Raw genomic sequence first — 72,089 nt, forward strand, 5'->3', positions numbered from 1 at the left:
AAATAGATAAGAAACAATATAAGAAAATAAATTTGACTCCCGAATACCAATTTAAGAGATTCTGTCCATCTAGAATTTAAAAAATATATATATATTTTAAAGATATTAAGTTACTCTAAATATATGGTGATAAAAATAAATTAGCTCTCCTTGTTCATCTGTACTTTCTATATTTGGATGATTGCTTCTAGATATTTATATTACAATAATTATAATGCTAGAATTACATCATTCTGCATGCAAATATAAAAAATAAAAAATAAAAAATTGAGAGTGTTAAATTTTAAATTGCAGGGCATGTGCATTTAAAATTTAATTAAATATTTGTGCTAAATTAATTAACCGGATCCGTACCTTCTTTCCTAAATTTATTATTTTTATTATTATTAGTTTTGGAGTGTTTCCTAATCTAATTGGAAGAGTGTATGAGGATCCCCATATCATATAAAATTCCTTGTCCTTTCCAGAAAACGAAACCATATTATTAAGAGTATGCTTAGAATAAATCTGATAAAAGAAAACAAAAGCATGTGATGGAAGAGAGATTGCAATTAGTTGATCAACCTTGGAAGAAGAGAAAAAGGATGGAATTAGAAGAGAAAAGTCATAATCATCATTATGATCTGATCTCAGAGTTGCCACAATCGATGATTTTCAAAATCATGTCCCTTCTTTCTATGGAGGACGCAATCCGTTTCAGTTTCGCGTCCAAGAAGTTGTTCTCCGCTGCTTGCAAATCCATCCCAGTGCTCGATTTCGATTTCTTTTCATTCAAGAAAAACTCTAAAAGATTCAGTTCAGCCTCCTCTTTCCATAATTTTGTTGCCAAGTCTCTTCAAATGTTCTGTAATAGTACCGATGATGATACAGCTTGTTTTCAGAGGATGAGTTTTGTTGGTCCAATTAGTAATATTCTGGTTTATAAGATGGTAGATTTTTCGTTAAACAACAAAATCAAAGAGCTCAATCTAAATGGGGATTTTGACAAAACAAGCCGGGTAGCTTGCAGTTTGCCAAACACCCTCTTTTCTGCTAAACACTTGACAAGTTTGACGATTAAAGGGTTTTATTTGGAGGGGTTGGAGGATCAAAATTTGGTTTTGGGTTGTCAGTTGATTGAGGATATCAGTCTCAGTTGCTGCAGTGGTTTCAAAACCATTAGCTTGAGTGGTGAAAGACTCAAGCATGTGGTATTGGATTCTTGTCCCCAACTAATGAAGATTAACATTGATCCACGGGTTAGTCTTGAATCCTTGTCATGCTCATCAGCTTTGTTTGAGAAGCAATTAAAAAAACAAGAACAAAGTAATTATTGTGAAATTTTTTTCGCTTTCAACTCTTTCAAACTTCTTAAATTCTTAGAGTTTAAGAACACAGACATTGTTACTGATGAGTGGTTTCGAGACCATGTTTCCAGGTTAAGCTTGCTGGAGACTCTCAAACTGGATAACTGTTCAAAACTGAAGAATGTTCGTATTAGTAGCCATAATCTGAAAACTTTGGAATTTAGAGAATGTGAACAACTAGAGATTATTTACATTAAAGAAGCACAACTAGAGATTATTTACATTAAAGAAGCACCAAACCTTGAATCTTTTCTATTTGACATTATGGGGAAGGAAAATCATTGTAAAGTCATTAATATCAGCAGTAGTAGTAAATATGTCAAAAGCCTGATAGTGGGAGGTGCTAGTGTGTCGGACGAATGGATTGATGATATTTTTTCTAGATTTCTTTACCTTGAGCATTTGGAACTGAAAAGTTGCAATTTATTGAAAAATATTGAGTTTTGTGCCGGGAAACTTACAAGCTTGAAGTTGCTAACATGCACGAATTTGTCTAAAATTGAGATTACAGCTCCCAATTTAGTTTCATTCACTTACAATGGGAATTTACTGCCTTCACACCCAGTTCTCATCTCTAGTTCTAGGCTTCATGCTACAGTGTCGTTGAGTAATACAATTTTCTATACCATGGATTTCAGTCAAGATTTCAGGAATTTTATTGGATCCTTTGATCATTGCCAAAGATTAATTCTAGTTAACATCTCTGCTGGGGTAAATACTCATCTCATCTATCCATTATACCTTATGTATTTATTTATTAGTTTTTTTACAATAATGATATAAGCAACAAATTGTTTACTAATTGATCTGACAAAATAATGTGTCATTATCTTATTTTGGTTGTATTGAATTTCATTTATTTTTTAAAATGTTCACTTTTCATATTTAACATTTTAACATATCAAATAGTGAACTATCAAGTAAAAAATAGTATTTTGACTGACTACAAATTTTGCTAATTTCATTTCGTTTACCTTTTGGAAAGGAATTGATTTATCCTGTATTCATAAGAGAGCATATGATTCCTCCATTATTTGATCTCAAGCATCTGAAGGTAGAACTGGAATGGGACAGATTTCATAGTATTGTGGAGCTGATCGAAGGGTTGCTTTGGCTTGTTCCCAACCAGAAACTCTTTCTATTACATTATATAATGATGATGTCAAAGTTGTGAAATCCTTAAATTTGAAGGTATGTTTTTTCAATTGATGTATTGTTTTAGACTTCATGAGTTATCATTAGTTAATCACGGATAGATTTAAAGTTCTAGGGCTGGATCGAGCTATGAAATTCCCTGTTTCAAATGTTTAATTATTTTTGTCCAATATGAACTAACAATTTCATACAATTATATGCAGTTCCATGACAAGCCTGGAGTTCAAGAAGATAATATGTCTTGCTGTGCATCATATCCTATAAAATGTTGGCGACATTTCTTGGTAGGAGTTGAAATGGATAACTTTGAAGATTCTTGCGAGAGGAGCAATGTGCAGAATTTCCTGATAAAAAATACCATGGGTTTAATCAATGTTATTTGTAATACTCATTGATGAATGTCTTCAGAATATTACCCACCAGGGTAACAAAGTTGAATAGTATCCCACATTTTGATTATATATTTATAAAATTATGTACGTAATATATTTTTCTTACACGAAATAAATAATAAAATTTTTTTTTTTTATAATCACTCTGATTAATGAATTTAAAATATGTGTTTGAAATCATCAGAAAATATTTTAAAATATGTATATTTCATTATAAATTTATTGTATGGATTGAAATAACATTTTTTCTTTTTTATTAGGAGGTAAGCAAGGAATTTCATTAAGAAGAAAAAGCAGTACCATCATCTTGCAACCAGTGAGCCATGGAGGCCATTCCTCAAGCTAAACAATCGGATGGTAACAATTTAAGCCATGCTTAGCTAAAGCATGAGTCACCTTATTAGTACATCTAGACCAGAGCAAAAGGAAAAAGAACGAATTAAATGACTTCTTGTATTTCATATAAACACATTCTTTTATCAATAATCCTCTTTTTTTACTTTATTGCTATAAGTTTCATAGGAAAAAAAAAAAACTGTATTTGGCGTTTTAGTTTTTAATGTCGTGTTATCTACTCTTGAATTCAACAACTATGGACTAACTTAGATATCAAATGGACCAGCCTGTGTAGGCTTAGATACAAGCCCAAAACAAATTTGGATGCATGAGAGAGGTATTAATGGGCGTAAAATCAATGTTTCGTTGTCCAATAAGCCCATATACATCATGCAATGGGTGGTCAATAGTCTAAATTTTTATTATTTTTTATAAATTTAATTTTTTCTTAGATTTTTTGTAATATATATGAATATGTTATTTAATATATAAGTAATCTGTTAACTTTGTATTATAAATTGTTGTAATAATATATATATATATATATACAAATAATATAATAAAAAATTTATAGATAAAATCAAAAATGGATAGCATATTATATCAATCAATATGAATTTTGTGATTTAGATGGTTATATTTTACAATCCGTTTTCACAGATTCTTTATTTTATCAAAATCATATATATATAATTAATCTTTTTTATTTTTTCTTTGGAAATAACTAACCTAAATTTATTAGCATCTAATTGCTGTTATAAGGGTTGAAAAAGTCCTTCCAAAGATAAGTCATTCAAGAATAGGCCATTGACCATAATAATAAAAAATAGGATTAATTTTAATTAGACCCCCTAAAGTTTAGTATAATTACAAATTGCACCATTAATTTTAATATAATTTCATTTACCGCTTTTGCCGTTCTCATGTTCCGTTAAATTCAATGCAAAAAGAATAATATAAATTTATCTTTTAAAAGTTAATCGCATGACTTAATATATTGAAAAACATGCAAATCTCTATTTTTTATTCCAAAAAGTATGTCGGCCTCTCATCTCTTTCTCGCTTTCACTCTCACTCCCTCTCACACACATCTATATTTTTAAATTCATTTTACATTTAATATATATATATATATATATATTTAATTTTTCTTTTTTCATTTAAATTCATTTAAGTTTTACATTCATGGGAATAAATGGCCATTTGTACTAGGCTATTTTGTATAAGTATCATATTGTGTTTAGTGTTACATTATAATGTACTATTTTATTCTTTATAGTTTGACATATTTTAATATTATCTTCATATTATTGTTTATAGTAATATTAATAGATAGTGATATATTAAAATACAAATAAAAATAAAAAATGATTGGTAATCATACTATACTTATATTTTGTTTCATTGTGTTAACATTTAATTATTAATATTTATTATTTCCATTAATGTTGTTATTATTAGTAACAATTATGATTATAGTTTCCTATTAAAACAAAAAAATTATTATACTATTATTATTTGATTAATTGTTTTTTTATATTATTCAATAATGATGTGCTATCAATAAAATTTCTAATGTTATTGATTATTATTTGCTATTTGTATGTTTTACAAATTATTATCATCATCATCATCATTGTCATCATTGAATAGTAAAGTAGTTTCAAAAAATTATTATATAAAAATATATATTTGATTTCTGTTATTAATTTTCTATTCGTTATTATAATTTTTAAAATTTTAATATAATAATAACTTATTTTGTTTAAAATTGATTTGGAATTGATTTATGTTTAGAAGTTGAAGCAAATAATTTTATCATTTAAGGTGTTATATAGGAGAGAGAAAATGATTTGGTGGACGAATTTGATCCATAAAGATGATAAATGTAATATTTAAAACCTGAAAGACTATATCTGAATTATAATAAACTTCAAAAGAGATATGTGAAATTTTTTAAATTTTTGCTTAAAAGTAAGTCAATCAAAAATAAAAAAAGGTCATTGGAGCGAAAAGACATGGGGGCTATATAGCCTTGGCAAAGAAATATAGTGTTAAATAAGGGAAAATCAGAACGAAGTAGAAGGAAGCAAGGTTCCAAAAATCAGTATCGATGGAAATATCAAAAGTTTAAAATATGAAAATTTCCATGAAAATATTGAAAATTAAAATATTGATAAAAAATTATAAAAAATGATGAAATTTTGTTTTAAAAAATAAAAATTTTTATTAAAATTTTAGAATTAGCTTATTTAATCCATCAATTATCAAATTAATTATGAATGAATGTTATATTCTTTTTAGTGAATTGATTTATAATAAGCATTAATGACCATAGATAAATTATTATTAATAAAAATATATCAAAAAATACATATATGATAAAATTATTTATTACCTAAAATATATAAAACGATTATTACAATTATATTATAGTTCATAAATGTCATCTTAATACCACATAAAACTTCTGGATGGTTGAAAATCATCGGTTTCTTCCTCATTTTGATTTTGAGATGTGAAATGTAAGAAATAGTTATGAAAGTATATATCTCCCTAATAATTTTGCATATAATTATTAATATGCCAGCTATATGGATATTGTATTATTGGTTGACTATCTGCATAACTATTACTCTCTGATGGTTGAGTTTGAAGTGGTACCCGTGAGTTGCTATTTAATGACATTTCATAAATATCCATTAAATAAATGCCATGAAAATGACTTCCAATCCTCATTAATCCAAAATTTATAGAAATCGAATCATCTTCTTGTTGTGACATCTTTATGTATATGTTTCATCATCTATTTGTCCACATTTGTAAAACAGATATTCCCGGTAATAAGATTTTCCATGTTCAAAAATGTAATTCAAAATCTTTGTATTTTTATTTTATCGATGTTCAATAAGTAGACCTTATTAATGTTATTTAATTCAATTAATTCTATTTTGCTTATATCACTAAATATTTAAAGGACAATTAAAGGGTAAAAAAAAATTATCAATGAAGTTAATTTGATAAATTTTTTATTAAATATCAATAATATTTGTGAATTTTTTTTAAAAAATTAAAAATTTTCATGAATATTTTTGAAAATTCAGTGAAAATTTTAGAAATTTTCGTAAAAATTATAAATTTTTAATCAAATTGTTAAAAATTTGATATGAATATTTTTATAAAAATTTTCATAAATATTATAAAAATTTTACCAATTTTTATTTAAAATTTAAATTTTATTTTAACTTTTTAAAAAAATAAAAATTCTAAAAAAATTTCAAATATTTTAAACCATAAAAAGGACATTATAAATTGATAATTGTCACCCATGCGAAACTACTTTTTGAATCATGGAGAAGAAGGAGAGAGAGCGTGGTGCCGAAAGAAACGGAGTAAAGAAGCGGAGAAGAAGATCGTTTGAAATAATTTCATTTTAGCTTTGTGAATATAAAATTGTTATTATTTATTTCATTGCATTTATTTTAGTTTATTGCTTTACGTTTTAGACCGTTGTTTAAACGCCAGCGATATGTTTCTGTTAGAAAAAGGTTGAGCTTCTTCTTTTTATCTCAGCAGAACACATTTTGTTTGAAAAACAAAGACTTCCTTATAGGGCTCTCTGCTCTTGGTTAATGTAATTTCCCTGTTCATAGCTCAAAGCTACCCTCTGAGCGTGACTCGGGTTTTGTTTGTAAAAATCTTTCTACTTTTCTCTACATCGAGTTGAAAATGGTTTGGAATTTGGATCAATTTCCAACTTGGGTTCCATCCCCTTCGTCTTCCGAAGCTCTCAGCGACGGACATAGCCTTAAGCCTCCTTCTTTTATCTTCTTCTAGCCTTTAAAGCGAGAAAGAGAGAGGGTTTTGTTCAACCCTCTCCTTTCTCTCTCACTGTGCGAAATTCCCTATTCGTTCTGCAATCCATCTCGACACCTATCCCTGTAAAAACTGTATGATATTCTCCGCTTTCTTCCTCAGTTTTTTTTTTTTCTTAATTTTCTTTCTTTGATTTGTGCATCAAATTTGGGGTGGGGTTCCCTTTTGTTTGCTTTGCATGATTTCTTCTTGATGGATGTAAATTATTATTGTTATTTTTTTTAATAAAATAATTTAATTGTTCTTATTTACCAATTTAGTTAGTGTGTAAAATTTGATTACTTTTAGTCGACAATCTTCAATTGAGCTGTTTGGGTGTTTGTAAATTGTGTCGCTTCCTCAGTCACACTAGTCAATTGAGCTATATAAGTGTTGAAGAAGCGACATCTTAGTGTGTTTTTAAATATTAAATGGCTCAACATTAGTTCTTCAACACTTAAATACCTAAGAATTGAGGATGTCCATGAAGTTATTTTCAATTTTGAAATTTCAGTGGAGAAACTTGAATATCTTTCTATATTTCCTTGACTCGACAATAACTTAAATCACATGCTCCAAAACTTGAACAGTTTTATTGGATTGGAGATGTTTCTCATTACCCTTGTGAAGGAAATTTGAGTCCCTGCAGCATGCAGGTGTGTGTGTATATATATATATATATATAGTTCCTGTGGATGATGAGCAACCAATTTTAGATAATGAGTTTGAGGACTTAGTTAATAAATTATGGTTAACATTTTACAAACAATATACCTAGTTTCATAGTTCCATGTGTATGATTTTTTTTAATTAAGGTACTTTAAATTTTAGTTTTTTATTAATCTTTTAGGTGATATCTTCGTAAAAGTCGGCAGAGCCAGAATTTTGTAACTTGGTGTTATCTGACTGTGATAAGCATTGATTTGGATGGCACAATCCCATTGACTGTGATAAGCATTGATTTTGTAACTTCCTTTCTCAATTTGACACTGCATTTGAATACTTTGAAAATAGATCTAGGTTGTCCTGACCATTCAAGCGATGCAATTGTTACCATATCTACATATGCGGGAATTGCTAATACACATGAATTTGCACGTGTCATAAAGTTCATTTGTTATTCAGAAACAATAATTTAAAATTGGTCTCGTGTGGTATTCTAATGCTACAAAAAGAAGCTCAATTTTGCTAGAAATTTACCTTCATACTGATTGTTACTCCTGTATTCCTACTTGCTAAGTTGCACATTTATCACATCCTGTGGTTTTCTTTCGAACTTTTCTAGTCTTATTCATCATCATCACAGGAGAAGATATCTAATAATACAACTTATTGGGAGTTTCAAAATCTGAAATGTGTTGACTCATTAAGGGAGATAGAAATGGAGATTGATGGAAAGCAGAATAAGATAGAACTGATTAAATGCTTGCTCAAAAATGCAAAAGCACTAGGGAAGTTCACCACTCTTTTTATTTTTTGTTCATCTAATGTACTACCTAGTGAAATATTAGAATCAAAGACTCGTAAAGAGCTTCAACAATTCAAAAAAGTTTGTTCCTCTACCACTTTGTTTATCCTTCCAAGATAATTAGTAGATAGGTTGATACTTTTGGGAATGGTTGCCAAGTTTTAACTAGCAATTTCTGACAGTCTAAACTGTAAATTCTAGTGTTTGATCATGGTAAATTTTTCTGAATTCCATTCTAGCTTGAACTCTTATGGATTTAAAGTTTTGGCATAATTGATCTATCATTTTTGGTTTTATGAATTGGCTGTCATACTCTTGAAGTCTCTAAAGCAGCTTTTGTTATTATCACACACTCCGCAGATAATCAGATATGTCACCACCATTACTTGTGATCTGTACTAAATTTTCCAGGTTCCTATTCTATCGGAGCTTGTATGGTTTGGTGGGCTTAATCATAAATATCCTTTTTTATGATCTTTATCTATTGATAAAAACTCTCTTATTTTATTTATCTATTTGTTTACTTTTTAGTGGTTTTTGTATGGTGGGATTTTTTTTATTTGGCTTCATTGTCAGCCTTATGAGTTATGAAACAAAACAAGTGAGCAAAATGTAAATTGATAGATTTCTTTAATGCTCTACAAAAGAGCTCTCTACTTCAATCTCTCTGCAATTGTGTAAAGCGAGTGGGAGAAAGGTGAAGATGAAAAAAACTTTGCTTGTCAAAACATCACCAGGCAAAATGACTGCTTCAGGCAACTAGCTGTAATGTTGAAAAGATAGTATTTGAATTTATTGGTGATTAATTTCTTTAGTTTGCCTAGTGATGTCTTGAATTGTGCATCTTATCTCTTAAAAGATTTGAATTTGGATTTGGTACTTGATGCTCAATATGTGGACCAGGGTTTGAGATTTTGACATTTCACATGGTAGTTTATTAAAAGACTCGTCTTAACTCTTTAAGAAATCTAGTTTAATGGTATATTCGGCTTAGTCTTGATTTCATTATCCAACTTTATTATTTATGGACTTAGGACAGTATTTTTCACTCGAAAAATAGAGAGAAGACAAAATTGTTGCAAAATGACTCATAGTTTTCCTTATAAAATAAAGCATGTTGGTTATACAGTCAATCTGATTCCATTTCCATTTTCAAGTATTGGATGGTTCCCATCATTCATTTTAGTATTGTTTGCATTATTTATTGCACAACAACAAGGAAAATGACAGAAGCTATTAACTTGCCAAAATGGGTGCTCTGGGGTAGCTAATGGATTTCATCAGCTTCTTGTTCCTTGTTATAGTCATGATAGGGGCGCCATTGATTGACTTGCAGATTTGTTTACCTCCCAGTATCTACCCCAATTTCCTAATTGATGTGAAGAACTGGTACATCCTTGACTATAGAGATCATTTCTTTATTGAAGAACCTCATTTCTTTGGCAGGATGATTTGTCTTGAACTCATCTTTCAGTGTACTCTGGCACTTCTCAATCTGTATGGCATTTGAGATCCAAGCCTTGGTTCAAAACCACCTGCTCGATGTATGTTGTCTCTCTCACGTCTATTATGGTCAAGTTTCCTTCTTCATTTCTAGTTGCTAATTTAGAATATTTAGCTTTATCAATATATGCTGTATTTGTCGAGAATCAAGACCCTGAAAGCATTAATGGGAAAAACTCAATAAGATCTACATTCCTCATTGGGCATAAATAGGGTACGATTTTTTGTATTTGCATTTGTTTTCGTTTTTGTTTTTGTTATTGTTTTCTACTTTGTTCCTTTCTGAACATATATTTGTTTTGTTGTCTGTTTCCATAGATGGATCTTTTTCACTTTTAAGTTAACATTAGTTAATTTATTTGTAGGGTGGATGCAGAACTGAAAGAATGGACCCTTGAATTTAGACATTGGTCTTAATTTTTAAAAGAAATTCGACTATCCATGTCACATTTGTTGCCAAGGAGTAGTGCAACACTTTTGATCTAATGAGTATCACATTAATTTACACATACCACTATATGTTCTTTAATTGATAATTATTATATTTGGTTTTAAGAAGTTTTCCTTGATAGTTTACCGTTAGAAATGCAGTACAAACTAATAATTGTATCGGATATCAATACTTGGGTAATAAAAAATAAATAATAATTAATTATTCTTCTTCATTACAACAATTCTGATGAAAAAACTCTCTTTTATTTATTTATTTTTTTTTTATCGGGTTCCTATACTATTAGAACTAGTACTTTTCGGCAAGACATCGGATAATATGTTAATGGCATAATCTTCTTTCATGGGGTTAGGTGTTTTGGCCACACTACTTGGGTTGTCCCACACTCTTGACTGCATCAACCGATGGGGAAACGCCTCCAATTTCTGGAAAAGAGCGGGCTTAGATTGAAGTTTTGTAATCCTTATTATTCATTCATGGATACCTTTATGATTATCTGTTGATGGTACAATTTCTCGTGGTCAATTAGAGGATTTCTGAGTTTCTTTCATTATGAGATTTATGGAAATGTTTGAGATGGTTTTCCATCCAATCTTGGATTTCAAACCCCGGTTCACTTATTGAATTTATTTTCTTCATATTCCTACGGCAACCTCTTTGTTTACGCTGATGGAGCTGTTGTTTTATGTGTCTCTGGTTCTTTTTCTTTACAAAGTTGAACATGGAATATTGATGCTACTGCAGAAGATGCGTTTACATCAAACATTAGTTTCCCCGTATTTGTAACAAAGTTGAACATGGAATATTGTTGCTACCCAAGAAGATGCATTTACATCAAACATTAATTTCTCCGTATTTTAATGTCGTATTTACTCTCGTCCATTTCTTTTACTATTATTATTTGTGCCTCTGACCATGCCAATTGGACTGCTTTGGTATGTTCCAAAGAAATTGAAGCAATAATGCAGATAGTCCCTGAGAAATGCCCTGGGAATGCATGAAGATACGCGACGCAGAACTATAGCTTCTCTGTACCAATATAATACATATGATTATATTTATATCTTTTCTTTTTGATTTTTTTTTTTAAAATCTTTTTGATGATTAAGTATACTAACCAATTGCAGAATGCTTGCTCAAGTTTGGTTCAAAAACAAATGGGCTCTTTTTGAACTTGGTAATGCACCTAAAGAAATAGAAGATAGATTTGTATTCGATATAACTAGCAAGGGTTAAATACAAGGATATTTTGCACTTTATCTTCAGAACTTCAAAAAGTGTCATATTACCTTCAAAACTATTGAATATATATATATATATATATTTTTTTTTTATTGTATTATTTTATTTTATTTTTTGTTTTGGGTCACTTAAATCAAATTATGGATTTTTGACACTGAATTTTATCAATCACACAACTATTGTACGTAATTCATTTTTAATTGGTGTGTATGTTTAATATTGCCAAATTTGGTAGACAAAATTGAAAGAATTGAACTAACCAAAAAAAAAAACAAAAAAAAAAAGTTTTAGGGGAGAAATGTATTCAATCCTAACACTTTTGGTCAGACAATAGGAATTCGTAAATTTACTGTGAACAGTAACTATTACCGTAACTATAGATCCTTATATACGAATTGGGACACAACTGAAACAATGGCAGTTTGGTTCTGTTTTTTAAAACTGCTAAATTGGTAATTTCACATAGAAGGACAAAAAAAAAAAAAAAAAAAAAGAAAAAAAAGAGAAAATTGCCACTAAATTGGTAAAATTGTTAGAAGCCCAATATATATATTTTAATGCTCTGATAGAACAGGAGGAGCTATTAAGCCCATGGGTTCATAAGCCCATTTTTACAAATAGAAATCAGATTTCACACATTTCCCTCCCTTTCAACCTCGTCGTCGCCTTCCATGGCGGTCGGTTCGAGACCTCGGCGATCAGTAATCCACTGCAATCAAACCATCCGGAAATTGTTGTTTTTCTTCGTTCTTTCGAAGCCGCTGAAATCGTCGGAGATCAGTAACCGTCTGCAAATTGTCAGTCTTGTTCGTTCATTGCCGTACAATTCTTGCATCGCCGACGAGTAATCTTTCTTTCTTTTTTTCCGGCCCGTTGCTAAAATCAACTTCGAATTTCCCATAAATCTAAATCGCTGATGCTTTTGTGAGGCTTATGGAACCACAGGAGGAGGAGGAGGATCCTTATTCGCAATGATGTTGGTTTTTCATTGGGCACTTGGATGATTTTTGCTGCAAATTGCAAGAGTAGGAAGATTAAATTTGAAGCATATTTGCCTGATTCCGACACTTTTACCCTCCCCTTGAAAGTTATGCAATGTTCATTTTTAAGAGAGCTGAAAATAAATCTGATTGGTGGACAACTTAAGGTTCCATGGCTGGATATCTGTAGTAGGATTGAGTCTTTGTCCCTTAATTGCCTCTGCATCTCAACGAACGATTTAAAGGAATGGGTTATAAGCTGTAAACATTTGAAAAAGCTCAACCTCTTCAAGTTGGATCTTAGTTCTTCCTCACTGAAAGTCCTCCATATTCGTAATTTCATCGTCAATAGCTTGAAAATCTCTGTTTCAAGCAGAGCAACTTATGTTTCTTGACATAAATCTGGAAAAACCACACTCGCTGGTTATTGATGCTGCAAAACTACTGTTTTTGATCTGGAATGGTATGGCCACTGGTTATGAATGTGTGGGAGGTTATCTTGAGGCTAAGCCATGTGTTGAGATTTCAATATTTGGAACTTTGAATACTTGTGGAGAAGTGTTTCTGTCTCTACGTGCAGTTTCAGAACTCTCTCTTTCTAATTTTACTATGGAGGTAAATCTAATAACCTGGCTTACTGAATTGTTTATTTTACATTTTTCCATCTAAGTGTAAACTAAATAACATTCCTTCCCTTGTAGCTGATGTCTTCAAAATATTCCTGGGAAATATTTCACAATCTCAATTCATTGACTGTATGGATAGGTGATGTGGACGGTCTAGCTCCACTTCTACATTTGGCTCCATACCTGAATAGGCTAGAGGTAAGTTTTGCCATTACGGTGAAGCATAATGCGACTTGTTTGTTCATGATACATGGTGATGAAAAGAACAATGTATACAAAAGAAAAAACAGATATGCATTGAAGGCATGCATGTCTTCACACATAGCATACTTTTTTTTTTTTTAATAATTTTATTTCTACAGCCTGTGTTATCCATTTTTGGGAATTCCTTACATCTAATTTTGAATAATTTTGGGAAACTAACAAATAAAACCTGAGGGCAGAATAATAATCTGTGTACCTTTATCTAGTGTGTGTTTCACTGCATCTCTATGTCTATTTTTTTGTATCGCAACCTCTCAGAGCCCTTTATATACGTTTTCATATTGGAGTGCATTGGACGAACTTGTGTTATTTGAGATATATAACGTTCTTGTCAACACTTTGATTTCTACATTTGGTATCCATTTTCTTCAACCATTCGATGCGAGTCAATCATTCTGATTTCTACATTTGGTGTCCATTTTCTTCAACCATTCGATGACTCGAGTCAATCATTCTGATTTCTACATTTGGTATCCATTTTCTTCAACCATTCGATGCGAGTCAATCATTCTTTTCCTTCTTTCTTATTCTTTTGGTTTAAGCATTTCTAGTTATTTTTCATTTGGGCTGGAGCTCTGTTCCATTGCTCCTGAAGTAGATTATGTTCTTCTACAAAAGGTCAAAGTCTTTTATTCTTTTATTTATTTCTTGTCATCATTATGATACCATATCCCGTCTGTAAGGAAGCCCATCTGATAATTTGTACCATTAGCTTTGTTGATCTGAGTACCTGTTTGCATTTAGACTGTGCATTTTAACTTGACCTGCACCTATTCGATTGTATGCCTTCGTAATGTTCTTGTTACGACTTGCATAATAATTGTTTCCTATTACTTTTTTCAACTATTTAGTTGCTTTTACTCTTATTAGTTATATGTCGGTAATCCCCAATTCTTTATATGCTTTTATACTCTTTTACTCTTTCAAATTATCAAAGACTTACGAACTCAATGTGTTGGAGGTTTTGCTACAGTAAATTTGAGCTCCTAGTATGTAGCAGCGGTTCATATTTTCTGATGTCAGATCTTATTGCATCAAGGATATAACCTTGTTGGTCATCATCATTGTCCTTTTCTTCATTTTTTTTTTTTTTTTCCATCTTCATCGTAAACTTGTCCTTGTGTCTAGTTTTCTTGTTTTATGTTTGTTACAGTTGACTTTGGTGTCGGGTGGTAGTTTTCTTTTCTTATTCTAATTTCGTCATTATTTTGTTGCTTTTGATGATGATGCCAAGAAGGAAACAAAATTTTCTTCTTTATTTCTTTCTTTCTCATATGATGTATACCAATTGAAAGAAAGTTGCACCAAAAGCTAGGCAAAACGTTGAAGTAGGTAAGGTTGCTCTTGCTTCTTTTGGGCACAAAGATTTTGAAGAAGTCTTAAGAAAAGGCACCAAAACAAACTCCATATTTTAATGGTCGGGAAACCTGGATCTTTGTCACAGGTTCCGAATTTGACCCTTGTACTTGATCTTCTGAATATACTTTTCTTCCTTAACCAATTCACTAAATCTCTAACATACCTAAGAAACCAAAATTTTACAAGGAAGATGTTGAGAAAAATAGTGCAGCTTCATTTTGTTGAACAATTACCTGAGCATTTTACAGGGGCTCGCAGCAGAGTCTCCTGTACTAAGGCATACATGCAATTGATACTCTTATGGCTCTACTATTATGAATCATGTCTCATTCTTTCTTTTATTTATGTACATTTGTTTACCCCACCAAAATGAAAATGAAAAAGTTTAGAATTGCTTTTCAGGAAGTACATATTCTGAGAAAGTTTCTCCACCTTATATTTCTGTTTTATATTTCTATGTTTATCAGTAGGCTAATATGAGTATCTTTATGCTGTTCTTCTGAGGAATGCTAATATTTCGTGTTAATTAAGAAAAACATTCCTTATACCTGAGACTTGCATTTTTGTGATACTGGTGCTTTTCTTCACATCATCATTATTGCTTATTTTTACTCTTGCTCAACATAATCACAGGTGAAGATCCGAGCAGCTTCACCAACTAAACACACTGCAGAGTATTGGGAATCTCAAGTGTTTGCCTTCGTCAACTCACTGGAGAGTGTAAGGTTGGATATAAATGGGGAGCAGAATGGAATAGAGTTGATCAAATATCTGCTTCGCAATGCAAGAGAGTTGAAGACCATCATCATCCACTGTTCATTTGATCCAAAGGTGATCAGTAGCAGCCTCGAGCACTTCAGATGGGCTTCTCCCTCTGCAAGGGTGTATTTCAATTGAAGTGGTTCTACTAATATGGATCTAGTTACCAAATATCCAATTGTCCAACAACATTTTTAGTTTTAGATCGTTTATTAAGATGTCACCTATAGTATTTTCCATGTTATCGTATCTCTTACTATAATTTGCGAGATAGGTGTGAATAGATCGAATTATACATGTGTACAAACAACTGGTCTCTTCAAAAATGTAGAATTTTGAAAAATGCCTGAAATGGAGCTTATCAAGTACTTGCTCCAAAATGTAAACCAATTAGAAAACATGATAGATGTAAATCATTCAAACATCCTAGAAGAAAAATAAAGGAAACCCAAAGAGAGCATACAAAATAGATGTAATATCCATTTCAAAAGCTCTTAAAAGGGCCAAAAAAAAAAAAAAAAAAAAGTAAGTAAAACCATGATCCATGGTAGATGTGAGCTTCAAAAACGCAAACAACAATTGGAAGAAGGAAACATAAATTAAATAAAAGAGAGGAGAATAAAAGCATTGATCATCCCCAACTTGTGAACAGCTCGATCTAAAAGTAGCCTAACTAATAAAGTTAATTATGGTGAAAATGCTAATGGAGATCGATCCTTTAATTTTATATTAATAAGGTCTTAAGCTCTTTGCCTTTCTTAGTTTAATTTGTTCGAGGAAGTCAATACCCGAACCCCTAGCCCTTCTACACTTTGGTGAAATTCTTAGAAAGGATCACCTAAGGTGCGCTCTTGACTTCTCCACATTTTTGCATTTTCCTCAAAACCTTTTTGTTTCAATCTCATTTTTCCTTCTCATTTTCTTTCCTTCTTCTGCCAATTTCTTACCCTGCAAGAAAAATCCCAAATAAAAAGAGATTAATTAAATCCTAACACTAAAAATAGAGAAAATAAATAAATAAATAAATAAATAAAAATAAAAATAAAAATAAAAATAAAAATGAAAGCAAAAGAAACTTATTATCCAATTAACCAAGTTAATTACCATGGGTTCATGCATTGTCACATGACAAAGAAGCTTTGATCCTCTCGACGGTGCAAGCAATGAGTTGGTTAACAGTAGCAACCGAGCCCAGAGAAAGTTTAGCTGTCGGAACCGAATCAACCAAAATCTGGAATGCAACGGTTAGGAGAGACCCACCAGATCCAGTTTCTCCAATACCTCCTCCTCCTCCATGAGAAGAAGTTCCATCAGGGAGAATAGCGAATCCGGAGGGAAGAAGAGCCACATAATCTGGATCGCCACCATTGAGTACCACATTCATGGCTACAATATCAACTGGAGCATAAATTACAAAAGAAGCTGTTGAATCTGTGCAACTCTCTTGTAATATCAGCATGTTGCTCTGGCTTGAATTGGCACTCTACATTATTAATTTTTTGATTTGGAAACTTGGGTTAGTAATTGTACATTGCAAATATTGCTTATATATAGAGAGATTAATTAAAGCCAAATACGATAATATATATATATATATATATATATATTTTAAGCTACTAAATTAAACCAAATAAAGTTACATTTACACGAAGTAGAGAGACGCAGTTTCCTGTATCACGACCATTAGCAATATGCGCCATTTCTTGAACTGCTCCTCCATTGGATAGAATATCCCACTGCATTATTCCACAAGTGATTATTTATTCAAGAAAAATTATAATTAATATGATCTAATATCATCATTTATATGCAGAGGTTTACCTAATCATATTCACAAATTTATATATACATATCTGACGGTCCAGTAGTATATATACATTATTTTTAGCGCTATATACTTCTCTAAGAAGGCTGTGTAACAAGTGAGCCAAGTTGCATTTTGTTACATATAAACATGTTCTTATTCTAATTTGTGGTCTAATCATATGGACTCAAACTTATTTTATTTTTTTAATTAATATTAGTATTTTATCGTGGAATTGATATGCTTTAACCTATTCAAAGTTTTTATTTATTTGTTTGTTTATTTTTGCTAGAATACGGTAGCGTTATTTAATGAATGTTTTTATGTGCTTTTTACAGAACCACCAAATATGTACCTTTTAGATTCAGTGTTTTTTAAGACCAACACTTAAACAAAAGTAGGCAAGCCACTACAAGTTCTACTGAAAGCAAATTAGAAACTTCCTCAATTCTAAAACGTATGTTTTTAAAAAAATACATACAGAAATTTCCAGGTAATTTAATTATTAATTAATTACTGTTTTAAAAATGATAAAAGTATACTATTAGATATTGTGGATTAATAATTAGACTAATCATTAGATCTAGAGTGTCTTGATTTTTCTATTTTTATTTAGAGAGTCAAATCACAAAGGTCACCCTCAAATTTTATTTTCACGTCTTTTCAGGAATTGGTCCAAAAATAATTTCCTTACCTAATCTTTGTGATTTTTTGACTTCTTGTTCTTCCATGGTTTAATTTCAAATGCCAAACAATGCCTTTTAAAATTCAGGAATAAAAGAAACGTGATCATCCAATTAGGGAATATGTACCTCACTTCGAGAGTTTTCATCTCGGAGAAAATCAAACACTCTTTTGGGTGGAACCGGCAGCCAGAATGAAGTGGCAGCGCTTAACACTATACCGGGAGGCCTGCCGGGATCATCTACGCTCTTTCGGGTCATCACCCTCACATCCTCAGCCCCAGTTCCTGACAATGTTGTCCATGTATGAGTCGTCGAAGCACTTACTCCAGCACAGAAACTAATCACCATTCTCTCTGCCAATTTCAACATACTCTTTCTTCCTTCTTGATTTGTTATCACTGCATGAATGTCCAACAAATATGAAATTTAACCCCCCAAAAAATAAAAAATAAAAATTAATACCTTAATTTTAAGCTCATAAAGAAAGAAATGTTAGTGATTTTAATTACTTACCACCAACATCTCCAGTAGGAATGTTTGTAGCCATGGCACTTGCTAGTCGTTCACATTGTCTGTCTAATGTGGCAACCCATCGTTTTGCACCAAATGCATTGCCACAGTTAACCACCTGCTTATATAGATCGTGAACGCCTCTATCGTCCACCTCTACATGCTCAACCCATGTAACCTGTACCAAGAAATAAAGAACACATTTTGTTAAAATTAATATTACATTTTTTAATCATAAAGTACTGTTTATGTCACTTATATTCTATGTCCATATGTCGGCATATAAAAATAAAATAAAATAAATTTTTTTATTAATGTTGACAAAAACAATTTTTGTTTTAAGTTAGGAATTAGTATATATGTACCTTGGAATATCCATTTGGCATTTCTTGGATAAGACAGCCAGATGGCCTTCTCCGACACCTGACAGCAGGACTAGGTCGCAAATTGTCCAAAGAAACATCAACAACTGCCCAAGTCCCGTCCGCATGCTGTTTACAGTACCTCACGTAGTAGCTCTCACGAGTTGGAACCAGAGGTGAAGGCACTTGGAATTCTGCCGTCATCTGAACCGCACCAAAAAAAATAAAATAAAATAAAATAAAATAAAATGAAAAAAAAAAATAAAAGATTTCGATTTCATTTGTGATCAAGAAATGTAATTCAACGCAAAGTCGGTGATGAAGTATAAATATATTTATATATAGTCAGTTTCTTATCAAGTTAGATCCAATAAGAAACTTATTATATATATACATACACCAAATGTAGATTTGTTGGTATATATATTACCACTTGTAAGGCTCCATTGTAATTCCCAGCTACTCCAGTTGATAGAACTTCAAGAGTCATGGCTCTCGAAACAATCCCAGAAAACACGGTCGACCATTGACCCTAAACACCATGAAAAAAAGTAAAACCAATTATGGCGACTTCCACTATCAAAACCATATAATATATATATATATATATGTATATAGAAGCAATGTGTAAGGAAGAATGCAATGTACAAGTAAAAACCCACCACATCCATGAGAATCTCGACAAGGTTAATGTGGTTCATGATGACAACGGCAGTCTCACGCGAAGCTTCGCATTTAAAACCGGTAGGTTTGGGTCCAATTCCGCGAGGGAATGTCCTGATATACTCGTCTTCATTTAACACTGAAGTAGTTCCATCGAGGCTGGTCATCCATAAAGGATCACCCATCTGTGCCATCCTTATTAGTTCCTCCATGGCTGCAACCGCAAGCTCGATAATCATTGGTTTATCAGCATCACTTGGTGCGTTGATTGAACGGAGAAGATCTCCAGCTCCATACATCTCCCCTCCCATTCCAGCTTGGTGGCCACCAAAGTTTCCGACGCCGAGTTCCAATGGACGTGAAGGGACAGGTGGAGATAGAAGAGGATAGTTCACCACCGGCTTTCCTACGTATTTCGCAGCTATTGCTGAAATGCGATCAATCTGAAAAAGCCATATTAAAGAAAATTTAACTTCCAAGTTTGATAGAATACAAAATAATAAAAATAATAATAATAATACTTAAAAATTTCTATATATACCTCTTCTCTTAACCGAGAATTTTCGAGTCTCAAATGATGTTCATCAAACGACATCTCTCCTATAGCCGTTGGACCTCCACAATTGGGGCATGAAGCATTGCTTAGGGCTTCTCTGTATCTCATGTTGTCAGCACGAAGCTTATCGTTCTCCGTCCGCAGTTGTGTGTTTTCGTGTCGTTCATGCTGTGTCTACAAGGCCAAAACAAGATTAAACACACTTAATTCAAATATTCTACGGAAAAACAAAAAAAAGTAAAAATAAAAGCAGGCCAATTTAAGAGAATTTTGGTCCAAAATATTGATATCTATATATATATATATATACATACCTTCATTTGGGTGCGCTTGTTTTGGAACCAAAATTTAACTTGCAGAGGCTCCAACCCCAATTCCCTGCTAAGTTCTTTCCTTTGCTTGTCATCAGGATGAGGACACTCCTTGAAGAAACTAATGGATCAGAGAAACCGAAAATGATCAAAAAATAAAAAATACGAAAAAAGAAAAGAATGAAAGAAAGTAGAATATAAAGCTCAAAAACATTTTAGTAATAAGGCTATGTTATTATAAGGAGGTGTTTTTTGGAATTAACTTACGCTTCCATTTCTTGGATCTGATGCTGAGTGTGACGGTGATACCTCTTCTTTTTTGGCCTAGGGTCTTGATCGTCGCCGGAAGCGCCTTCGTGGTTTTCGCTGCCAGATTTAGTAGCGCTGTCGAAATCGTCATCCCGGGCTCCGATTCGGGCTATATCGCTTTCCGATGTGTTCTGTGTCATGTCCAGTGGGTGGAGATGGCCTTCCATCATGTTTGGCTGGAACATATCTACAGATCTTTTAAGATTCTCGAAGAGTGGCTTATGGTTTTTCAATCTAAAACAAACAGAATGGAAAATTTCCCACTCAAATGGAAGAAGATTAAACACACTTCGTTTTTTTTTTTTTTTTTTTTTTTTTTTGGTTCCAAACATGATATTTTGCACATGGAAAAAATGAGCAACGAGATATTTAGATTTTATAGAGAGAGTGAGAACAAATCCATGTTGAAAATACTATTTGTTTTGACTTTCCCAAAAATTTTTTTATTTTATGATTATTATTATTATTATTGGTTCACAGAGGAAGACCCTACACTTTCTTTTCTTTTATCGAATATCGAGAAGGATTTTGCTCGAAAAGGTAGAAAATTAGCATCACAAAGTCCAAACCACATCACTAGAAAGCCAAAATTTCAGGTCCAACGATGGTGGGAGAGTGAAAAAAAAATAATAATACATATATGTAGGGAAGGTGGAAGATAAAAAGAGTAAAAATTCGAACTGGAAATGTTAATTTAAAAACCATGAGAATCTTATTCGAAATGGAAAACAAAATTGACCTTCAAAAATTTTTTTGATTAATTTAAAATACATATATATATATATATATATAATTTCAACTTGTAATATATATTAGTAGATCAAAATTAACTTAATCCCCCTCTGAAAACACAAGCACTGACCTGACCAAGAGTAAGTCCTGAAGATGACCCAAAACCACCAACATTTCCATTCCTTCCGACCATCGACGGCATGTTTCTCGCCGGAATCATAATCCCGGCCGGCATATTTATAAAACCCAGATACCTTAAAAACTATTTATGTTCCGCTCTCAAACTCTCACTTAAGTTGGTCTAGAGTCTCAAGCAGTGGGCTAAGCGAGAGCAAATAGGATTTTTTTTTTTTTTTTTTTCCTTTTCAAATAAAAACGGGAACTGAGCTGACAATTTGGTTTTTTCTTTTTGTCTTTGAAAAGAATATATAACTTAATCCTATCAGTTTCTTACGTGAAACAGAGAGAATATTATACAAAAGAAAGTTAGGGTTGACAATTTGGATACGGCTTTTTGGCAAGTCCCAAAATCAGACTAAAAACCCAAAAAGAAATTTAAAAAAAAAAAAAAAAAAAGAATATATAACGCCCACGAATATCTCGGAGTATCCAACTGTCTTTACACTTTCTATATCTCTCTCATACACACAAACCCCAAACGTTTCCTTTTATCTCTGCAACCCTATCTGAAAAAAAAAAAAAAGAAAAAATTAAAACGAAAAAAAAACGTAAGAAAAAATATATATTAATTAACTTAAAGACAGCAAAATCTTATCTGAAAAAACTTTGGTAAGAAAAAATCGTTCAAACCATTCACTTAAAACGAATATATACAAGGCTTACCACTAAATCCCATGATTTTTCATCCCCAGATCTGTTTTGGGCTAAAGAATTTGGTTCCGGTTTGGGTCGAAACAAAATGGTTTTTTTAGGCCACTTAATAAGAGCCTTTTTTAAGGAAGTTCAAACAGAAATGGGTTTTCTAAGTGGTGTACAAAAAGAAAAACCAAGAAGAAGAAGAAGAAGAAGAAGATGGAGGATCAAAAGGGAGGGAGAGAAGGAGAGAGAGAGAGAAGGGAAAGCAAAAGGAGAGTAGTGGAGAAAAGGGGGGAAGCAGATGGAGAAAATTGTGACAGGGAGGAGTAATTGCAGAGCGTATTGAGAGGGTGCAATTGCATTTAATAGTAGGAAGAGAGGTTTAATTGCTATGAGAGAGAAATCGAACGAGAGGGAGAGCGAGAGAGAGACTATTTTTTTGGTGTTTAATTTTCCCACCTCTATAGGAGAGTATTTGGTGCAACGAATGACGGCTACCAAACTCTCTGAAATTTATTTCTTTTTTATTTTTTTCAATTTTTTTATCCTAATCTTTTGAATCTTTATTTATTTATTTTTTTTTTACTTTGATCCAATATTACTATAACAATTTTATGTTAATTCATTAATATTTCATATAATAAAATATATGATACTGTTTTTTTAGTGATTCAATAAACTTATACTTTTTTGGTTCCTATAAAATAAATTCTGAAACAAGCGTTCCTTCTCAGTTCTCACCATATTTATGAAAGTAAGGTCAATTTTCCAAACAGCAATGACGATATATCTTAATCAAATTTATTAGTAATCTTGTTGTTTTCGTATAATATATTTATTAAAAAACGTGCTACGCGTCAAAAAAGCTTCGTCCACCAAATTTTACATAAACTTGTTTGTTACAGTTAGTTATAGTATCTCAGGAATATTAATCAGCATCATACAACTTTCTGTGATTATCTACCAAAAAAAAGTAAAAAATAAAAATTTATTTGCTGAAAGTCCAGAACCATCAACAAATATGGATTATATTATTTAGATGGACGACAAATTCTTAATTTAACGAATATTTCTTGAAATCCAAGCAACATAATTTAAATAGTGATGAAATTTTTAACGTTGTTTCTAATATTGTAGGGCAACAAGTACCTCGAAGGGAATTATACATGCCTGTATAAATTGGCTAAAAATAAATGTTTGCATAAATATGCATAGGTGGACGGTAATTGTTTATAGAATATATCCCTCTTGGTTTCCATATGATTTTTTTTTTTTTTGGCGGAATTTACTTAAACGGTGACTAATAAAATTTCTCCAAAAAATAAACTAGAGTGCAAAAACTGTCATGAACGGTTCAACTAGGTAGTTGAATTGGCCATGACAAGGACAAGAACATTCAATTAAATTAAGAACGTTTAAATTAAGAGAATGATTTACAAACACCTAATTAATGTGTATATCCAACCCCAAAAGAAGTTTCCAAAGTTTATAGTATTTAATTAGCATTGATATTTATGACTGATATATATAGTTATGATCATATTAGAAGTTTCTGTCCCACGTTTTTTTGTTCCTACCATGACTTTCTGACTAATACATTCAAAATTATTCTTCCTGTGTATAGTCTATTGTATCAGGATAAATATTTATTAGTGACGTTTTGATGAGCAAATAGTTAAAAGGATGGTATTGAGCTGAATTTGCCATGAACATGCATGTTTCACATTTAGGGAGAAGAAAAGGCTGATATTGAGAGGTGATTCACAAAGCCAGATATATATATATATATATATATATGTATGTATACATTTTTCAATTATGTAATCTAGCTATATATACGTACGCTTTGTTTTCAATATATATATATATATATATTTCCATGTTTTAATTCCTTTTTCTTAGATAATCGCAACTTGTTTGTGGCTTATATATGTTGAATTTCATAAAGAGTGTCACTTTTATATTTATATGCATCTGGTCTTGTTTCAAGTTGCACATAATTCTTATTTACTTTTTAACAAATAAAATTATATCACACATCATGGTAACAATAAAAATTTCCATCAAATTTATATGCTATTATGCAAAATTTAGGCCACAAATCCAAAATACTAGGGCCACCGGGAGAGGGGATGAAAAGGTTTTTTTTTCTCCATGTATATTCTTTCTTCTTTTCATATCAATAAATTATAGAAAAGATCATATTGCTTCCGAATAGAAATTGAGATTATAAAAACTATGAAGCGTGGGGAAAGAACATGTATTTCCGGCATTATCTTCTTCATCTTTAATTTTGTGCTTCTCTTTTATAGTAGTCGAATGATCTTAACTACCCAAATTAATAAATGTTTCATATATATACATACTTGAACCCGCCAATTAGAAGATAATGTACAACTCAGAAAATATTTGCTGAATTAAATGAAACCAACAACGTTGATCTTTATTAATAATGATTTTGATATGAATTTTGGTCCGTGGAGATATAATATCATTATCAATTATAGAGAAAGAAACAAATTTGAAGGATAAGCTGTAACCATAATTGTTCCAAATTTGTTGCATTTATTAATTTTGTAGAAGAGATGAAAGGTATAAATACATTTGAACATGACACACTTGGCTGTGACACTAACCGATGACAACCAAATATTGACCTACCATTTTGTAGAAAACCCATGTAATCCTCATTGATGATCATGCTATATTAGACCCATAACATTACATATCTATCGAATACACAACAAATGAATGACTAGTTTACCATAGATAATTAAGCATGCTTCCACACGCCATGCATGGTTTAATTATATGGATATTTTTCATTAATAAGAATAAATTCAATTGATATAGATATTTTATCTGAAGATTTTGATCTGGTGAGCAATGCTGCTAATATACAATGATCTTGCCTAATATTAAATTGGAAAAAATGAAAAAATGCGTCAAATCTACAGTTTTTTTTTTTTTTTTAATCTATGATTTTACTGGTCCGCTCACGATTTGTTAATTGTATGTCTACGTAACCTACTATATTAGAACTATTTTATTTGATAAGAGTAAATTTTAAATTTATTACTAACTTTCCATGTTGGAATGTCCCTCTCAAATTTTGAACCTTTTACATCAGCATGTATATATAACAATGAAACATGAAAAAATACGTAGCCTTTAAAAAGACAGTTCAAGTGTCAAAAATGTTAATCCTCCTACCAACTAGGTAACTAACGTGTCTTCATAAAACTTAATACACAAACATAATGACAATATAGGATTAGTATAATAAGTCAAAATACCATGTATATAATTTCTTAATATATATACCAAATTAATTGAAACTACTTATTTTACTGAATCTCCTGCATGAATTTTTTTTTTTTTTTTGGGTTAAGTGCTAAAAATTGAAATAGAACTTACTTCGTGACCCGTACCTATATGGAAGTGTTTTTTGATTTATTTTATAATTTAGATTTTATTGTCCTTACTAAAATATTCAACTGTTTTTTCAAATAAAGATCTTAAATTGGATTAATCATACATGAGAGTAAAAAAAAAATGATTTTGCTAATTATAAAAGAATTGATGATTTAGGGTTTACTTGTTTCACTTGAGTTAGTGTATGGTAATATTGAAATCATCTGAGCGGTGGTGGACCTGCTTAGATTTCATTAAGCCCTAGCCATGTCCCCCCAACCTTCTCTCTCGCACAGTGGACTATTAAATGAGTCTGAACCTGCACGCAGGCTCTGCATGGCAAACCTCATTTACTACGTTCATGCCTCTCTTGCTTACCTCCTTGGTTTTTCACATAATTTACCAAATATATTTCTATTTATAAATTTATATATTTATTATTCTTTTTCTTTTTTAAATCTATCTATAAATTCACCGCACGCGCTTCTTCCACGTGGATAGGCCCAGAGCATGATAGATTATGACTACCCGCTCCACCTCATTTTGACCATTATTATTATTTTTACGCGCAGCGCGCGTGAAATTCAGAGGGCGGTGATACTGACACGTTGTTAGTCTCGGCCTCGAAATACTAGCCGGTAGTGTTGATCAAGTCAAACGCAGCGTTTCGTTCGATGAGAAGTGGCGGTCACCGTCACATCTAGAAAATTAGGCCCGGTAGAGTATAGGTGGGTCCTACGGTTGATTATTTAAGCCCAAGTCAAAACCCATTTGTTAAAAAAATCATAAGTAAAAAAGTAAGGGTAATTATTATTAGTCTTTCTTTTTGGGGAATTTACTGCAGTTGGAAAAAAAGCTGTATCTTTCTTGTTGCCTGTGACTTGCTGACTCATCTCCGTCGTCCATCCGTGTATAGAATGATGCATTTATCCATCATGCAAGAACCGAATGGACCATTCAATTTTGACCTACAACAATATGTCTTTAATTATATATTTGACATTTTTCTGCTCGATGCATTTAATATAATAAGCAATCTATTTTTTAATTTTTTTTTTTTTTTTTGGCCAAGAAATTATAAGCAGTCTCATTTTAAGCATTTGTATTGAAAGATTTCGATTAGATGAGAAGTTATTCCTTTTCCTTTTTATGTTTTTATTTTTTTAAATCTTGCACTTGACTTTTGTTTATTTTGACTTAAAACAAATTAAATAAGTGATTGGTTGGTCAATTGATTATTATCATTAAAAAGTTGAAGAATAAAAGACAAAACTAACCAAATTCAACCCTTAATATTATATTAAAAATTAATTGTAGCAATCATTTAAAGTTAATTTAAAACAAATAAAATTCAACCTAATTAAGTAAATCCAAACAAATTCAACAATTCTAATAAAAGACATTAGTATACTTTGTAATATTTTATTACAAAACTTTATGATCATTTTTGAAACTACGTATCTATGGCAGTTCTTTTTTTTTTTTTTTTCCTTTTTTTTGATTAACTGTTTTATGTAATAATCAAACTTCAAGTTAACTTGTTTTGTAATCTTTGAACGAATCAAGCCAATGTAGGGGAATGTGTCTTTAATGTTGAGGTTTGGGATTTTAAACTAAAAGGTTAATCTTATAAAAAGAGCAACTCAAGCTTTTTTATCTTATATATACACATGCCTCTGTATGTGTTCTAGCTCTAATATCACTTGTTAAAGTTTAAGATTCTAAACTAAAAGATTTATCCTATAGAATGAGTATCCATGTTTGACCAATATATGATTTACTTTCACATATTCTACATTTAAGATTGCCCACAAAGGGGATTAATTGTGGTGATCACAAGCTATCTCACACACATCTTTGCCCACAAAAGGGATTGATCATGGTGATCACAAGCTAGCTTAAACACATCTTGACTGTTTTAAATAAAAAATAAAAAAAAGAAAAAAGAAAAACATCAAGTTAACTTATATAACTACCACACTAGCAAAGCCAAAATTTTTAGGAATTGAGATAGTAATTTGAAATTATGGTTTATATATCCATGATCAAACAAATTATTATTATTGTTATTATTTATTAGGGGGAATGGAGGCCTTTGCAAAATAATAATAATAATAATAATAATAATGACTTTACCATTAAGTTATCCTCAATGGATGAGTATATCAGTAAATAAATACAAATCTTTTAGTTTTTTTGGGCATATAATTATTTTTTACTTTAATGAATATTAAATACAACTTCATAAAAACTACATATGTGTTGTTTCAAAGCAGTATTTGCTGTGCGAGATAAGTCCAAGTTGTCTCAATTTGTTAATACTGTTGTGTGATTGAAGGTCTATATAAATTTAGAACCGCAAAAAATAAAATAAAATAAAATAAAATAAAATAAAATGAAGAAGAAGAAGAAGAAGAAGAAGAAGAAGAAGAAGAAGAAGAAGAAGAAGAAGAAGAAGAAGAGAGATTTAATTTCTTATATATAATTATTATTATTTTTTGCATTAGTCCCAAATTAAGTTTCCTCTCTACCTATTACCTTTAGCCCTAGTTTAATTTCTTATATGCAAACATAAAAACTATGTCTTCAAAAGTGTAAGAGACTGTAATTATATTGTATTTATAAAGTTTAAGTTTAACAAAACTATGGCTTATAAAGTTTAAGTTTAACAAAATTATGGCTATAGGGCAAACGCCAAATTCTTTTGACAAAAAAAAAAAAAATTTGGAAATGAGGCTGGTGCAAAAATTCCTCAATTATTATATATATATATATATGGAAATTCTATGGTAAGTACGGTCCGTATGAGAACCACAGTATTAGTGATGGTTTTTCATAATATTAATGATGATTTTTTAGAAAATCATTATCAATACTATAAAAAACCATTATCAATACTGTAATTTACATAAAAATCGTCCGCGCACTATAGACGGAGAAAGATCTTGTACATAACAAGGAAAACATTTTCATGGCAAAACGTTTATGGTGGTGTCGTTTTGTGCACATAAAAGTGGACTTGGAAGTTGGGTCGTCGCCGTTTTCCTCTTGTTACATCTTTGGATTTGGCCGACGGACGAGCCTGTTTACACAGAGTCCAAGAATTTAATTGTAATTGTTTTTTTTTTGAAAGCGAATTTAATTGTAAGTTAAAGGGTTTGATTGCTTCAAAAAAAAAAAATAATAAATAAATAAAAGGTTTGACCAATAGGTTTTATTTTATTTTTAATTTTATTTTCTTGCTAATATATATGTTTCTTATTTTGAATTGTGGCAGAAAAAACAGTACCCCATGTGATGGCAGCTCATCATTCAGAGATGGGCCCTACGTATATCTTACGTTGCACGTTAGTGTTCCAACCCCTTTTTCTTTAAATTGGAGGACATCTGCGGTCTATACGCGTGGTTCCAATTCCACGTCCTCTCTTCTCTTTGGATAAACAGGAACACAACTATATCTCTTTTTTTATGGATATAAAATAAATTAAATAATAATAAAAAAAAAAACTATTATATATTGTATATATATAAATGAAATCTATGATAATGTAACGTTTTTTTAACCCTTTTTTTTTGGCATTTTTCGCTTGCTATATATCTAAAAATTTGTTGATTTATAGTTTTTCAATTAAGTAAATAGTCATGTCGTTGTTTTTCTTATTTATTATTTATTTTTTGTTATATATAATGTACTTATATTTTACTAATACAATAGTATTATAAAAAGTTCAGTATGTTTTAGCGTACCTTGCGTATTTTCAAAATAGACTATTGAATCTTGTATAAGTTAGTTAAAGGGATCAAAAAAATGAGGAGTGAAGTATCTCTCTAATAATTGCAAAATATTTAATGAAATAACATTTTATACTAATTTGCGAAGTACATTTATCCATAGAGCATGGATTTAATTACATTTATGATTGATAATTAAAAAACAATTATAAAATCACTCTGAAAATAAATATTATTAATTCCCATCTCTTGCGCGTGTATATACGTACGCATATACATTCCCAATAAAAGAAGAAAATTTTGTTATTTAAAACCATGACTATACTATTAATAAGATAGTGAGTTTGATTGTAATAATATATTTCCAATATAAAATGAAAATGTACCAATATAATATATTAAGTGTTCAGTTATTTAAAATCAAAATCCTAGCTAATTGAATAAGAAGCAAACCTTAATAATTACGATATAATAGGTGTCTAACATCTGATAAGAACTATATGCCAAACATATTAAAACTTATATGTTTAGCTATCTATTAATATGTACAAATTTAAGTGTCTTCTAGTACTTTGAGGATTTTTTTTTTATTTTACATAATTTTTTGTGTAATATTCTCTTAATTTAAATGTTTGTTAGTATACTCTTCCCAAAAAATAAAAATAAATAAAAAATTAGGTTTTTAATAGTAGTTAGAATTCATTAGATAACTTGAATGAATATAAATTTGAAGAAAAATATTAATATTAAATTAAAATCCATTTCAAACTATTTATAGTTTAGCTTTTTTGTTTCTATTTTATTTTACTTATTAACTAAAATGCTAAAAAAAATTTAATTAACACTAATAAACATTTATATTAAGTGAATTACACACGATTTTATAGTAAAACTAAAAAACTAAAAACTAAGGTGTTGTTTGGTAAAATGGATGGTTATTTTTTTTTCTATTTTTTATTACCTAATTATACGTAATTTGCTTATCTAGTGTTAGTTAGGAGTAATTATAATTTGTTAGATATCTTAAACAACTATTAACTTAAAGAAATAAAAAAATAACAACAATACAATTTGAAGTTATATTCAATTTGATGTGCCTTGTTTTATTTTATTATTTTATTTTTTTGTTTTGCTCCTTAACTTTGCAGTTAGTTTAGATGTATAATAAATTTTAGTTACCACTTTCTAACATTTGATGTTAGCAATTGCATAAATTTCAAATAAAAAATAAAAAACAAAAATTGAATACCAACTATGATAAATGTTATCAAATCGCACCTAATGCGCTATCAAATGACACTTTAATTATATATATATATATATATATATATGACACTTTAATTTTATGGAGCTCAGTAACGCCTTATATAACATTGATTTTTAAGAATTGAGAAGAAATGCTTTCTTTAATCCTTTATTAATTCAAAGCTCAATAGCTGCCCACAGTAAACCAAATTATAAAATAAAACAATATTTTATATAATTTTGCTATAATGAATTGGAATATTTAACATATGGTGCAGGTTATGAGTTTTATACATATAAAAAACCGGTAACAGTAGATGATTGATAAATTTCTCACCTGTAAAATACTCGCATTGCCTACGATATCCAAGCTCACTATAGTTAGACTAGTATTTTATATACTAAGAAGTAATTAACTGAATAATTTTAATTTTTATTATATAGCACATATTATGAATCAAGTTGACAATTATCCCGCTGATCATAAACCTGCAAAAGTTTGGTGAACTTTAGGTGATATAGTGATCCTATATTTTTGTGCACTATCTCCAAGAAAGTTGGTCCTATTTTGAATTGTATAGCACTATTATAAATGTGTATATATATGACATGAATTTAAAAAAGTTAAACGGATAATTTGTTAGAAAAATAGTTTCTATCACTTTATATTAGATACCAGTTGATTTAATTTGATAATTACTAAAAATCATCACTTGTCAAACTAGCTAGAATTTAATTTTATAATTAGTTAACATGATACTAATGGCATTTAATATGTCAAGACGATTTCATTTTCAATTTGTGTGTGTGTGTGTGTGTGTTTTTTTTTTTTTTTTTAAATATTTAGTTTTTATTAAAGAAAAGAGTATATAGTTACAAAACAAATATCCAATTAGAGTTTTTGTTTCAAATCTTCAATTGAAGTGACATTATTATCACTTAACATGTCACCATGTTTTCATTTTCAACTTATGTATTTTAAAATATATATATATGAAAATTATATATAGTTACACATAATTAATTTCTTGTGAATTATCTATTATCTCTCATCTTATCTTGTAAGACATAAGTGATCTAGACAGTAAAAATTGGATACACATTTGCTAAATCATTTTGTTTTACATGTTAACTTTTAATTTTATTTTCCGATAATGGTGCGGGGTGGGCCCCACCGTCAGCAATCCAGCAGGGGGGTGGGGGGCTTATTGGTGTGGGAAACTCGAAATGTGTGGACTTGTTCGGTGTGATCCATTGCTTCGTCTGGCAACTGCCATGGTTTTGCATGGTGCGGCATTTGTGGGTGATGCTTCTTCATGGATGCTTGCTTGGTGATTTCCGGAGGCGTTGCTCGAAATGAACGATTTGTACGTCAATATCGCTATAGGCCTCCACCAGAGTTTCCTCTGGCTTCGCTCTGCTCAGGCATAGTTCACCATCTTTTAGGTCCCAACAGGCACTCTCTCACTCGAACCCTTCTTAGAAGATCAAGGTCGATCGGCGATGCAACCCGCATGGGGATCCTGCCATTCAGCTTCCTAGGCTGTTCTTGGTTCACTTGCCGTTACTAGGGGAATCCCTGTAAGTTTCTTTTCTTTGCTTATTGATATGCTTAAACTCAGCAGGTAGCTCCACCTGACTTGGGGTCATGTTGGAGATGCCACACCGGCAGCGCATTGGGATCTCACCAAGTGTTGGATTGTTCACCCACCAATAGGGAACGTGAGCTGTGTTTAGACCGTCGTGAAACAGGTTAGTTTTACCATACTGATTATAGTATCGCAATAGTAATTCAACCTAGTATGAGAGGAACCGTTGATTTTTGAGTTTTATAATTAATACAAAAAATGACTTTTAAATTGACTTTTATCGAATTGGCTAAACCATTTTGTTTTATATGTTAATTTTTACTTTAGTTTAGATTTTTTAAAACTAAAAACCTTATATCAAAAAAATGACTTTTAAACATAACAAATTGGATTTTATGAAAGCATATAGATCCCAATTTTAGTTTTCCCATTAGTATGCATTCCAATAAAAGCTAAGAAAGAGTCCTCAGACCATGTTTAAGAAGTGTCAAACTAATAAGAATTTCAAATTTTATGTAAAAGTAAAATTTTCTTATAAAACTATTTCTTATAACTTATAAATTTATCTTCAATTTTATTAATACTAAAATTTTTTTTTCCCATAAAATTGATTTTTAAAAAACAAGTATCAAAAACTATTCTTAAAAATCAGTTTTCTTAAAATTTTAACACTTCTCAAACTGTGAAGTACTAAGCACAAATTATGACAGCAAAACCATCCCTTTCGTTGTCCCAAATTACTTCAACAGTAATTGTAATATATCTCGATGTTTTAAAAAGAAATTTATTAATTTATTTTGATAATTATTATTAATTTGTTTTTATGTTACCAGTATCTTAATCTTATGAATGAATTAAAGCTAAAATATTTAAATGTGAGTTAAAAAATGTGCGCACATAGCGGGGACACAAATATTTTGGTGTTATATATAAATACATACATATATATATATATATATATCTAATATTAAAATTATGAATTATGATGTCAATGTTGCATCAAAAATCAATATTATCATTATTACTAGTATCATATTATCATATGGTCTATTTATATCATCATCAATACTATTATTATGGCTATTATCTTATATCATTTTTACCCTTTTTCAATCATTATATTCATCACATCCATCATATCATAATTACCAAAGAAAAAAAAATCCATCATATAATTATTGTTTTAAAATTTTGGGCAAAATATTCATATAATTATTGTAAGTCTATTATTACCATCGACACAAACATATTGGTGTTGCCATTTTATGTTCATCATTACTATATTACAATTTTATTTACTTCCAAATTGTTATATGTTATAGCCTTTGTCTGAATTAAATTTTTTTTTATCAAACATAAATCAGTTTTCTTAAGATCTTTTTTGAAACCTAGTCTGAATATAAACTAAATAGCTCAAAAAATACAATAATTCATTAGATCATATTGTGCCATAAAGATATAAATGTTTATAAATACGTCAAAACCATTTTTTCTTATGATAAAAGAATAACAATTTTTTCACTATTTTTTTTTTTTGGATAATAAATTTTGGGTTCAAATCTTCATAGCCTATAATCAAAACAAAACAGAAGATTATTGATATCTAATTGTCAAAAGCAATGAAATTCAATCTTAGATTGGATTTGTGCTAGCTAACACAAGGCCCTTTGTTTTTTTTTTTTTTGGTTTATAAACTAGCTAGAACAACTTTAAAGAACATGAGTTTGGTCCCAAAAAGTGGCTTAGTTATTAAAGGGTACAATTAAATGAAAAAAAAAAATTAATGTGCAAATTATTATCCAAGACATAATGAATAAACTGTAAATTAGTGTCATATGATCGATACATACTAATATATTTATATATATATATATATTAATTGTCTCTTCACATCATTTTCTTTTCAATAATTTTCTTGATAAATTCTGAGTGATCAATATATATATATATATATATTTTGGTAACACTGAGTGGCCAATATTTATTGATTGATATATATATACATATATATAGATATATATACATATATACATATATAAGTTTTATTAATGGAAAAGGGACACCAAAAAATTGGTCCGTCTGTGTCACCAAGAACCAGAACCAGGCTGAGCAAGCTGGTGTCCACCCAAAATGACGCCCATGAATCATTCCGTTTCTTCATATTAATATGTCGTTTTTCGTATTAATTAAGGCGTGGCCACGTCACAATTGGATTCTACCACAAACGTTGCTTTCAGCTTTCCTTAACGATGCTACTCACTGCCATTAAATTTTCGAATAAATATACTCCTATTGATATACAACTTGTTTTTTGGTCTTCTACGTCTGAATCCCTAAGATAAACAAAAATATAATCCTTCATACCGCTTTCCCTTAAATTTTGAGTTATCTCTTCATTATAATTAACATTATTATTGTTCTTTATTATTATTTTTAAGCTACTCATTTCTATACATATAAGAGAGATAAATATTAGACATAATTTAATACACATAATATTATATATATATATATATATATTATGGTATTAACAATTATACGAAAGTGACAGAAAAATGGTAATTTAGGGTGCTATGAAAGTTTTTAGAGTTTGAAGGGGAAAGTGAATAACAATCCATAATTCAAAGGTGGAAAGAGTAATTTACCCTTAACCATATAAAAACAATTGTTAATGTTGTTGACTACGTGCTTGTATGTCTGGTGACCATTTTCGTTCATTAACTTCATCAAAATAAAAGTAGATAAATAAGAGAAGAAGATAATAATATATAATTGTTAATGCTTATTACTCAATAGTCAATTTAATTATGTTTATATGGAAACTCCGTATCGAAGAATGTCAACAAGCTTAACATCATCATCGCCACCTTTTGGAGACAATCTGGAGGTGGAAGGGCTGGCAATAATTAGCATTTAATTGAAAGTTGTACCTTTTAATATATATATATATATATATAGATTGGTAATATATACTTTTTCAATTTATTGATAGGAAAAAAAGTGATATTGAATTTAGAATCACTAGATTATATATATACACACACAAACAGGAATATAAGATGGATTTAATAGTTTTACTATTAAAATATTTTTTTTATTAATTATTAAATCATTTGAATGGTTTAATTTATAAATTTATTTATGATTTATTAGATCCTTATAGTTTTTATTTTTTTAATTGAATTTTAATATATCATTAAATTTATATAAAATTATTTATTAATTTTTAACTATTAGTCCTTATATAACAATCCGTACCAAAGAATACCTAAGATTTTTCTAGTTCAACTGGGTTTGACATATTGGAGTGCATGTGAATTCCTAGATTGACCTTTTAGTTTGGATAAATTTTGATTTTGACCGGTATACCATTGCATAAAACTCATTGATACAAGTTCATAAATTAATTACACATCTAATTTTGAATCGTGATTGAAAAGTTATACATTTGTAAAATTTTAAGTATTAATATTTTATCAATATCCAAAATAGTATGCATTTTTGTCTTTTAGTAGACCTAAATATTCATAAATAAGTACATGGAGATCCATAACTTAGATAAATAAATTTGAGAATATACAAAATGGCCTAGAAAAACCCCAAAACTTGAGAGGATCATGCTGACTTGTGAGAAACCATGTTGAGTAGCTAATGTGCCACCATGCTATTCAGGTTCCACCAAAATTTATCAACTTTTTGGCTAAATTTTCATGCACGCACTAGCCCTTTGCAATGCCCCATTGTAGCCAAGGCACAAAATTTCACAACAATTGGACTGGCAACAAACCCGGATTAGCAACTTGAAGCTGTTACTAGTGTTCTGATCAAGTCGTCGGAAATGTAACCAATTTTGACTATTTCAAGCCATGCCATACCTTTTTCCTTAATTATGGACCCCTTAACTTCAAATATGGTCACATTTTCCTTCAATCCTTATCCTTTGGGACGTCTAATAACCTTAAATTTGGCTAAAACTTTGCATTTTTTTTCGATCATTTTCGACAATAATTGGGCAAGATAAACTTCAATTTAGTATATGAATTGTCAATTTTGGTTACTATTAGATTAATTACCTATTTTGGGTTACTTAATTAATACTGGATAAAATTGGATTATAATTGGACGATCTAGAATCAAATTTATGTTAGAAGGACCTAATAAAATACTCAATTTCATAAAACTAGGCTTAAGGTGAAAAACCTCTAATTTATATACCGAGTTCAAAAGGTTTGCAATATAATTAAAGAATTGATTATTACTTTAAGATATTTGATATGCGCTAATGTCATTGATTTAATTTTTAGACTCTAAAAAATATTTTATTATATTATAATCATATGTACTATGTTTGGAGGTGAACGTACAAAGAAGAAAAAGTGATCATTGTATTTATGAATTTTGGTATTTAAAATGAAGTTTTATTCCAATCAATTTAACTTCGTTTTATGAAGTATTAATCATTGATGTGGAGAAAAGTGATATTGGAAAAAAAAAAAAAGGGTTTAAGTGTTTTGAATTTCTAAGTGCTTAAAAATGGTTTTATGCTAATATATATTTCAGTTTGGTATTTGCACCATATATACATATGGTTTTAGCATGAAATGATGACTTGGAACCTTTGAATTGTTCATTTAAGGTTTATAGTCTACACTTTATTTGATGGCATATTAAATAAATTGTTTAATTTTTGGATATGAAATTCCATTTTATGATATTATATTTGTGTGGAAATGAAAAAGTATGATATTGGGAATATTATTTATAAATATTGAGTGTTGTTATTAGCTCAAAGATTTTCTGTGACACCTTTAGGATGTTAAAGGTTATGAGACGAGTTTTTCCTATGATTTATTCTTTGCCATGATGCTTTTAGGATGTTAAAGGTTACGAGATGGGTTCTTCTCTTTTTTTTTTTCTTCCTCCTTACTATTTGATATATTGTAAGACCTATAAGCTCTGAATGATGTAAGGTATAAGAAACAAGAAAATTAAACAAGAAGAAACAAGAACATTAAAGAATCTCACATTGCTCATTCTCACATTGCTCGTGAAGGAGTTAATGAAGTGCCATATAAGTGTAGACACTTCTCTCATTAATATCAGGATTTTTTAGTAATCCAAGTGGGGTTTTGGCCAAAATAAAACCTTGCAGGTTAGGTAAAAAATGGATAATATCATACTAATGGAGCTTGGGTCGTGGATCTAAGTTTTGACAGAATGGTATCAGAGTTGGAACCATAGTAAAAGTGTACGTGTAAAGATGCTGGACCCCAAAGGGGTATATTGTAAAACCTTATGAGCTTTGGAGGATGTAAAGTAAGAAAGGGTAAGAACAATGAATAATCTTACATTACTTAGGAAACAATTGGTAAAGTGTCAAAGGGTAAGAACAATGAATAATCTTACATTACTCAGGAAACAATTGATAAAGTGTCATGTAAATGTGAGCACTAATGGCACTTCTCCCATTAGTATGAGGCTTTTTAGGTAAATCAAGTAAGGTTTGGGTAAAAACAAAACTTTATGGCCCAGAGCGAATAATATTATACTAATGGAACTGGGTCATGGACTTAGAGTATGACATATACAGTATGGTACATTGTTTGGTTTTTTATTTAAATGTGGTTTTACTATATTTTTCATAATTATTTTTAAAAATATATTTGCAATATTTATGCCTTGTATTTAAATTAAGAAAATTGGCAGCGTTACATCCCAAACTTTATTGGGATTGACAAACTATATTCTCAAAAAACTTTTTTGGCAATTTGAATCCCAAACTCACAAAATCTTTGCATCATTGATCGTTTTATTAAATACTAAATAGAAATGAGGTGCAACGTACAATTTTATGTGATTTAATTTAAATTGTAAAAATTTCCAAATAAAATGTAATGAAAAGTAAAAAAGAATTGAAGAGGATTGTCATTATTTTTTCATATGTTAGCAAATTGTTTTTTAAAAAAATTGCAAATATAATTTTTCAAAAATCAAAATAAAAATCTTTCACATACAATAAATATTCTAAAAAAATAAATCAAACCAATAAATATTTTTGAATATTTTTAAAAAAATTCACATATATTATAATAAAAATTTCACATATATTATAATAAAAATGAAAATGTACTTTTTCTAAAAATATTAATAATAATTTGTGGATATTTTAGAGATTAAAAAAATAAAGACATATAAAAAAAGTGATAAAGTAATTTTAAAATATAAAAGAAAACTTTTAAAATTTACTTTTATTAAATGTGTTCTTTTATTTATTATATTTATATTTTTTATTTACAATAATATTTTATAAAATAATCTTATATTTTTTATTTATAAAATTTTATAAAATATTTGATAAAATTTTGTAAGTGACAAATTTAAGAAAAGTTTATAATAACTTTTATGGTAAAATATAATATAACAAAATTTTGTCATATTTATTATTTATTATTTATTAGAATTTATAAAATATTTTTTATTGTTATTACAGAAGTTAATAATAATATATTATTTTTATAAAATATTGTTGTTAATTTTTTATAATAAATACTTTTAATTATATATATTTTAAAATTATAAATTAATAAATATTAATTTTTCTATATTTATTATAAGTATTAATTTATAAAATTTATTTGTTATTTATAATATTATATAAATATTATTATAAAATTTTGTTATATTGTAAATAACATATATAAATAGGAAAAATGCGTATAATGAGTAAAAGAATATATTTTATAAGATTAAGTTTTCAAAATTTTCTTTTATAATATTATATAAATATTATTATAAAATTTTGTTATATTGTAAATAACATATATAAATAGGAAAAATGCGTATAATGAGTAAAAGAATATATTTTATAAAAATAAGTTTTCAAGAAATACTTGATCACTTTTTTTATAGATATTTTTTTTTATGTAAAAAATAAGCACAAATTATTTGTTTTTTATTTTTTGAAAATTTATATTTGCATTTTTACAATAAGCAATGCATTTTTCTTTCTACAAATTCAAAATTTTTATTGGTTTTTATTTATTTATTTTTCAGAATATTTATTATATGTTAGGCTTTTTATTTTTATTTTTGAAAAATTAAATTTTCATTTTTAATTATTTTTTTTACTATCTTAGTAAAAAAAATAAAATAGTCCTTTTTATTTTATTTTATTTTATTTTTGTTTTTCATTACTTTGTATTTGGAAAGTTTTGCAATTTGCATCCTAAACTATATAAATTTGCACTTACACCCTCATTTTTGTTTAATATTTAATTGAAGGATAAATGGTGCAAGAATTTTGTAACTTCGAGGCATAAATTGCCAAAAAGTTTTTTTCTAGGTGTGAAGTGCCAACATTGATAAAGTTTTGAATGCAACAGTACCAATTTTCCTTTAAATTATAATGTTTTAAGTGGTTTATTATGAAATACATATTTTATGATAATAATTTAAGTATAAGTTGGATTTTGTAAAATAGTTTTACAACAAAAACTTTTCAAAAGAGTGATAATATGGGATCTTGAAAGAAAAGTTTTATAAGAATAAACTATTATTTTCTTATTGTATATGTCTTTACTAAAATATTTTTATCTTACATTTTATTTGTTTTTAATTTGTTCATTTAGATCCAAATAGTTATCGAAAATCAATTTAGTGCACCACTTGTTCGTTTCAATATTCCACAATAGCAACAATATTTTTTCTTTATCTTTCTAGGCATTTGTCTCAATTATATAACATAAATTATAACTAAATTATAATGCTCTAATCTAAATCATAGACACAGTAGTAATTATACTTATGTATGTGTGGTAATAGTGTAACACCCCGTACCAAAAAATATACATGATTAAATAAGTTTGACCAAGTGAATAATATATGGGTTCAAGTTGACTTTTTCAATAGCCAATATTTTTGGTTTGACTAAGGTACCATTGTGTAGATCTCGTCGATACGAGTTCATAGACTGGCAGCACGCTAAATTCTGAGTTACGAATAAAAAGTTATGGTTTTGAGAAGTTTTAAGCATAAGTTTTAAATCAGTGTCCAAGTCAGTCTCCAGTTTTTGTTTGTTAGTGACCCAAGGCTTTATATAAGCCTAGGTAAGTATGTCAAACAGGAAACAAAGTCCAAAATACCCATTTCTCCCCTAAAACCTGAGAAATTCTCTCCTCAGACCTGTGGGTTCGAACTGGGTAGTTTAAACCCATTTACCGTCGAACCGGGTCACCGCCGTTTTGCCCATTTCCAGCCAACCACCACTTACACACGCCAGCCATCTAGGAAGGTCACCTGAAGGCGAGCTCAGCCGTGAAATTTCACAGCAAGAAGCTGTTGGACGCGCCCAGATCGGGCCGGCGAAGTACGCGGCGGCCGGCGAGGTGGGTCGCTAGATTTTCTCATTTTTTGGCCATTTCAGGCCAACCCATACACTTTTTCCACTATTTTCGATCCCTCTGAGCTCATTTCCATGGTTATTTTGTCAAGATTCTTCACCATTTGAAAGATCCGACAACGAGAAGTTTGATCGATGCTTCAACAGTGTTTTCCAGCCACCGGAGGAAACTTTGGACCAAGGTGAGCATACTGATAAGTTCCTTGTCTCTTGGGCTTTCTGTCAATATAAAGTTTGTGAATTTTGGAGGTCGTTTGATAATTTTTCCATTTTTGGATCAATTAGTTAATTTTCGGATAAGTTGGGGACTATGTTTGGACACAATTAGTCAAATTAGTTAAAAATTGGAGTTGAATTAGTGAAATTGGATATTATTAGGACCCATTAGGTGGTTTGATTTCAAAATATTAGGCTTCGAGTAAAAATCCCCAATTTTGGGTACCGGGTCCAAAGGATACGCAGTATAATTGGACTGTCCGGTGTCCAATTTATGCAATTTTGTAGTACAGTAAATCATTTTGAGACATTTGGGTTATACAAGTGCCTCTGGTTTAGTTGTTTGGAGTCTGAAGAATATTTTATTATATTACAGGCATTTGAGTTGAGCCTGGAGGCAATCCTGCAGAGGCGCAGACATGAGTATCTACAGTGCTGTGAGTGGTTATATCATTTTTAAATGATTTGGGTATATAGTATAATATATATGTGGTTTAAATATTTTACATATATATCATTTGATTGAAATGTTGTTTTATGTATATTTAAATAATTTTCTTTCACATATATGTGTTATCATTTTATATGATTTTTGATAATATTTTAAGTGATTTTCAATTTTAATGGGTCCATAAATGGACTTGTGGTATTTAAATATCTTGGTAATTAAATTGAGATTTTAAATCATTTTGGAAACTATTTGGTTTGAGAAACCAGATTGAAAATCATATAATTTTAAGCATGATCAAATATTTTATAATTTTATGTGATTAAAATTGGTTTATGGTGAATATATTGTGTGATATTTCTGGTTTTCATATGAAATGATGTTTTGAGATTTTTGAAGTATTTAATTAAGCGGTGGAAGTTTAAATGTTAAATTATGATTTATGATACAGTATCATTTGGAAAAGTATATATATAATCTTACAAGATTGTTTCATGTATACTGTATTGGTTATTTTTAAATTAATGTACTATATAATGTCAATACCTTGGATCAATATTATATTATATTATATTACCGCGCGCTGGATTTACCCGGTGCCGTGAGGTTGATTTCATCCAACGGTTATCTATTATTACCATGGATTGTGAGGTCGGGTTTATCCGACGGTTTATTATTATTACCACGGTGCAGCGAGGTTGGTATCATCTAACGGTTTATTATTGCCACGGACCGTGAGGTTGGGTACGTCCCGACGGTTATTTATTATTTCCACGACACCGTTCATATATTGAGGGTCGTGAGGTGGATGTATCCCACGGTTTGTATATTGGTACATCGTATGGTACATTGTATATGTTTGTATATATTGTTGATTTACAAATATTGTGGTGATTTCTGCATTTTCATATTTATTTGGTGGAACTATATTTATTATAGTTTATGCTCAAATGTTTATATCTGGATTTGACACATTTCATAATATTACAATGATCATTCATTCATACTTTTGAGCATCGGTTTTATAATATTAATTGGGGTACAAGTTTGGGTTTTGTGAAATGATTTTTAAACGGGAAACTTTTCAACGAGTGAAATGAGAGGTCTTGAGAGAAAGATTTTTCAGAAATAAATCATTATTTTTCTATTATATTATAGCACTCACTGAGATTTCTTTATCTCACACTTTATTGTTTTAAATTCGTTCCCCTAAGCCCAGGCAGCTAGTAGCAGTCTACCTCGCGCATAGCTTATCGCTTGTTTCCTTCCACTACAGCAGCCGTATTTATCCTTTCTTCACCTATTATTATTTTCTGGACTTATTTATTATTTATTGGTACTCATAAACTTTGTTGACATTCTTAGAATGCTCTGATTTTAATTATGGGACTCAGTAGAGACCATGGTACTCATGTGTATAGTTATGGCCTGTAGTACAGTAGGCCGGTTGTGGACTTGTTTATATATATATATATATATTGAGGTATTAATGTTAATGCTGGTGTTTGATTATCTACGTTTTAAGGTGAGGTTCCATTGGATATTTTCTAGAGATTTGTCCAATGGGACTTCACTCGGCGGAATCACCTGGGAGGTCCTGGGAAGGTCCTCGGGGCGGGTCCTGTCAAATAGCCAGTAGTATATCTGGTTGTAATTGTTGACTATTGTTGGAAACTTTCATGCTGTTGTCATTCTATCTATACATATATTGAAGTATTATTTTATTTGTATATGTTTATTTATTTATGATTTAGGTGAGGTTCCATTAAATTTTCCCCAAGGATCGCTCGATAGAACTTCTTTACTAGGGTTATCTAGTGTTCTTAGGAGGGTTTCTGAGGCAGAATATGTCATCTCAAATCTATAAAATGATTTATAAAGAAATATCTAATGCTAAAACTAACATATCAACCAAATATAAACTCTCTTTCTCTATCTCTCTCCATATATATATATATATATATCTAAGGCAATTCTCTTATTTAAGACATTTTTATTTGGAATTGGCTAGAACATTGTCACACCAAAATATATTTGACATTTATATCAAATATCATCAAAGCTACTGTGGTGTGATGTTGTTCTAAACAATCTTGGATAAATTTTTTTTGAATAAGTTAATTTTCATATGCATACATATACAATTTTATTCTTATATATATATATATATATAGATTTAATATAATAACGATTTGATAAGGAATTTATAGAGAGAGATTCCACATCGGCTGGCATTAGAATTTCTATTTTCTATATATAACTTTTAAAAGTTGAATCAACTATTAATAATAGTTAATAGTAAATCCTACATATATTTTATTTGTTGTTATTTATCTAGCTATTTAGGTTTTATATTTTAAAAAATAACTAAATTAAATAATGTATCGTTATTTAGATGGTGTAGGTTTATACATAATGCTACATAGGAGTCTCTTCATATAAGTCTCTCACAAGGTCCTCATCATATCTAATTCCTATACATATATATATAGAATTTTGATATGGTAAGGATTCTACGAGGACTTCATGGTAATGACATTCTATTTGGTAATGATATCCTATATGGAAAATCATATCATTCATGCTGATTGTCTCTTAGGAAAAAATATTATCAATCAAATTAAAAAAAAAATAGTTAACTTTTTATAGAAATTTTCAGTGGGTCCCATGTAAATTTGATAGGGTTGTCACTTCATCTTTTATACTTTATTAAAAAAACCAAGACATATTTAAATGATATAATATTATTTAGATGATATGACTTGCTAGATAGCTATCTTTACTATTGCTCTTTCCTGCATTCTTATTATATCAAAACTACACACACACAGATAATTCTCAAATACGGGATTCTTTGACCTTAGTAAGTAAAGATGATTATGTGATAAGTGCTAAGATATGCAGCATAGCATTTAAGGGTTTAGATTTGAATTAAAAAATTAGTTCACTTTATCTAATGATTAAACTTTTAAGCATAATTGATTTAACTATATAAATGATTTTTTAATAAGAGATAAAATTTTGCTATAATGGATATGCATGTTCACCTCTCCGCATGTGGAAATGGGTAGGAGAAAAAATCATATGGCTCTTCATATATGAAGAGGCATCATATGCACATTATTACGGGGTCATACATGCTTACTATAGTAAAACTATATCTATATATATGCAGTTTTTCTATTATTTGGGAAATTTTGTTCAGAACAGTGCTTATCAAAATGTGGATAAAATTTTTAGAACACTTAACCATATGTAGATAGACATTTTTCTAGATAAAAATAAGAGAAAAACTATTATATATATGTGTGTGTGTGTGTGTGTGTTTCGTTGGAAAGCAAGCTTTCAACATAGGATGTAAATGCATTGATGTATTAAATATTGAAATAGCTATTTAATTAATGGTTTAAAACTAAAAACTTAGTTTGACAAAGATACAATAGAACTTGTCACTTTAATATGCTCCTAACTAATCAAAATTCAATATATACATATAGTTATTTTCTTATTAGGACCGTTGTCATAGTTTTCAATTAAAAATTCATCCTTGGATTGTTCTTTGGCTAAAATTTATATATATATATATATATATATATATATTTGAGATTTATATGAATCTATTGAAACATTAAAATACTAAGATAGCAAAGTGAACTACATATGGATTATTACAACCCATACTAAAGAATATAAGAAATTATACAAGTATGACTAGACTTAACCAATTGCATTGTGTGTGTGTCCTAGATATGACTTTTTGTATGGTTAGTTTTTTGTTTGATTGATATACCATTGTATAGAACTTATCAACACAAGCTTATAGATTGGCAACATACTTAATTCTAAGTTACAGTTGAAAAGTTAGTCAGGGAACTTTTTGACATCAATGTTTTACCAGAATTCAAACCAGTAGTGGTTTTATCTTTTTGTGGAATCAAATACCTATATAAACATTAAGGATCGTGCCTAGTGTTTAAACCAATACCACTTTTATCTTTTCGTGGAACCAAATACTTATATATATATATATATTAGGAACTGTGCCTTGGGATTAACAAACTCAAAAATCTCTAAAAGCCTATGACCTAAATCTTTACCCAGTTGGATACCCATGACCCACCATGAACCTCATCCACATAGTTGCGGTTTTCATTATATTTGATTCTTTTTCCAACCAAAACAAGCTACACGTGCTAGATCACTACTTGACGCATCGAATTTTCAACATCACTATTAAATTTCACAACAAATGGTCATCGAACATGCCCATATTAGCATTCCAAAATAGGTGATCGTACTTTGCCATCTTGTTGGATTTTGACCAATTTTTTGGCCATAGGACTCTAAACGTGAATACCCACTTGATTACCCATTGAATTCTGACCAAGCCTACCAAATTTTAGGCCAAACTGTCATTGGATATACTGAGATAAACCATTTTTTGACTGGCAACTTGATTTTTCTGACCACCATAGATCTTGCCAAATCATGGCCATTTTAGGTCATAGGTTTGGTCTTTTTTTCTATTTTGGACCCCTTGAGTTCATTTCTAGTCTCTATGTGCCTTAATTTGCATGATTTAAGAGATCCATTAACTTAAAGTTTAACCAAATTTGGGAGTCAATTTTCCAATCATCAGCGACTTTATTTGACCCAGGTGATAGATCAATGTGTTAGTCATCTCAAGGGCTTTCTATTGGTTTATATTTTCTCAATTTTGGCTAATGTTTGAGTAATAACCTATTTTTGAATCAATTAGTTAGGTAAAAATTGAACTGTAAATGAATAGTCTGGGATGAAATTATTAATGAAGATATGTTCGTAAAAGTTATTTGGACTCACTGAATGATTAATTTCATAAAATTTACCTTAGATTGGAAAACCCTAATTTTAGATATGGATCCAAAGGGTTCACAATATAATTGAACTCTCTAGTGTCCAATTTCTCCTTAGTTTAATTTTTGAAGTCCATAAAATATTTTATTATATTTTAAGCACTTGTATAATGCTAGAAGGCAACTTTATGGAGTCGCAGAAGTGATTATCGATGGTATTTGTGAGGGGAACCATTTTCAAAATATATTTTTAGGCATGATTAAATGTTAATTTCATGATTCTAAATCTACTTATGAATTTTGAGTCTTTATGAGTGTACATATGTATATATATATATATGCATATAGTTGAATGAATATATTAATAAAATGGTATCATTTCATATGATTTTGGGTAAGATTTTAAATTATTCAGGACTCTAATATGTTCATGATAAACTTGTGAATCTTGATATTTAAATATTTTGGTATTTGAATTCGTGATTTAGTCCAATTGCTATTGACTCAAATTGTTTGTGAAATGAAAATTATTAGCTTGAATGAGTGAAATTGGATAGTTTTGTTTGATACATTTTATACATGAGAAGTGGAATTATGACATATTGGTTTATCTAGAAAAGGTTGGTTTATATGGGACGGTTAGCGTATTTGAGAGTTTAGGTGTGGAAATATATATATATACACATATATATATGTGTGTGTGTGTGTGTGTGTGTGAGTGTCTGTGTGACAACCAGTGTAGGTGAGTGTGGGCACTGGTAAGCTATCTGGTATCCAATCATACATCGCTTATACGTGGATTAAGAGATGATTCAAATGTAATGATTTCATATTTATAAAGCTGAGGCTTTTCTGAACTATTAGTTTCAAGGTTTAAAAGAACTTTGAAGTTAAGTTTGCTTAGGTAATAGTAATCCTAGGATGGGTCACTTTCTAAAAAGCTCTGCCTAAAAACTTTTTTACCAAATGCAATGGCTAAATTGGCAATAATATCAGCAAAAAATTATAGGTATGCTAGTGTAGGCGAGGTGTTATAAATGGTATCGGAGCCTATACTAGGCTGGAAGTATGCCAACGAGAATGCTAGGCACCAAAAGGGTGGGTTGTGACGACCAATGTTGGTGAGTGTGGGGCACTAGTAGGCTATCTGGTGTCCAATCCTATATCGCCTGGGTGTGGATCAAGAGATGAATCAAATGTAACGGTAGTCCCTCTTATAACACTGATGTTTTTTTAGAGTGATTAGTTGTAGAGTTCGAAAGAACACCGAAATTAAGCATGCTCAGACAAGAACAATCCTAGGATAGATGAAATCCTGGAAAGCTCTAAATAAAAAATCACACACTAAGTGTGGTGACTAAATTGGAGACAAAATCAGTAAAAAATGACAGGCTCACTAGTAAAGACTGGATGTTACATATATATATTGATATATATATATATATGGATCATATGGTTGAATGATAATACCTTTGTTCCCTTGGGTCTTTATCGTCAGCTGGTAGCTCTCCCTTGCCCTTCACATCTTTTGCGGTGATCCACATTAGTAACATCTTGTATTTCTTTTCTTTCTTTTATTGAATTGTTCATTTTGCTTGTATTTAATTAATTCTATAAAATCTAGTAGATTGCTTTGGTATACATTGATTATGATTGTAGTGACATTTTTTACTGGCAATATTACAACTGTATTAAGTTCTAGATTTTTAAAGTGAATTTGATCAATAAATAATAGTTTGGGGATTGGGTTACTGTTGTGGAAATATTTGAAATGTGTTTTATTTTTTGGAATTTTTGGTGTAATCCACACATTAAGGAGGTTTTGTCGGAAACACTTTAGAATTGTTCAATGAGACTTTCCCTAGTTTGGCCCACCTAGGTATCCTGAAAGGATCCTTGGGCATATCTTGTCATCAATTCATTTAGCTCCATTGTGCATCTTTAAATCTTAGCAATCAAAGCAATTTAAAGGTTTATATGATAATTTTTATATGTATAGTTATTTTCCTATTAAGACATTCTGATGAGTTTACCATTAGAACCTTAATTATCAACTTTTAAATTGATTTAAAGGTTAAAATTTAAAAATGTAATCTTAAATTATATGAGTTTAAAGACTTATTAAAATCCTGGGAGGGTGAAATGATTTACTTATTTAAACTTTAAATGTATCTTTAAATCTTAGTTCAAGAAAAAAAAATCATAAAGCTTTTTAAGAAACCCTGATGATTAATTATATCGAGATGATCCTAATGTGAAAATATATGTCACATTAAGTGAGTATGGACAATCTTTTAATACTTAAACTCTTATGATTACATATAATCCACATGAACAAAGCAGTTTCTTGGTATAAAAAGTGCTCTCACATACTATAACAAATTTGTATATATATATATATATTCAAACATACATACATACATACATACTACATGCTTACATACATGCATACATACATACATACATACATACATCCATCCATCCATCCATACATACATACATTCATACATACGTACATACATATATATCGTTAAAACTTCCTTTATCAAGCATTGGATTGTTTCGACGCATAAGATTTAAGAATGCATTTATGGTTTAGATTTAAAATCTATTTATGGCTCACCAAAACTTTAAAGGGTTTATTTTTTTTAAATAAGATTTTAAATTGTTACTAAATTCATATTAGATCATTAACTAATTTTTAGATCCAGCTAAAATAGACTTAATATGAGCCTGATTTTATGTGCATATATATATATATATATATATAAAGAGTTTTGATTTAGTAGGCAACTTATGTCACTTTATGGTATCAGGTATTGACGTGACACAAAACTAAATGGGGATAAAGAAGGACATGCATAAAATTTTTATTTTTTTTAAAAAAAAATCTTGTGTTATTTAAACAATATGTAAGAATTTAATTGGTTTACATTAAAAAGTTCACTTTCCCTATAAGGTTTTAATATTAAAAATAAAAATAAAAAAATATTTTAAATTAATACTACCATATATGATTTGCCAATTCTACCCCTAAGCAGCAAAAGATAAAAGTAAGCTAAATAGTCTACTGCATTATTATCGTGTGTATATATATATATATATGAAGCAAGGCTGACATTAGGATAATTGAATGGCTTTAACAATATGTTTTCTTTTATTAGTCATTAAGCTACTTTAAGAGTTAGGATTCTAGGTTCAAAAAAGGATCAAATATAAATTTAATGACATACTAATTTATTGAAGTGAGTGAACTTTGCCAAGACTTGGATATTTAATAAATATTATTTAAAATTCAATTCTTAATGCGATTTAAAAGCTGAGAAAGAAAATCTTTATACTCAAGACCAGATTTAAGTGTAACACCCCGTCCCAAATCGCACCGGAATCCGTGCACGTTGACCGAGGTTGACCGTTGACCGTTGACCGAAGGGGGTCAAAAGTTGACTTTTTGACTCGGTGAGAATTTTGAGTTGACTAGGGTACCGTGGCGAAGTGCATGACGCCCTGAGTTCGTAGACTAGTAGCACGTCGAAAACGGAGCTACGGTTTGAAAGTTATGGACGAAACAAGTTGCGGTCCAAACTGTCCAAGGGGTGCCGGAGTTGACTTTTTGTTTATGGGGAATTGAGCTTTGACTCATGCATGGTTGTGAAGTGCTCGTCGATACGAGTTCACAGACTAGTGGCACGCTCAAAACGGACATCCGGTTAAAAAGTTTACTGTTCCGGCGAGTACCCCGAAAATTCCGGCCAGCTCCAGTCCGCAGTGTTCGACCTCCTGAACTCAAATCCGACTTCCGTTTCCACCAATTCGCGACGGTTTGGGAGAATTGCGGAGCCAAAACCCGAAAAGCTTCCCGATAAAATTCCGACCCCGTCGGGTACGATCATCGGAAATTAAGACCGGATCTGTGATTAACATCACTCGAGCTTCGATTCGGTATATGATTCATAAATTTTAGTTATCGTTTGTGTTTTGACCCCCCGGGTACCGGGTATTATTTACCCGAATAAAATATTAATTTATTTGACTGTCTGTGAATTTTGTTCTAGGAGCACCGGTGAGTCGTAGAATTGATCCCGTAGTGGATCATGGGTTAATTGCGTGCTCCAGGTGAGTGACCCACCTTCAAATTAATTTTGGGGAATTTAATTGATGAATATATTATGTGTGAATTAAATATTTGGAATTTAATTTCTATGTGCCAAATATTTATTGGATTTATTGTAGAATTATTTATGAATTTATTGGATTTAAGAAAATGCGAATTCTACAAATTTATGCCGTGTGGAATTATTTTATGGTTTTGAGGATTTTGAAATTGGTGTGGTTTTAATGGTAAATTGGGCACGATTTGATTTTCAAATATTTCAAGGAAAATATTTGGTTATGTTGGTGATTTCAATTTTTATGAAATATGCCCATAAAATATTATGGGATTTGATTATGATATTTCGAGAAATTATTTATGCTTGGAAAAAAATGTGGATATTTGAATTGATGGATTTGGGAGTTGGTGGATTTGAAAATCATGGAATTTATGGTATGGATTATAAGGAAATTGTGGAGAATTTCCCGGTTCAAGCGGATGGATTATGCCCGCTATGCTTATGAAAAATGTGAAATTTGTTTTATGATTTCAATTTATGGATTTTATAATTTTTAGATGCACCGTGCACGTACTGGTGTTCTGATTATGTGATATGGTATATGTGATATGGTTAGTGTGCACACGGTTGTGATTAGCGCGCAGGTGGGTGTGAGTAGCGCGCGGTTGATATTATGAGGGTGTCCTGTGGATGCCATCGGAGAGGGCGGCCACCCCCCTTTGGCCGGGACACCAGGTTAGCAGCGGCGCTGTGGGACGCCACGCGACCGTATGCCGGTTTCTCTCTATAACCTCCTGTCTGGCGGTACCTTGGGACGCTGGGTACTGTTGGCGCCACTGGTATATAGTGGGTGCATCAAATGATTTTCAGAACTGTGTTTTAAAAATAAAATGTTTGGAAACTGAATTGGAATTAAAAATATAATTGTTACCGCTTCTGGTATTTAATTGATGTCTTGGTTTTCGGGGAATATGGATAAAGGGTTTTGTGAAATTGTTTTAAAAGGAGAACCTTTCCAACTGAGAGAATTGTAAGGGTTTTGAGAGAAAATATTATTTCCAAATAATTATTATTTATACTTATTACTGTGATATTATATGGTATAGTAGTAGGGTCGCTCACTGAGATGATTAGCATCTCACACTCTTAAATTCCGTTCCTCTAGGTTCCAGGTTGTCGGTGTTCATTCGGAGCGGACTTGATCTTCCTCGCTGTTTTACTTCGTGAAGTACCCTGTTCTTCTTTATTGCGGTTGTACTATTTCTTTCATTCTTGTTGTATTTATTTTGCACTGGATTACTGTATTTTGAAGTGCTGGAATTTGTGGAACCAATTTGTAGTTTGTGGGAGGAATAAGGGGATATTTTTGAAGTGTGTTTTCAGTGCAGGTAAATTTGTGGTAAGTAAATCCCTTAGGGGAGGTGCTGCCGGATTTTCCGTTGGAAGGTTCGGTGGTATTTCCCTGGGATCAGGGCTGTCTAGGGTTCCGGAGGAGGAATTCTGGACGGGTCCTGACATAAGCCTATATATATGCATAGCATGCATTGTGTGCATAAAAATTCTATAGGCCATGCTTTAAACTTTACCGTTAATATGAAGTTCAAAAATTACCAAACAATTAATATAATATTTTCCTTATAGAATAAGAGTGGAATCAACTACAGTATAATATATATATATATATATATATATTTTTAAAGAACTACAATAAAAGAACATATAATAATATATATATATATATATATATATATTTTGCTAAAAAAAGCATCAATTCTACACTATAAGGGGAATGCCATTGGTTTATTGTCGACAATATATTGGTGGTACACTCCTTATTATAATGCAAGATTAGCATGCTATATATATAGTTTTGATATAATAAGTTATCTAATTCACTTTATAATGCATAATAAATATTAAATGAGGGCAATAAAGGAAATGCCAATTTTTTTTTTTTTTTTTAAAAGAAAAATCTAATGTGATCTATATGCCTTATGAAAATTTAACTGGTTGCTATTAAAAGATTCACTTCTCCTTATTAGTTTTTAGTATTTAAAATAAAAAAAAAAACTTCTAAAATTAATATTGCCATCTATTATTTATCAATCCTATCTTTATGTAACTAATTATAAAGTGAATTAGATAACCTATTAGATTATAATTACATAGACATATACATAACATAAAGGGACTATTCTTTATATCTAACATATTTGACAAGCCATACTAGCCTTTAAACAAATTTAATCCAATGGTAATTTTGAATAAAATGTAACTTTTTTGAACTTTTGAGCTGTGCTAACTGCTTAGTTATAGACAATGATTCTTATCACAATTGGATGAAAAAAATTAATTAATCGATATTAGACATAGTGGTTATAGGAAGAGGCTAGTGCCACATGTATTAACACTTCTAATCCCTGATTTACCGTAATTATTTTTTTTTAAACAAAAGCCAATAGCATGTGTATGTGAATTTACTCTCACCCTCTCTAGTCTCAACCACAGTAGCTGGCCGATCAAAATTCTTCTACCATCCTCTTTCAATTCAATAGAATTTCTAATTCGATAAAATCAAAATAATCTTTAATTTTCTGCCTTTGATGTAACAAACCCTAAACAATGTTCACACCTTTTATCCAAAGTATATATACCGTCTCTTATCCAAAGTATATAAACCGTGATGTACAAACACAACTGTGGGATTGGAGTATCAACTGCAGAGACAGACCTTTTTTCTTATGAAGGAGTCCAGGTTGACCCAAGCGGAGCACTCTAAATTGGTGGTCAATATTGGTTGTTCCTGATTGGGGGAGAGAGTTAAGAGATCAAAAAGGTATAGGAAGAGAGAAAAAAGTGAATTTACCAAAAAAAGAGAGAAAAATGTGAAAGGGAAAAAAAGAGATAAAGATTTTATCATAATTGTCTCCAGCATACTTGACCGTGGACGGCCACTTACGGTAACCGATGTGATGGTGGTGGTGGCTACAGGTAGAAGTAATCAATGGTTCTATATTTGGGAGATAAAAAAAAGCAGGAGGGAGAGAAAAAAAAAAAAAAAAACACAAAGCTTTTGGAAGGGCAAATGAGGAATTTTGGATGAAATTACCGTGGCTTAGCAAAAACCCACCCTGGCAATAACGCCACCTGTGGTATATCTTATAGTTTGTCTTTCTTCTGCTAATATTTGTTCGTACATGTCAGCATTGAGTTGTTAGTTCTGCTATGTCAGATTGACAAGTGTCATACATTCAATTGGCTTCTTTGGAGATGAGTTAAGTCGGTGCTATTCTCATATATAAGCTTAGTTTCTCTGAAGTGTAATTGCGTTCCCTTTCTGTAGTACAAATTCCTAATTTTCTGAACTGTAATTTTCACTCATTTATCTTCTACTTCAAGCCCTAGTTTTTCCTGTAAATCTCAACCATAGACTAGGATTGCTTGTCAAACAGACCTTGATAATATAAACTTGATTTTACAATTATCTGACTAATTTTTCTTCTTGTTATTATATGGTGAATAACAATTCCATAGTGGAGATTTGCGGGTCAAGGGCCGCGTGGTGGTTGAACATTTAACATATTGAAACAAAAGAGGGTGTGGAGAGAAGGTGTGGTCGTACATGGTGTGGTTGCCGCCTCTAGAAAAGATTGAAATTATGATGGTAGTATTACCTTTACAAGTGTAGCTAATTGATCATTAGTACGGTGTTAAATAAATCAAAGAGAACAAAGAGAACCTTTTAGGAAACATGCATGTACAACAAAAAAGTTAAGTTTCTTATTTTTGGTAATAAAGACAAAAACAATAAGTTAATCATTGAAGAAATTGGGCTAATTTCCTGGGTTCATACAAAGAGGAAAAGAAAGATGGAAAATACTCAAATGGAAAGGAAAAAATGGGATAACTATTTTACCTGCTTACCTACTGGGGTTGAAAATTTTAAAACAAGTACAGTGTTAATGATGGAAAAGCTAAAAGGAAGTCCACCAAAACGGTAAATTAATATTTGCCATGATTTTTTTTTTCTCTAAAAGTTAATTAATTTTTCATATGCAAACAATCTAATTTTGCAGACGAAAGTAAATAAATGTTTGAAGGCGTGGGATGGAATTGGAAAAAGACCCTTTTAGCTGGGTCGTCGAAAGAAAGGGGAAGAATTAATTAATTGTGTTAATTATTTATTGAATTGTTTATACAATATATTTTTCAAAAAGCTAGCAAGGAGAATGTAGGCATTATGTCTCACTCGATCGTCTCAATTAATTATGATTTTATGTGGTACCATTTACACCACTAGTCCTTATCTTTGCAATTACAGTGGCTTTCTTAAATTTGCACTTTTTTTTTTTTCAATTCTTTCTCTTTAGCAACAGATCTTGTGATCAATAATTCCTTGTGGGTCTTCTGTTTATTTATATAGGGAATGACTTTCTCATCCAAAAAAATTCATTTAATTCCTGTACCTATCAATATGTATTTATTATTCTCGTGATACGCTGGTAACCCAAGTTTAATATATATATTTATATAGTATTCTTTACTGTATTTTAGAATTTACAGCTGCAAATTGATATATGCATTTGCCAATACAATATGATCTAATCTGCATTAAATTACCACATCTCAAAACACATCTATGCATGGAAACGCAATTGATATGTATTATTTAGGTTTTCAATTTTAATTGGGTTAAGAGGAGTTTTATTAAATTAATATTGATATTAAAACAATAATTCTAGAACTAGCAAAATATTCATCAAATTAAATATTTAAAATTAAAATCCATATTTGATTAACTCGTTTGATTTTATTTCATCTGACTAACAAAAATGGTTCAATTAATGGATATTATATAGGGGGCTAAAAACACAAAAAAAGAAAAAAGCTTTTATCGTGCCTCCTGTTCCATAAATATGAATATAATTTGTTTCATGATTTAATTTTATTTATTTTTCTAAAAAGTCAAGCAGCTTATTTATTTATTTATTTATTTATTGTTTTGGTGAATACATCTTAATAAAAATTGTGTCGTAATTATGAAACGTATTAATGGACATAGGAATTGTGTATGAACATGATAAATCTTGTGTGTTGTGGCTATCGATCTTGACACCATCATAATTAATAATAGACACCATCAAACACATTGGATTAGCTAGGGTGTCTGCTACCAGACAAAACCAGATGTCCATTATTGTAGGCCCAAGTGATGTCAAGGACATATCTGTCTTGGGGTCTCTGGTTGCTTTCATGGCCCTAAGGGCAAGGGCAAGTGGCTTTATCACAATACTCGTCTTTGACTCGAAATAGTCACACATCGAGTAAACCCTAGAAGAAACATGGAGAGCCCTTCTTCATTAATATTATTTGATGAGGTCAAAGATAGACAGGGCTTTGGAATGCAGTGGCAGGAAATCCCTGATTTAATCAAAGTAGGGATGCATGATAAAAATTTAATCATTGGATAAAATAATAATTATATATAAATTTAAATATAAAATTTAGCATTTGTCACTTAAAAATTCCTTATTTAATAAAATAAGAGATTTTTTAATTAGAAATGAATTTAAATATATATATATATATATATTTAAAGTTAGATTCAAATCAGGATAATTTTATATCTTAATATTTGATTTTTTTTATTAGCTCTTAAATCACATGATTTAAAATTTAAAAATGATAAAATATAAATTTATTGACATATTAAAACTCTATTCGAAAAAATAAATTCAGTTGGAATCCGATGATTGATAAATATAATTTTAAATATAAGCTTTTAATATAATTCAAAGATTAAAAAATTAGATTTTAATATAAATCATAATATTAAAAATCTATATATATATTGGAAAACTGTTTCCCTACAAACAACCTTAAGTTTATATAAAGTAACTTCGCATCTCCGCAACAACTTATTTAATTATTGATTAAAAACTAAAAATCTAAATGATGATGTGACACCTTTGATATTTACTATATAATCATGCATTCTATTATAAGTTAGAAGATAGTTCACAAATATATTAGTCTTATAGGATGGATCAAGTCATGAGGTGCAGTCCAACACCGTCGCAATTGAAAATTTCTCTCTATTCTCTCCAATTTCTGGTTCTTAATTTATTTATAGCCTTTGAAGTTGCCATCAAATGTTTAAGCCGTCTAATTAATCAGCTGAGTCAGACTCAATACATATTCTCTCATTTTAAGTGTTTTTAAGAAGAAATATATGTCAACATTCGATTTGATTTTTTTTGTTTTCTTCGGAATAGTTTTCACACACCAATCTAATATTTAAAGAGTTAGATGTATCCGTGCACTTTAATTTGACTTTTTCTTTTTGATTGGATCGACGTATTTGTCAACTTGAGAGGCTTGCTGAAAACGCTTGGAAAAGTAGGGTTATTGAAGAGAAGACTAATATAATGAGCCATTGTCGACGATTGAAAAGTATGTTACAATTTATTTGTTTGAATTTATTGGTTTCATTTGCAACATAACCAAGGATATACGTAGTGGAATGAAATTATTATCCGTTAAGAAATATAGATGATAAAAAGAGATAGAAATGTGTATCAATTAGGAATAATATGCTTGCTATCTCCAAAAAAATAACACGCTTGCTTTTTTTTTTTTTTTTTTTTAATTTCTCTATGAAAAGATGGTTGCTTTTATTTTTTATTTTTATTTTTAAATAAATTTAGGAAGGGAAACTCAAACAACATTAAATTCAAAATAAAATTGTACTCACAAATTTGACTTAGTGGTACAACAATTAAAAATACACTTTTAGATTTAGAATTCAATTTAGAATTCAAATCTCAATCTGTCTCAATCTGGATAAAATTAAAAACCCTTAATAAAATATCTCTCCAGCATCACACTCATGCTAGGGGTAGTAACTTCCTAAAAAAACAAAAAAAGTATAAAATCAGAACATCAAAATTTTCTATCACCTAGCAACATGCTAGGCATGCAGTTTAACCTAATTTTTCTCTTCATCAACCAAACTCATACATGTTTAACAGAAATTAAATTCTTCACACGTTTTTTGACCTTCATGTGCTCTGTGGGCTTTTTCCATATTAATTTATTTCTCTATCTTTGTCTCTCTATTAAAATATATATATATATATATATATTAATTTCTTAATGGCTTTGTAGAAGGGAAAGGGCAAATACAAGCTTCTCAGCCGAAGCCATGCAGTTTAGAAACTTAAATACCATAGAGATTTTATAAATATATATATATATATATATTTATATTAATAACATAGAGAAATAAATAAATGAATCATAAATAATATCCTTAAAATGTAACAAAAAAATAAATAGATAAAGAACAGCAGCCAGTTGAATATTTAATTAACATATTTGTAGAATAAATGAGAATCGCACTTGGAAAAGAATATAAATTGAAGTTGCAAGGTGGTTTCTATCATTAGGAATTAGGAGTTTGGAAAAATGTCAGATCCATGAAAGATTAAAATTTATGGAGCTTTAATGGTTTAGAGATACTTCTTTAAATGCGTCTTCATAGAAATAGGTGATCTTGGTGGATGATTTATTATGGATTTTAATCTTTCTTTTCCTTCATATAGTTGGTAAGAGACAAGAATGTTTTCTATATATCCCGGCCCAGTGAATTACAACACTTGAGCTTAAATGAAACCAAAGCTATGAAGCTAGCTCTTTATGCCTTGCTCTCTCTCTCTCTCTCTCTACCTTTATATATATATTTATTTATTTTTGTATTCCTTAAATATTTAGATGAAATACAAGACCCATTAAGTTTTAAAACATAATTGAGAGAAGAAAGTCCCAGAAACTGGGACCACACAACAATAATTATTATTGGGTGTCTTCTTCTTCTTCTTCGTGTATACATATATATATATATATATATATGTGTTTCATTTTTTGTTCGGTCGGGGATGGGCCATGGGGAGTAATGGTATCTTTGCAGTTGGTGTTTCTAAATATAACTAACAAGATACTTTATACACTCATAATATGTGGAGACAAAAGAGGATGAAATACAAAGAACTTTCTTTGGTATGCAGTTTAGTCTAGCGCAATATTTGAACGTAATGGGCCATAAAAAGAAGCAATATAATCTGCAAATAGTGAGTCCAATATGCTGGGGTCAAAGTAGAATTGTTTATTCGTTTAGGCTTGCGTTGAGCCAGAGAAAATGCCAATCTAATCTCAAAAAGTTTAATTAGTGCTTCTACTTAACCGTTTCTTCTTTCTTTATATCCTTTTGATGAAGTTTTCAAAATTTACCTGCTCATTTAAGAAATGTTTATCTTTGCATGATTCAACATTATTTGATTATTGAGTGGACATAATCTAAAAAATAGCAGAATAATCAAATGCATATCAACCGAATTTTTGAAATTTGTTCAATAAGTAATTTTCAAACAAATTTAATTAAAATCAGTTTTAAATTGTTTAATTTTCAACAGCCGAATTAACCATCTAGATGTTCAAACAACTGGATTTTTTTTTTTAATTATAAATAGGGGAAAAGGGATTTTTATCCAAGTTAAAGTTTGAACATAAATTTGATATATTTCAAAATAAGCTGTTTGGTATGGCTGAAACATGGAATATTATTTTAATCAACTCAAATTAATAAAGGTTAAAATTAATCTTATTTAATGATTTTAATTCAGCAAATACATAATAGAAGAGATTTAATGAATAACAACTCAATTAAAAGATTTTACTTTAAAGAGGGAACTTTACATTCAAAATGTTCAATGTCGTTGGAGTACCAGCAGGGGTGGACATGAGTTGTGTTGGTTCAGTTTTGATCTAAAATACAATCCAATCTATATTTTTCGATTCATCTCATAGAAGAATCCAACCAAAATCATTGAAACTTTAAACCCAAACCAAACCATTTATAATGGGTTTGGTTTGGATTGGTTAATCGGGTTGAATCTTACTAGTCTATAAATATAAAATACAAATTAAAAAACTTCTAAACATAAAATATAAATAATAAATTGTAGTTATTCAAATATAAAATACAATAATTATCAGGACCTGTCCAAAATTTCTCACCAGAACTCTAGAGAAGTCCTGATGCCAGGGAAATCCTACCGGACTCTCTAATGGAAAATCCGGCAGAACCTCCCCTAAGGGTTGGACTTACCACAAAATTTCCTGCACTGAAAACGTACTTCTAAATTTCATCCCCTTATTCCTCCCACAATACTACAATTTATTTCCACAAATTTACAGCACTTCAAAGAACAACAGGGAATCAGTGCATAATTAACAACTAAATGTCCAATACAGTATACAGAGCATTATACAAATAAATGTGGAATTAATAAAATGACAGATAAAACAATACAAGCTGGAGAGGAAAAAAATGAATAAATACTTCTCGGACTTTCGGCAATGAACTGAGACGTCGGGCTCGCCCCGGACGATCCACGTCTCCCAACCTGGACCTAGGGGAACGGAATTTAAAAATATGAGATGCTAATCATCTCAGTGAGTGACCCTATCTACTGTACACCTTTAATATTTATAATATAACAAATAAAGAAATTTACTTACTTAATACAAAACAATTAAATAAATAAATAATAATAACAATTGAAGTAATATTTTCTCTCAAAATCCTCACTATTCACTCCGTTGGAAATGTTTCCCTTTTAAAACATTTTCACAAAATCCGATGTTCGTATTTCCCGAAAACCAAGGGATCAATTAATTTAATAAACACTAGATAAATATCCCAAATATAAATAAAATGTAATAAAATATAATAAATAATTTTTGAACACTTTAGAGTTTGAAATTTTATCTGAAAATTGATACTTGACGCACCACACCATATACCAGTAATGCCCTCCAATATCCAGCGTCCCGAGCACCGACTGGCGGGAGATTAAAGAGAGAAACTTGCATACGGCACTTCGGCATCCCGACAGTACCGCTATTGAAACCGTCATCCCGGCCAAGGAGGGGGGTGGCTGATGCGCAATATATAAGACTTCCCTGCCCTCGGTCCAATGGCAACTCACGGGAGACATAATAATTTGCGCGCTAACCACATATACACTGGAACACCAATACTGTATGAGTGCGTCTAAAATAATTATTAATTTAATTATTACCGTACCGATTTTCCAAAAATCACCGTGGAAAATATATCAGTTTTCAAATTTACCATCCCACATATTTCCCTTTAACATACCCGGTATGAAACCGTCAATAACAATATACAAATAATTTTTCTTGTAACACGAGGTTCAACAAATAATATTCCATGGGCATAATTATAAAATTTAAACCACCAATTAAACCAATTATGTCCAAAATAATATTAAAAACCACACATAATTAATTAATAAAAATACCTTGCTCATGCGTAATAAATACAATTAAATCACAATAAAATAATAATCGAAAATTTCTTAATGACCCAAAATTCCATTTAGCATCAATGGGTAAATATATATATATAAAATAATATTTTTTTCGATTATATTTAAATTCCACCACATGAGCATAATTTCCAGATATCAATTTAACACCACATAAATATAATTAATTACCCCAAAAATATTTTTAAAGGTGGGTCACTCACCTGGAGCACGCAATTAAATCACAATCCACCATGGGATCAATTCCATGACGCATCCGTGCTCCGAATCGAAGCTTGAGTGACGAGGATCAAGAATCCGGTCTTACTTCCCGGAGATCGGACCCGAGGTGGCCGGAATCTCGCCGGAAAGCTCTCGGCCTTTAGAGCCTCGATTCTCCCAAACCATCATGAATTGGAGGAAAAGGACACCGGATTTGGATTCAGGGGGTCGGAATTAGTGGAGAGGGACCAGAGATGGGACTGGATACTCGCCGGAACAGGATTTTCCGGTGAGCCGCTGCGGTCACCGGCAACTGTCCCCGGTGGTGGTGCGTTCGGTGGCTGATGGCTGAGATTTTTGGGGGTTTTGTAGATCGAGGGGAGAGGGTTCCAGCGAGGCCAGCGGTGAGACAAACGGAGGCCGGACGGCGAAGAGATCTGGGTTTGAAGATTTTCGGCCCCTCACCGAAAAATACTCCGATCCCAGTGCGTCGGAGGTCCGGTACCCTTGAAATTTGGTGGGCTGGCCGGAAATGAGGAGGTGGTGAGGGGTGACTGGCACGTGTGGCCTGAAAATGGCCAGAAATGGGTCAAACGGCGGTGGCCGATGGTGGAGGGGAAAAATCGCCGTCGCCGGAAAACGCTCCGATCCCGGCGTGTTACTGGCCGGTTGACCGTGAGATTTGGATGATCGGTCGGAAATGGAGAGGCACTCCTGCCTGGCCGGACGGTGGCCAACCGGTGGTGGCTGGTCATTTCTCTCTCTAGCTCTCTCTCTCCTCTCTCTCCTTCTCTCTCCTTCTCTCCCCTCCCCTGCCGTTTTGCCAAAATAAAAGCCACCGTGGGTGATACTATTCATCCACGTGGACCTCTCAGACGTCGACATGTGGCGTCACTGTGCACTTAAGCCAGATATATTAAAATATTACGGCAGTCGGAAAACTTCACACGTCCATAACTTCTTAACCAGATGTCCAATTTAAGCGTGCCGCTAGTCTATGAACTCGTATCGACAAGCACTTTACAACCATACAAAAGTCAAAGCAAAATTCTACAACCATAAAAAGACAACTCCCGGTACCTTTTGGACAGTTTGAATCTTGACTTGTTTTGCCCATAACTTTTAAACCGTAGCTCCGTTTTTGACATGCTACTAGTCTACAAACTCATGCCAATGTGTACTTCGTAACGGTACCACAGTCAACCTAGAATTCCATCCAAGTCAAAAAGTCAACTTTTGACCCCTTTGGGTCAACAGTCAACGGTCAACCTCGGTCAAAGTTGGAAAACTTCCGTTGTACTTTGGGACGGGGTGTTACAATAATCCAACATAAAATAAAATATAAGATTGCAATCTATAAGTGTGCAATCTATAATGAGCATGAACAATAAGCAATTGATGCCGAGTATTGAAGCAAATAAGAAGTAGCAACTAAGAGCTAGTGTCTTGAGTTTTGATGGGTGTGTGATGGTTGAAACTTGGTTATGGTGGTGGTGGCGGCAAGGCAACTTAAGGCAGGTTGTTTAGGATTTATTTATGGATATGTTGAAAAAATATATATATTAAAAATTGATATATAAAAATGAAGAAAATATATAATTTTTTCATCATATAATATATCATTTAGGTTGGGTTGGATTGGATTAGGTTTATATTTCCAATCCAATAACTGACTCAATCCAAAAAAATTATGATATTTTGAATCCAACCTAATCCAATTTATGTAAAAAAACCCAATTTAAACTGCTAAAAATGAATTGGATCAGTTGGTTTAAATAGGTTACATTGGATTTTTCCCACCCCGAGTACCAGTGTAACACGAAGGAAATTCACCACCAACTCTCAGTACAAGGTTTTGAAAGGTATATAAGTATGTATTACCATTACTACTATATGTGCACTAAATATAAATTAGTAAGTATTTAGTTATAATATATTTATGGAAATTCATACTTTTTTTTTTCAGTTTCAAACAAAAAATTAGTTATAGTCATATATAGATTTTCATTTGAAAAGGGCCTTTTGAAACCGAAGAACCAAAAGAGATGCTGGTATAATATGGGGTCCCCCCCTCTAGCGGGATCAAAAAAGGTTGTATTAAAGTTTCGATCGGTTAATAACATGGTAATTGCCCCTGCCAGTACCGAAAGTGATAATAAAAGTGGGAATGCTATCACTAGAACGGACCACACAAATAGGGGTGATCTATGCATAATAATTCCGAGTCCATGAATGTTGGAGATAGTTGTTATAAAATTGATAAAACCTAAATGGATGAAATGCCAGATAGATGAAGACTAAAAATTGCTAAATCAACAGCTCCTCCAGAATGGCTGGTAATACCACTTAAGGGCGGATAGACCGTCAACCCAGTGCCGCTACCCACTTCTACTAAGGCTGAGCTTAATAGAAGCAAGAGACTTGGTGGCAACAACTAGAATGAAATATTATTTAATCGTGGAAATGCCATGTTAGGTGCACCTATAAGAATCGGAACAAACCAATTACTAGATCCACCTATCATTGCCGGCATAACCATAAAAAATATCATTAAAAAAGTGTGAGCCGTTATTAAAATATTATAAAGTTGATTATTCCCACCAAGAATTTGATCGCCAGCTTGTGCTAATTCCATAGGAATCAGTACTGAGAAGCATGTGCCCATCACTCGAGCAATAGCACCGAAGAGGAAATATAGAGTCCCTATATTCTTGTGGTTAGTGGAGAACAGCCATCCGAGTGGATTTGTCATAAAATTGAGATTTTTTTTCGTTTCCTTCCTTATCAGAGAGTGGCCTTTAAGGAGCGGGGCTTATTTATTGAAAAAGAGGGGTGGAAGGTCCGGAAAGCCCTCACTTTATTGATGGGATATTTTTTTCCCCTTTTCCTCTCACCCACCCCCGGTTCTAGTTTAGGAAAGGGTCAACGCCAGGATCTTACTTCGAAGCAATCTTTGGAGTTTTCCCTTATCCAAACAGGTATTGCAAGAAAATAGGATTTCATATTGAGCTCCAAATATATGCTATTGGGATAGGATGGCTCCTACTAGCTCTCCCCCACAAGAATCATCTAGTAGCAATTGAGATTGGGTTGGTATTAAGTGTACCGCTCCGTGGGTACAAGATTGAAAAGAATGCAAAGCATTCAAAGTGGGATGCCCAAGAAAAAAGGAACGAGGAGGAGAATCGACGAGGAATCCATAACATAGAATCATGAATGCAAAAAGCGTGACGAGAATTCTAAACTTGAGATGTTAGAAGGTGCAAAATCAATGGGTGCCAGAGCTACTACAATTGCTGTAGCGGGGGCTACTGTCGGTATTGGAAACGTGTTCAGTTCTTTGATCCATTTCGTATTCTGATCGAAGGTTGAAGTTTCATTCATTCATTCTTATAACTATCTTTTTGAAGCAGATAGTTCGTGGTGCTTTTTCTATAGAAAAAGTAAAATCCAACCCATGAAACTCTGATTTGAAGCCCTCCAGTCTATATACACAAGAAACGAGGAACTTCAAGCATCTGCATCTTCGTCTCAAGAGATCGTCTATGAGGAAGCGCTTTGCACTGCTCTTTTTGACTGTTGTGGATCCTCTCACTGAATGCCTAAAAGGTGATATTAAGATTATTACATCTTCTATTCTTTTACTTGTTGATTTTGTTACATCTTTGAAGTTGACTGTGATGCTTTTAATGTGGGAATCAACACAGTCTTTAGTCAAGGAGGAAAGCCCATTGCTTTCTAGAGTGAGAAGTTGAATGAATCAAACAAAAAAAATACTTAAATAATGGCAAGGAGTTTTATGCTATTTGTAGAGCATTAGACCATTGGAGCTAATATCTTTTGTCAAAACCATTTATTTTATATTTTGATCATGTAGCTTTTAAGTTTATCAATAGTAAGAAGAAGCTTAAACAAAGTTATATGTAGATTGGGAAAAAGTTTTTTCAATCCTTCAATTTTGCCTTCAATTTTAAAACCATGCACATAGTTAGTTCTACGAGTGGGCAAAATCCGACTTGGACTGACCAACCTGCCCAAACCAAACTATTTGGGTCGATTTGTGTTGGTTTTTAAGTCTTAATTGGGTCGGTTCGGTTACAGATGCAGAAGACCCATCATTTTTTATTCGGGTTACGGGTGGGTAGAAAATTTACCTAACCCAAACCGAACCGACCCATACCAATCGTAGCTTTTACTTTTTCTGTGAATTTGATGCTTGAAAATTAAAAAGGAAATCTGATGCTTATAGCGTTATACCGTATCTCTTGCTCTCTGCCTTCGTCTCTCGTCTCTTTCCACCTCTCCAGGAACTTTTCTAAGGTTAGCCATTTCTCAGATTGTACTATTGCTTCTCTCTCTCTCTCTCTCTCTCTTTGTATGGTGTGGCACCGTCGGGCATCGGCAACTAATCGGACAGATTAGGGTTTAGCTTCTCTTTTAGGGTTTTGTTTTCATGGTTTTTTTCTCATTTGTTTCTCTCTTTTTCTCGCAGATCTAGTCGGCAACTGAAGTTCCTGAAGTTCCTTTGCTTTTTTTTGTTGACATTGAAGAGAAGGGTTCGTCTGCACTAGCCAGTGGTATTTGAAGAGAAGGGTTCCCAAAGTTCCTCCAGATCCTCTGGCTCTGCCTCTACCACCATCTCTGCCTCCTCTATCTTCTCTGTACATATATATTTTAAGCCTTTCTCTCCTAATTAAAACACGCTTCCCTTTCCCCGTGAGAGAAAGGAAGTGTCTTCCTCTCTCGCATCTGTAAGACGCCCATTTGTCTCTCTGTCATCAAATAGTCTTTGGAATAGAGGACTGGTTTCGAGCTTCAATGGTAGTTTCTTAACATCACTGTGAGTTTCTCTCTCTCTTTCTCTCTAAAAACCCATAATTTTATTTCTTTTTGTGAAGCATTTGTATTGCAAAATCAAAATTTTTTTTTCACAGTTTGTAAAGTAGGCATTCGGTGATTTTGTAATAAAAGTGCCAGATTCTAGAAATGGAAATTTGTGGTTGTGACTATTTGGTTGCTTAGAATTTCGGATGACGAAAAGAAATACCTTTTTTTTTTTATATATATATTAGGATTTTTCTATTTTTTACCGTGTAGGATTATTTCTGCTGATGCCTATGGTTTATACCTGCATTAGATTAGTCTCTCTATTTCTTACCACCCGCCTCTTTCCACCTCAACTTCATTTGTTGTTTTTCTTCCTTACTTGGGTTCTAAATAAGAAAATGGCTGTCATTTAAATTTTGATTTTTGCTCTTGGATTACATTCATTGGTAATTAACTAATTGGATATGAGGAAAGATTAAAATATATATATATATATATATCTATGCATTATGAGAACTTTCTCCTTTAATTTCATATGAATTCATTTTAGATTTTAATTATTTGTATAATTATCCAGATTTACAACATAGGTTGGTTTGTTAGCTAACTGAGCTACTCACTGTTGGTTTAGCAATGTTATAAAAACTTAGATGTTGTATTTGACAGCCAATACATCTTTTACATTGGTTCAATACTTATTTAATGTCAGCTCGATGCTTAAATTTGTGTAGTAACATTTTTTAGCGAGATAATATAGAATCCAGTGTATCTTTTCAAATTTATATCCCTTTTTATGTTTGGTTTCAGTTATACACTTTTGCTAATTTGATCCTATTGGATAGCTGGAACTTTTGTCATATTAATAAATGGGTATTCATGTATTTGCATACAGAGTTGAAGTTATTAGTTGACTATAATCCTTATATGTACATATAAATGGGTATTCATGTATTTGCATACATATGTTTATTGACACTTGTTATGCTCTGTCAGGTCTTGTTCCTAAAATTCCTAAGGATTTATATCATCTTATTAAGAAGGCAGTCTCAACTAGAAAGCATCCTGAGAGGAACAGGAAGGATAAGGATTCCAAGTTCCGTTTGATTCTGGTTGAGAAATTTGGAGGTAAGTTATTAGCCTTTTTTCTCATTATTTTTGCATCAATTTGTGAAATTTGAAGTTCATTAGAAGTGGGAAGGTGAAAATTAGTTTTGGAAAGTGTAGTGAAGCTTAGGCTGTGAAATTGTTTGCTGTGAAGTTTGGAGATTGTGAAGTGAACTATGTGTTATTTGATTGCTATGAAGTTATTATGAACAATGTGTGAATCTCATATTGATTGCATCCACCTCTGATAGTTAAGCAGTTTCTAATTCTTTTGGCAGTTCTTTTTCATCCTTTCCTGGTAGTTGCATATATTCTAAACAATAAATCGTTTAAAAAAAAAAAAAGAAGAAGAAATAAATAAGAAAGATCTAATAAACTTATATTAACAGCAAGACCTAACATAAATTCCAACAGATTATTAATAGCAAGATCTAATATTTTAAAAAAAAAATTAAAAGGAAAATAGAAGATTTTACAACCTATGAGTAAACCGATAACAAAAAAAAAAAAAAAAAAAAGCAACAAGTACCTTAATGTAGTAAATTAAGTAAAACTAATTCTTTTCACATGGATGTGCATGAAATCTTATTATACTTTTTGTTTTCTTGTTTCTTTTTATATGTTTTTCAATAGATTTTTTTTGTTTTTAATAGGTTATAGATGGATGAGGACCACAATGATTTGTATGATATTAATGAATTGGAAGAATATCTAAATGAATCAGAGAAAGTTAAGTCTCAACCTTCAAAATCAGATAAATCTTATAAGACACAAAAGAGAAAACCTTCTAGGGTTCCATCTTGGGTTTGGGAACATTTTGAAAAAATTTCAAACAGTGATCCAAGTAATCCTAGATGCAAATATAAATACTGTGGGGTAGATTATGCATGCGATACTAAGAGGTGTGGAGCTAGTACGTTACGGAATCATTTGATGAACCAATGCAAGAAATACCCTAATAGGACAGTGGAGAAAAGGCAAAAAGTTCTTTCTTTCGATAGTAGTAGTCGTAATTTGGTGTCTACAAGTACAACATTTAGTAAAGAGGCATGTAGGCTTGCATGTGCTCAAATGATCATCATAGACGAGTTGCCATTTAGCCATGTTGAAGGGGAAGGGTTTAGAAAGTTTTGTAATACTTTGAACCCTAAGTATGAACCTCCATCTCGTAGAACAATTTCTAGAGATGTGTTTCAATTGTACTTAGATGAGAAAAAAACTTTGAAAAGTGTGTTTTCATTGAGGAAGCAAAGGGTTTGTCTTACGACGGACACATGGACTTCCATTCAAAATAACAATTATATGACTCTTACCGCTCATTTCATTGATGATGATTGGAAGTTGCATAAGAGAATTATAAATTTTTGTATTGTCCAAAATCACAAGGGTGAGACAATTGGTAAGGTTATAGAAAATTGTTTAATTGAATGGGGTATTGAAAGGGTTTTCACACTAACGGTTGATAATGCTTCTTCAAATGATGTGGCTATTAATTTTGTGAAAAAAAGATTAGATTATTGGAAAGGAAATGTTTTGGATGGTGAGTTTTTGCATGTTCGTTGTGCTGCACATATTGTAAATTTGATTGTGACATTTGGATTAAGGGAAATTCATGATAGTATTGCTGGAATTCGTAATGCTATTAGATATGTTCGATCATCACCTTCAAGGTTAACCAAATTTAAAGAATGTGTAGAAAAGGAGAAAATGGAATTTAGAGAAACCGTGGTTTTGGATGTGTCTACTAGGTGGAATTCTACCTATTTGATGTTGACTTCAGCTTTGAAGTATCAAAAAGCTTTTAATAGGATGGTAGATGATGATGGTTTTTTTCTTGGATATTTTGAGGAGGATGAAGTTGGAAGGAAGAGAGCTGGGCCACCTCAAAGTAAAGACTGGGATAGTACAAGGGTTTTTGTGAAATTTCTTGCTACTTCTTATAAGATTACCTTAAAATTTAGTGCCTCTTTGACTGTTACTTCTAATATATGTTTTCATGAATTGAGTTTGATGTATAATACACTTGTTGAATGGAGTAATAGTCAAAACCATTTGATGGCCGATATGGCAAAGAAAATGTTGACAAAGTTCGATAAATATTAGGGTTCACTTGGAAATGTCAACAAGTTGTTACTTATTGCTGTTGTGCTTGATCCACGATATAAGCTAGAATATATATCATATCTTTTTGAGGATGCTTATGAAAGTGGTATGGTTGAATCTTTGACTAAGGATGTGAAAGATACTTTATATAATCTTTATGACTTTTATAAAGAAGTTGATTCTATGGATGAGAGTTCTAAAGTGTCTAATCCTAATGATAATCAATCAATACAAGCACAACAAAGTGGGATGGTGGTGGATTCAATGGATGATGGAAGTATAGATGATCGTCGGCGTTTGAAGGAATCACAATTTAAAAAAAGAAAAATGGAGAAAAATGTATTGGAAATAAAGAATGAGGTTGATAAATTTTTGTTTAATCCATGTGAGGATGTGGAGAGTGAGAAATTTGATATTTTGGCTTGGTGGAAAAATAATTGCACAAAGTATCGAATTTTATCTCAAATTGTAAGAGATTATATGCCATTCCAGTTTCTACACTAGCATTTGAATCTGCATTTAGTACCGGAGGACGTATTCTTGATGCATTTCGAAGTTCATTGGGTCCAAAGATGGTGGAGGCTTTGATTTGTTCACAAAATTGGTTGAAATCAAATCCTATGAGATATGATTATAAAGTTGAAGTACCAATTGAGGATGTTGCATATTATGATTCTATTGAATCAGGTACGATTTTTTTTTTAATTATTTGTAATTTTATTTTTATCATGTTTTTTAGAGCTTTTTAAATTTTTTTAGTAATATTTACAACTTCTTTTTAGTATTTATTGATTAATTTAATATTATATTTTAATTTGTGTAGGAGCATCTTGTGTTACAAAACAAAATCTACCTCCATCTAATTGATCTATGATTGCTTGGTAAGTTTGTTGTTAATTCCAATTATTTTTTAAATTAGATAATATTTTAGTAATATACTAAATTGCAGTTAATGTTTATTGATTGCTAGTTACATTTAATATTTAATGTTTAATGTGTAATTTTAATGCTTGTTGAAGGATGAATGAAATATGGCTTTGCATGGCATATTGTGATAATGGGATTGTGGTTGATGGTGGTTGCTCGTGGAATGAAGTGTGGAAGAATACTATTTAAAATAATTTTTATTTTAATGTATTGTTAGTTTATTAAATTCTAAGTAAATGTGAAGTTTAAGATATCAAATATGGTTGTATTCTATTTTATAACTAATATTGATTGTAAACTTGTTGTAGAATTTATTTGTTGTTGTATGATGTATTTGTATAATTAGGTGATAGCTATAAACTTGTATTGTAGTTGTATGGTTTTATGTTGTATTATTTCACATGTTTGATGCTTAATAGTTAGTTTATTTAGTATTTTTACTTAGGTGAATGTATGTTAAAATTATTTAAGTTAGATAGTAGTTTGAAAAAGATATTTAATTTAAAATGTAATGCATAAATAATAATATGATTGAAGATTGATAATTAAAAAGGCCTTAAAAAGGCTTTAAACAATTTTGGCTTAATGTATCAAAATTCATATCTCAAAATAGTAAAAATAAAAAAATTTGGGCCAAAACCCATCATGAGGTCCAAATCGGCCCAAACCAAAAATAAAAAAATTTGGGCTGAAGCCTATCATGAGGCCCAAACCGGCCCAAACCAAAAATAAAAAAATTTTGGCCGAAGCCCATCATGAGGCCCAAACCGGCCCAAACTGTGAACCTAACCCAAATCGAACAATGATCATTGGTTCGGTTCGGTTCGGGTTGAATGTGACGGTCAGTTCGGTTTGGTTTTGTATCCAACCCAAACCAAGTTAGTCGGTCCGGTTTAAAAAAGTTCACAAAACCGAACCATCCAAACCGAGCCCACCCCTAGTTAGTTCTTAATTTGATGCCTTGAGCAAAAAAAATTTCTTTGTTACCATCTATAAGTGTAAAAATTATGGGGTTTGAAGTACTTAAAAAATTATATAAAGATGATCCAAATTTTAATAAAATCTTTGTTGAAGGTGAGACAAATCCTTATGGTTATTGCTAGCTACATGATGGATATCTTTTTAAGAATAATTGTTAGTGCATTCCCTATTGTTCTTTAGGTTAACTTATAATTTTTGAATTACATGGAAGTGAAATTGGTGAACATTTTCAAAGAGAGAAAACTTATTTTCTTATAGAGAAGAGAATTTACTAAATTGAAAAGAGACATTATGATATATGTGAAACATTATAGAGCGTTTAATATTGCAAAGAGTCACAAACAAAATATTGGTTTGTGCACTCCTTTCCTAGCTCCTACTGGTTTTTAGAAGGATGTTAGCATTAGTTTTCTATTAGGATTACCACGCATTTAGAGAAATAAAGATTCAATCATGGTGGGGTTTATAGTTTCTCCGAGATAGCACATTTCATATGTTGCAACACAACCTTAGATGCCTTTCATGTGACTGATATGCACTTTAAGAAGGTAATTATTATGATTTTCTAACTATAACAAAATACCAAAAAAAAAAAAAAAAGATTAAGAAGAACAAATGTATTATTATTTTCCTCTGGAAATCAATACAATAAATTTTATAGGTCTAAAAATTTCTTAAAGTCTAAACTTCTAATATGTCTAAAAATTTTATGTTATTTGTGATACAAGATTAAAAAGATTAACACCTATTTATAAGTTTAAAAGGTTACCCTTTTTACAAAACATATTGCCCACCATGTAAACTTAGCCAACAAGTTAAAAGTTCTTAATGGCTAGGCTTTAGAAATTAGGCCGAACCATATAATTCTCCCCCGTCTAGTTGCTTTTCAAAATTGTGGTCACCTACCATCTATTCTAGCTATGTCTTTGCAAAACTTTGGCTTCTTCGGTGTGACATCCTTTATAAACATGTATGTTAGATTCTTCTTTGTGTGAGCCTGAGCATTTTTTGCTTTATCACATTGCGTGTCCAACGATCTCGAATATCAATACATGTTTTT

The 72,089-nt window shown here is 30.9% G+C and overlaps 2 protein-coding genes and 2 long non-coding RNA genes across 12 annotated transcripts; 3 read left to right on the forward strand and 1 right to left on the reverse strand.

The window, feature by feature from the left end:
• The first annotated feature begins 6,564 nt into the window (after positions 1-6,564).
• Positions 6,565-11,152, forward strand: LOC125421881 (uncharacterized). Of its 6 annotated transcripts, none has more exons than XR_007240264.2 (3): positions 6,565-10,096; positions 10,171-10,269; positions 10,859-11,152. It is a non-coding gene; the product is annotated as an uncharacterized LOC125421881 (long non-coding RNA). The 6 variants fall into 6 exon arrangements; XR_007240263.2 differs by lacking the exon at positions 10,171-10,269 and having other exon boundaries at positions 6,565-9,941; positions 10,027-10,124; XR_007240262.2 differs by lacking the exon at positions 10,171-10,269 and having other exon boundaries at positions 6,565-7,179; positions 7,935-10,124.
• A 1,239-nt stretch (positions 11,153-12,391) lies between these two features.
• LOC132803467 (uncharacterized) lies at positions 12,392-16,159 on the forward strand. Its single transcript, XM_060816594.1, has 3 exons — positions 12,392-13,343; positions 13,430-13,552; positions 15,611-16,159. Exons 1-3 carry the CDS (start codon positions 13,113-13,115, stop codon positions 15,872-15,874), a joined length of 618 nt encoding a protein of 205 aa, XP_060672577.1. The 5' UTR covers positions 12,392-13,112; the 3' UTR covers positions 15,875-16,159.
• A 156-nt stretch (positions 16,160-16,315) lies between these two features.
• Positions 16,316-22,891, reverse strand: LOC107417085 (homeobox-leucine zipper protein HDG2). 4 transcript variants are annotated; one of them, XM_048472179.2, is made up of 13 exons: positions 22,513-22,891; positions 21,800-22,355; positions 20,896-21,171; positions 20,632-20,749; positions 20,303-20,491; positions 19,761-20,204; positions 19,529-19,630; positions 19,102-19,302; positions 18,740-18,914; positions 18,353-18,624; positions 17,383-17,472; positions 16,841-17,219; positions 16,316-16,684 (listed from the first exon to the last, which is right to left on the reverse strand). In XM_048472179.2, exons 2-12 carry the CDS (start codon positions 21,847-21,849, stop codon positions 16,848-16,850), a joined length of 2,289 nt encoding a protein of 762 aa, XP_048328136.2. In that variant the 5' UTR covers positions 21,850-22,355; positions 22,513-22,891; the 3' UTR covers positions 16,316-16,684; positions 16,841-16,847. The 4 variants fall into 4 exon arrangements, with proteins under 4 accessions (XP_048328136.2, XP_048328134.2, XP_048328135.2 ...); XM_048472177.2 differs by having other exon boundaries at positions 17,377-17,472; positions 22,513-22,890; XM_048472178.2 differs by having other exon boundaries at positions 17,377-17,472; positions 20,896-21,113; positions 22,513-22,889.
• A 46,744-nt stretch (positions 22,892-69,635) lies between these two features.
• On the forward strand, positions 69,636-70,221 carry LOC132803373 (uncharacterized). Its single transcript, XR_009638557.1, has 3 exons — positions 69,636-69,808; positions 69,945-70,002; positions 70,141-70,221. It is a non-coding gene; the product is annotated as an uncharacterized LOC132803373 (long non-coding RNA).
• The last annotated feature ends 1,868 nt before the right edge of the window (positions 70,222-72,089 follow it).

This window comes from Ziziphus jujuba, chromosome 4 (assembly GCF_031755915.1).
Source record: "Ziziphus jujuba cultivar Dongzao chromosome 4, ASM3175591v1".
Taxonomy (NCBI): domain Eukaryota; kingdom Viridiplantae; phylum Streptophyta; class Magnoliopsida; order Rosales; family Rhamnaceae; genus Ziziphus; species Ziziphus jujuba.

Coding starts and splice junctions, on each gene's coding strand:
- LOC132803467 (XM_060816594.1), top strand. CDS start 13,113: ATGTTTCTTGACATAAATCTGGAAAAACCACACTCGCTGGTTATTGAT. Junction 13,344..13,429: donor TTTCTAATTTTACTATGGAG/GTAAATCTAATA, acceptor CTTCCCTTGTAG/CTGATGTCTTCAAAATATTC. Junction 13,553..15,610: donor CATACCTGAATAGGCTAGAG/GTAAGTTTTGCC, acceptor ACATAATCACAG/GTGAAGATCCGAGCAGCTTC.
- LOC107417085 (XM_048472177.2), bottom strand. CDS start 21,849: ATGGAAATGTTGGTGGTTTTGGGTCATCTTCAGGACTTACTCTTGGTC. Junction 21,172..21,799: donor CAGGACTTACTCTTGGTCAG/GTCAGTGCTTGT, acceptor TGTTTGTTTTAG/ATTGAAAAACCATAAGCCAC. Junction 19,631..19,760: donor TCGAGATTCTCATGGATGTG/GTGGGTTTTTAC, acceptor CATGGTGTTTAG/GGTCAATGGTCGACCGTGTT.